The 62,841-nt window shown below is 43.4% G+C and overlaps 1 protein-coding gene and 1 long non-coding RNA gene across 2 annotated transcripts; both read right to left on the bottom strand.

Moving 5' to 3' along the window:
* Nucleotides 1-28,006: 28,006 nt before the first annotated feature.
* Nucleotides 28,007-60,639, bottom strand: RAP2A (RAP2A, member of RAS oncogene family). The gene is made up of 2 exons (XM_015851571.2): nt 60,266-60,639; nt 28,007-31,984 (listed from the first exon to the last, which is right to left on the bottom strand). The coding sequence occupies exons 1-2, from the start codon at nt 60,577-60,579 to the stop codon at nt 31,747-31,749; spliced, it is 552 nt and encodes a 183-aa protein (XP_015707057.1). The 5' UTR covers nt 60,580-60,639; the 3' UTR covers nt 28,007-31,746.
* LOC107308018 lies at nt 51,052-59,773 on the bottom strand. The gene is made up of 2 exons (XR_001552593.1): nt 57,182-59,773; nt 51,052-53,040 (listed from the first exon to the last, which is right to left on the bottom strand). It is a non-coding gene; the product is annotated as an uncharacterized LOC107308018 (long non-coding RNA).
* Nucleotides 60,640-62,841: the final 2,202 nt, after the last annotated feature.

Here is a 62,841-nt window from a genome sequence, read left to right on the forward strand (position 1 = left end):
GGCTACTGCAGCTTCAGCTTCACTGGCTTGCAGTGCTTAACCCTCTTTATTTAAGGTTTTACTCGTGGTTGCTTCACTCTGAGCAAATTTGTAAAATGGCCCTCAGAAGACGTGGAATCATTTTTAGCCTCTGACTGATCTGATCTCTTATCATGTTTGAACGAGGGCATTGCAGATGTAATTATTTTAATGTTTGTTTTGTTTTGTTTTGTTTTAATTTGGAAATTAAACTTGTATTTATTTTATCAATAAAAAGGACTAATGAGTTCCTCAGAGGGAAAGATGTACAATGAAATAATAGAAACGTACAGTAGGAACGCAGCCTTAGAGCTGGTTTTGGAGGAGCTGTCTTTGAGCCAACTCCAAGATTAAGATTGTTGCCATGTTCATTTTTGGAAACCTCCTCCATTGATTTTTCATTTGTGTATTCATTAGACTGAAAGCCCACAAAGTGCACTTGTTAATTACCATCAATGGCCTGTTTCTGAATCTTTTCTTTTTCAGACTAAGTTGATAATTCAGCTTAGAATCTGAAAGGCTCATGCTGGCTGATGCTAGTTCCTTCCATATCATTTGGTGACCCTGCCCATGAAACTAGATGATCATTGTGGTCCTTTTCAACCCAGGCCATTCTATGATTCTATGATTCTATGATTCTATGATTCTATGATTCTATGATCTCTTGCTAGCCTTTGTAAAGTGCAGCTTCTCTTGGTGACCAGGTGCCAGGTTCCCCACTGATGACTATCACATTTTCACAATAGGACATTTGGCACAACTGAGTTGTTTTAACACGAATTTGCAATGCCACATTTTATGCTGAAATAGATTTTGATTTGTTTTGGGCAGCTGTTTAGTATAATCTTTCCTGTCTGTAATGTAGGCATGTTTTCTATAGTTTGGTGTTCAGGAACCTGTCATGAGGGTTCCTGTTTTTCCAAAGGCCTCTCCCTGCTAAAGGAGAGTGAGAGCTGATATGAAGTTATTTTAATGTTACGGCTTGTAGTTTTTAAACACTGTTAAATGGCAGTAATATCATTTGCTGTTATCTTTTTTCTTTTTCTTTTTTTTCTTTTTCTTTTTTGAAGATAGCAGGGAGCTCCAGATGTATAACAAAGCATTCTGTGATGAAATCACAGGATAGACTGGGGTGGAAGGGGCCTTTAAGATCATCTAGTTCCAGCCTGCAGCCATAAGCAGGGACACCTTCCACCAAACCACAATGCTCAGGGCCCCATGCAGCCTGGTCTTGAATGCCTCTGGGGATGGGGCAGCCACAGCTTCTCTGGGCAGCCTGTGCCAGTGCTTCATTACTCTCCAAGTAATGCATTTCCTTCTAATACCTAATCTAAATCTCCTCTCTTTTAGTTTAAAATATTACCCCCAGTTCTATCACTACACTCCCTGATAAATGAGTCTAGTCCTCTCTAGCTTTCCTGTAGGCTTCTTTAGGTACAGAAAGGCTGCAATGAGGTCTCCCCCCCCAGCCTCCTCCAAGCTGAAGAACCCCAACTCTCTCAGCCTCTCTTTGCAGGAGAGATGCTCCAGGCTTGGATCATCCTCATTGCCTCCTTTGGACTCACCTCAACGGCTCCACATCTTTCTTGTTTTGCAGGCATCAGGCCTGGATACAGTATGCCAGCCCACAAGGGCAGAGCACAGGGGGACAATCACTCCCCTTGCCCAGCTGCCCACCTCTCTTTTGATGCAGCCCAGGATATGGTTGGCTTTTTGTGCTGCAGGTGGTGGTTCTATGTCCAGTTTTTCATCTGCTAGTTCTACAAAGTCCTCCACAAGGCTGTATTTGTGCTTGGGATTGCCCTAACCCAGATGCAGGGCCTTGTACTCTCAGAGTTCACATTTTGGCTGGCGGTCACTAGCCATCCTTCTTTCTTTTTTTTCTCCATAAAAGCCCCAGGTGCAACTTTCAGTCTGTAATGGCCCTCCTGCCATGGTGGCTGCTTTGTGTAGGTGGAAGAAATGGTTTCTGAGTACACGGAGCTCTGAAGTGTGCTCCTGGAGGAGATATACAACAAGCTTGTTGTTTGTGCACTCTGCCATGTAATTGCCCATATTGGATATTTTTCAAATGACTACTTGAAAGCTTCACAAAATTAAAATAAAATCGGCTTGCTAATGAAAATCAGAACGATGCGAACACTGTGACCTTGATGAAGTTTTCCATCTTTAAATATATCTGGAGCTGTGTACTTAATGCGTAGTTGCAAAGAGTGCCTGGAGAAGGGTGCAATGAAACTGTCAGGCACCAACAAACAGACAGAACAGTCCAATAATTTGTGCCTGCAGTACTGCAAACCACTGTTGTTCTATAGGATAGAAGTGAAAGGGGATGTCAGCTCTGGTAATAGGCTAGAAGTGAGCGAGAGCATCTCCCTTGCATTGTTCTATCATGCATTAAAGCTGCATGGTGGTCTTTGTTTTCTACACAGTACTGTAATTCAGGCTGATTTCTGTACTGGCAGCCAGAACACAAAAGATATAGAGGAATCCATGGTGCCTCTTTAACATAAGTGACATCAAGTCCAAACACACCAATGGTTATTTTCAGTGTCTCAGAACACTCGTAGTAAGGCAAATCCTGCTATGGACTCTGCACCTGATTGGCAGGGGGATCTTTAGAGCTCTGCAACTACACAAACACAGCCATCCTGGGGTAAGGAAAGGAGCCTGGGACAGCCAGAGCAGGCTGTGCATGCTTCAGCAATACCACACTGGCATTGTCTCTGAGGGGGCGGCAGGGTTGGTACATGCTCCAGATGAGTAAGGGAGTCAGCCTAGAGGAGCAGTCTGTTTGCACTGGGATCAGTGATGGTGAGAAACAGCAGTACACATTGTCCTGGTTTCTAACGCATAATTGCAAGTGTTCCCAACTGCGTGCATGTGTTGGTGGGCAAGCTATAATCACATATTATATATATATATATATATATATATATATATATATATATATTTCTGAATAGAAAGGAAATCTCACAAGGCATTGCCCTTTGCTGCCATGGTTATCCCTCCAACAGAGGTCATCAGCAAACCACTGCATCATTATCAGCATGCCCAAAATATTTTGTTAGTTTCTTGAATCCTGACCGGTTATACATGCCAGAAAACTGAAGATGTGCCTGGATCTTTGCTTTAAGAGCAGAATTAAGTCATATTCTCGAGACCGAGGAGCCTTAGCTTCTGCATAGTCCTGCTCATGCCTTGCAGTCCTTGGAGTCACCTTGCTGCTGTACTCTACAGATTTTTTCAAGTGCTGCAGTGCTGTTTCTTACTGAGTGGAGAACACGGCTGACAACTGCTTTAAGGAGAGGTTGTTTTAGTTCCAGAGTGGCAGCACTGAGACTATTTAGATTTTTCTTCTGGTGTCTTGTCTTTGGCTGCAGCCATGCAGAGAGGAGCTGTTTACTTATTTTGCATGGCTCCCAAATGTCATTTAAGCTTTATTAACAGGAGGGTTACTACCTCCCAAATTTCTAATTAAGGTCTTCCCTTCAGTCTATTAGCAGTGCTTTTGTGGACATATTCTTTAATTAGTTCTGACTTTCTGACTCCAGTGCAAAGTAGTTTTTAACTACTGTCTGCAATGCCCATGAGTGTTGAGTCAACCTATTAAAAATTAAAAATCAATTTTAAATTCAACCTATAGAGCTTCACCAAATGAACCCAGCACTGTTTTGTCTTATTTTCATTATTGTGGCATCTGATAGTCCAGGCAGTGACAGCAGCTATACAAACAGAGTGCAAAGGCAACTGAGGTGGGGGGAGGGAGGAGGGCACATGGGCACCATGTATTTGGTAGGACAGGGATGCTGGAGGTCCTAGATTGAGCTGCCTACCATGATGGGGGCTCACTAGCCAGCATCTCTGTGGGAAGGAGAGCCCTACAGATACCATGCTCTAGATATGCTGCCCCACAGAAGCATCCTACTTGTTCACAGCCCTTGGAAAACACATCTTTTATAGGTATGGGACAGCAAAAGCTTCTAGATAACATTTCACCTTAAACTCAGGTCACTTGTAGCTGGGTCCATATTTACCTTCTGACAGCACAATCATGGCCTCAGAGCACCGAGTTCAGGTCTAGTTCATGCTATGGACCCTGTTCTGGGTGTAGACAGTAATGGGGAGTCACCTTCCATCTAATCCCAGCTAATGGCTACCAGCCACCAAAAGCTGCCCACGCTTTTCTCTCCTCATTCTGCTTGTGCCTTTGTAGAAAAATCTCCTTGTGTTGCCTAGGGACTTTGGCAAGGACACACTTGAGCATGGGCAGGGTAAGGAGAGAAAGCTGGAACTATGCAGGACCATCATCCTCCCTTGCAGCAGCCATAAACATTTCATCAGCTGCAGTGTAGAGCAAAGCCACTCCTTTGCATGGGCATTAGAATGTGAGCCACTTGGAATGAGGAAGAGGATGGCTGCATTAAAGGGCTGATGGAGGTTCATCCTCCGATTAATGAAAATTCCGAGGCACAAAGCTTTGGTTGGGCTCTTTGTTCATGCTGCCACAACTGGCTCTACACTGGTTCAGGAATCTGCTCAAAGCCACTCGCAAGATCAAGGCCTTTCTTTGTAACCTGCTGTGACCAAAGACAGTCTTTTTTTTTATAAAATGCTTCACATCCTTGTAGCCATGGCAGGCAAAACAGATTATTGCAGTCCACTGAAAGCTTCATGTGAAAACTTTGCTGTTCCAATATTCACCTTAGTGATCAGTCTTGGTTTTCTGAGTGCATGATTATTAATGTAGTCATTAAGAGTATTTCCTGCTGTGTCAAAGCATAGGAACATTTTAGAGCAGTGTCAAAAAAACCACACCAACCCAAAAAACAATAAAAGGTGTGAAACTGTCTGTAAAAATAGGTCAAGAGAAGTCTAATTACAGGGAGTTTTTTGAAAGAGATTCATTTATTATTTGGGGTATTTATTTTTAATTAAAAAAATACCTCACAGTCTATTGATTCTACGTTAAATATGAGTAAGTGTAGTTTTCATAGTCTGAAATAAAAGGATTGTGTGTTGTGCATATCATTTTAGACATCCTAAAGCATGTCAGGTGCTCCTTAAAATTGGTAAGATATTCACAAATATTGATACCATTTGTATGTAATACTTAACTGGATAGACAGTCTGCTGTAAGAATGACAAAGAAAATATGATCTATAACACCTTCTGGACCATGGCAATATCCCCCAAGTATTTTTGCTATCAACAAGTAGGGTCTGAGAGGTAAAAATTACGCAGTACCAAATTACGAAATGCTGGGAAAGAAGGCTTAATTCCAGGGCCTTTACTGTAATTTTGGTGGAATGCTTTCAGCTCTAGGATCAGGGCCAGAAAGGATGGAGGACTTTCAGAGCTCTATTAATGGATTTGAAAAGGGCATAAGGAAGAAGCGATCGAGTGCATTTGCGTCCCGATTTAAACTAGGATGAGTTTATTTTCTTCATAACATCTGGTATGATGTTATGTTCTGGTTTTAGGAGAAAAAACAATGTTGATAACATACCAACATATTAGTTATTGCTTTGTTTTTTTCAGCTTCTTGTACTGTCCTGCTAGCTAGGGGGCTGCAGAGGAACAGAACCAGAACAGCTGACCTAAACTGAGCAAAGATTCTCCTTTATCTGATTCTTTCCCTCATCTTATTATGGGGAGGAGAATGAGCGAGAGGCTTCGTGGTGTTAAGCTACTTGCCACAACAGTTTGACAATGGAAAATATTTTGGGTGAAAGAGTATGAGGCTGACTGGGTATAAGGGAAAAGAAATTTATACTGTAAGGATAATAATGCAATGGGATGGGTTGCACTGACCAGACAAGCAGTCTCCAACCATGGAGGATCCCAACACCAAATGGGAAAAAACAACCAGGTCCAACACCAGCGCTAACCTCAGCAGAAGGCAGGATGAGAGGTAAGAAGGCACATCTGAAGGTTGAAGTCACTCAGTGCTTCAGAATGGATTGGACCACAGCCTGCAGTGGACATGGCCATACACAGAGAACCCTCTGTACACTCCAGAGCTGTTAGGGGTTCTCCAGTTCCAGTCATCTCAGAACAAGCTGTAGATCCCAACAAGGGCAGAAGAGCTCCATCCTGTACCAAGACAGGGCTGTGCATGGCTGTCACCACATTTGGTGGCCACTGCTGTGTCACTATTAAAGAAGCCAGGTGAAAGAGGAAAGCCCACCCATTGCTTCACCTTACAGACACCCCAAGCGGTGCTGACAATTACTCCAGCATAGGTTGCCAGGAAGGTTCTTTTGGCAGCTCCGTTTCCTCCCATCCATGACAGAGCATCCCACCCACTCAGTGGCATTCATCACTGGTGGATATCAGCTGCACTTTCTAAGGCCTTCCCTTGCAGAAGAAAAAACATGCCGTAACGGAAACGGTTTGTGTTTCTAAATCACAAACATCAGGGTTGAGTTATGCTAACAGCTATCATCTTTATTTTTAGGATATGTAATCAATTGGGATGGTTTCAGATATATTTTAGTCAGACTGGCTTGCTCCAACTTACCTCCCAGATCTGGTTGCCATGGCATAACAATGATTTCTCTTCTAGCTAAAAATAAACCTTCAGCTACAAATGTATTAGCCACACACACAAACCAAAAGAAACCCCCCACAAAACAACAAAAATAACCAAACAAACCAGAAACAAAACAAAAACAACAACCCCAGGGGACCTTTCCAGGCACTGGTTTGTGTTCTGCCCAACAGGGCATGCTTGGGCACCAGCTGTACTAACCCCTGGGCAGGCACTCCATCTCCCCGTCTCTCTCCTCACATATCTTTATGTGGTTTCACATAAAGGAGTCAAGAGCCTGAAACAGTGCAAACAGACAGAGTTAAAAGGTAGTGAGGCAAAATAAGCCTCCATCTTTCCTCAGCCAAGCAGAGCACCCTCTAAGGCTCTACCTGGAGACCACCTGCATCTGTTGGTGCAAACACAAGCGTGGAAGACAATCTCCATCCCCTACCAAAACCTAGTGATAGAGAAAGCCAGGGCTTAGGTACCCTGTACCAAATACCAGCCTAGTGAGGAGAAGGACAAACCCACAGCAGGCCACTGGGATGTTTAGCTTGCATAAACAGCACTGGTGTATTCAAAGAGGCATTTTCATTGCTTTGGAGCACCAACACCTCCTCCTGCTTCCAGCAATGCTGCTATGGACTCCCTGTGGCATGGAAAGGGCAAGTCTGGCCAGGCCTGCCCTGCCCTGCTGTGTTCCTGCCCAAATGCATGCCACTCGCTGAGGCCTGGCAGGCCCTGCACCTGCACCAGGGCATGGAAGGGAGCAGGCAGCTTGCTCCACTCCTCTCTACCAAAATGAGGCAGAATATAACACAGAAATCTCAAACGTTCAATTAAAAGAGCAAGGCAGAAGCAAGGACTCCTTTTTCTCCCTGTGCCTTTGTGGAAGCCTGCTCTCCCAGCCGACAGCCCATGCTTGCTGAGGTTCTGCATGGCTTGCTCTCAGGCTCCTGTTTTCAACACCTGCCAGGGCAAGCTTTTCAAGGATCTCTACTTGATTTTGTAAACACAGCCTCTCAGTTAATGCTGGTAAGTAATGCAGGGGCAAGAGGGCTTCTACCTGCAAATGTGATTGCGGCTGGCTGGCTCCTGTCTGTGGAGGAGAGCCACACGGCCTTATGCACTGCACTGCTCTCAGTGGCGCTGTGCTGATGTATGTATCCACAGGAAAAAATATGTGTCTATATATAGAGACAAAACTGTATATACAAAGTTTCTGTCCTCTTTTGTGTCTGCTTTCATGACAAAAGTGTTTCTGGTGGTGTGACTACTCACTGGTGACCCAGTGCATGTGTGTAAGGACCAAGGTTTTTAGGCAGCCACCTAATTTCTAAGTGGCAGGTTCTAGGTAAACCTTTGGGCATCTGGTTCCAAGGGGAGCCTTGCTACACTTCTCATACCATCCTGACACCAGTGCCACTACCCCTTGAAGAGCTGGGCCCATCCACGCAGCCTCTGCCTCCTCCAGTCTCTCAACACCAGGAAGGATGTTTACCATGCCCAGGTGTTAGCAGACCTTTGCTGAACATGTGCCAGAAGGGCTGTGGGGGGAACTGCCTCATCCTTTCATGGATCCTGCGGAGCCTGGGCAGAAGCCCAGCAACAGGGGAATTTCTGGCAGGGCTGGCTAGTCTTGAAATTGCTTTAGGGAAAGGCAACAGAAAAATGCAGATCCATTTTCTGCCCATGCTCAGCAAAACCATCTGTGCTGGGCTTTACAGAAATGCTCCTTTGCTCTGAGTTTCTGTTTTCCTTCAGCACTCACATTTTTTCCTTTTGCTTTACCAGGTCAGCCTGCAATTTAACATGAGCTTTAATACCCCTAGTGCTGCTTTTAATGGCTTTCCCGGATCATCTCTCCTATCTTGTGTTCTGTTCCTTCCCTTGCTCATTATATCCATGGTCTTTCCCAGAGTTTCTGTCTCCCATACACTGCACAGTTCCCTTCCCCATTGCGGTTGTTTATCCCTGGCTCCTCATCTGGGAAGCAAACTGTTTTCAGGACCTGCTTTCAGTGGATGAGGTCATCTCTCTTCACAGCGCTCCAAACCTGAGTTTGTGAAGAGAAAAACCTTTCTGTTGATTATCAGATCAGCACTGCCATTGTTCGGGCTTTATTTTTATTGTTTCTTTCTACCTTTCTGCACAAAGAGAGGCTAAACCCGCTCTGATGCACTGCCTGCTGCTGCTGTCAACCACTGGCACAGTCATGAGTTTCAGTGCAGCCAGCGGGATTTCTCTGCATTCAGCTAAATGCAAGTGCATGCATTTGCAGGCTTGAGAACAGAATAAAAATGGCAGTCTCTGAAAACTCCCGATAACTTATGGTATAGACACACACTCCATAACATAGTCCTTCTAGAGGGTGAAAGAAATTCCAGTGGGTCTGAAATGGGGTCATGGAAGCTAAGAGCTGTGCCTTCCCCGCTCTAAGCTGCCCATTGGTTTTTGCTGTCTATCCAACCAGCAGACCCATAACAGCAGGAGCACCTCAAAAAGCAGCATGTGAATGGTTAAAAGATCCATCAAAGTTGTTTTGTGAACTTCCCACTAGGTGAGCATTTATTCAATCCCTGTTGCCTTCTAAGCTTTACTGTTATTCCATAGGAGAAATAAATCCTGAGAGGAAAAAATAGAGTAGAGTAGAGTAGAGTAGAGTAGAGTAGAGTAGAGTAGAGTAGAGTAGAGTAGAGTAGAGTAGAGTCAAGTGGGATGGGATGGGATGGGATGGGATGGGATGGGATGGGATGGGATGGGATGGGATGGGATGGGATGGGATGGGATGGCTTGGGTTGAAAAGAGCCATAATGATCATCTAGTTTTAACCCCTTTCCTATGCGCAATGTTGCCAACCACCAGACTAGGCTGCCCAGAGCCACATCCAGCCTGGCCTTGAATGCCTCCAGGGATGGGGCATCCACAACTTCTCTTGACAACCTGTTGCAGTGCATCACCACCCTCTGAGTGGAAAACTTCCTTCTAATATTTAAATTAACCCCCTCCCCCCTGACCATTTCCCTTATCCTATCCCTATCCATCCTCGTAAACAGCCATTTCCCTTCCTGTTTATATGCTCCCTTCAAGAACTGGGAGGCCACAATGAAGTCTCCCTGGAGCCTTCTCTTTTCCAAGCTAAACAAGCCCAGTTCCCTCAACCTTCCCTCATAGGAGAGCTGCTCCAGCCCTCTGACCATCTTAGTGGCCCTCCTCTGGACCTGCTCCAAGAGCTCCACATTCTTCCTGTACTGGTGGCCCCAGGCCTGAACGCAGTACTGCAGATGGAGCCTCACAAGAGCTGAGTAGAGGGGGACAATCACCTCCCTCTCCCTGCTGGCCACCCCTCTTTTAATGCAGTCCAGAACACAGTTTGCCTTCTGGGCTGCAAGCTCACACTGCTGGCTCATATCCAGCTTCTCACCCAGCAGGACCCCCAAGTCCTTCTCTGCAGGGTTGCTCATGAGCAGATCTTCCCCCAGCTTGTATAAACACCTGGGATTGTCCTGGCCCAAGTGCAGCACCCTGCACTTAGTCTTATTGAACCTCATTAGATTCACATGCAAACGCTTCTCCTGCCCATCCAGATCCCTCTGGATGACTTCCCTTCCTTCCAGTGTATTGACTGCACAGCTCAGCTTGGTGTCATGCTCAAAAACAGAATGAAGCAAAAGTCTTTTGGAAGCACAAATATTCAGTGCTTTGCTGTAGCACTGGGAAACAGAAATAGAAGGACACAGAAATTCTCAGACAAAGAAAATAAAGTGCTAAAAAAACCCAAGGGATATGTTTACTCGAGTTCATTTGTCAAAACCATCACAGTTGTTTTTTTCTGTAGGCACGGCAGTGAATGAAAAGAATCCATACACTGGTGCATGCTTGGAGATTCCACTTTGCCAGCAATCACCGCATTAAAAAAACCCACTGTGTCAGGTCAGAAAGACAGCAAAAGTAGAAGAGTCTCACATTGGCCTCTCCAGGGCAAACCCATGTCATGTGAGTGATTTTTTCCATGAGCCACTTGCTTAGTCATGCAGTTATGCTCCCTCTCCTTGTCCATCACCCAAGGAATGCTCAGCCCTTGGCATGTCCCCAGGACAAGGTTGCCCCTTGGTCAGCATGATGATGTTGCTTGGATGGGCTGGACATCACCCAGGCTGCCAGGCAAGCACTACACCTCTGCAAGAAATACCCCATTTTGGTGTTTTTGCCAATGGCTTAAATAGTCATAGATAAATCTGGTTGCTTGTATTATTCTTTTTCCTTTGGTTTCGCTCAAAAGCCTGTATTTCTGTTCAAGGCTGCAAGGGATGTGCTTTCGATAGCCTAGCAGTGTCCTTTGTAAAATCATTTCCAGAATAGGTATCTAATGAGGTCAGGCAAAATACAAGTGTATTCATGTGCTTTGGTGTCTGTGACTCACTATGATCATTCGTGAGACAGCACTTGCTATGGGTGTGACTACACTTAAACAGCAGGTAACAAGCACTGAATATACATACGTATATATAGGTAAACATAAGTGAGCATGTTTATATATATGCTTATGTGTGTATATATATACATATATAAAATACACAAATACATATTTACATAAAACAAATGTGTACGAGACAGGAGTTTGATAGAATCACAGTCAAAGGGATTAGAGCTCAGCTGCAAAAGCATTTGTTGCTGACTGCTGGTATTGTGAGTAGCATGGCTATCAGTTGGACATTTTTGTGCACTGACATAGCTGCCAAATTAAGAAAATTGCTGCTTTCCCCTGCATAAGTTCGTGCAAAAATTTCATAATGGGATGTTCTGATGACCTTCATCAGATAGAAGTGAACTACACCTGTCTGATGACACTTGCACAGGAGGCCTGGTGCCCAGGGCTCTTGAATCAGCCACGCTCAGTCTGCTGCATCACTAAAGGTTATTTCTGAAGGACTGATGAGCTCCAGGAGAACTCAGTCAATTTGTTTACCTTCATTCCTTGGAGGTGGCAGAAGGGAACAGGGCAGCCCCCTCCAGCAAAGCCCATGGCTGTAGTAGCCATTGGTATGGTGGGATGGCAATGCCACCAGCCCATTTAGAAGTCTCAGACATCATTAACACATCTGGTAGGTTAGGGAGGGCTTTCGGCCAAGGCTGATGTCTCAAGTCCTTTTATCAGGAGGTGATGGTTTTGAGCCTGTCTTTTTCTGTCTGGTGTAGTGCAGAAGCCTGCCGTGGGGCAGAACAACCCTATGTGGCCCATTGGAATAGCCTTTCTACACAGGCATCTTGATGAGCATCATCCTGGCTTCAGCAACTGTTCAGGTGAGCACACACATTTTCCTGATCTCTTTGAGACTGGGTGTAACAAAGACTCTACTGTTAAAGGATTAAACATACAAGAAGCCTTCAAGAGTGATGGTGGTGATTCTAAGATGGCCACTAAGATGGTGAAGGGCCTGGAGCATCTCCCCTATGAGGAGAGACTTAGGGAACTGGGTCTGTTTAGCCTTGAGAAAAGAAGGCTGAGAGGGGACTTGATCCAGGTTTATAAATACCTGAGGTGTGGGAGCCATAGTGGTGAGTCTGGTCTCTTTTCAGTAGTGCGTGGGGATAGGACTAGGGGTAATGGGATGAAAGTACAGCATAGGAAGTTCCGCACGAATGTGCGGAAGAACTTCTTTACAGTGAGGGTGACGGAGCACTGGAACAGGCTGCCCAGGGAGGTGGTGGAGTCTCCTTCTCTGGAGATATTTAAGACCCGCCTGGACACCTTCCTGTGTGACATGGTGTAGGGAACCTGCTTTGGCAGGGGGGTTGGACTTGATGATCTCTGGAGGTCCCTTCCAACCCCTACAATTCTGTGATTCTGTGATTCTGTGATTCTGTGATTCTGAATGATGCTGTGTCTGAGGCATGGAGAAGAAGTGAGGGGACATGGGAAAGCAATCCCATAAAAAGCTTTCTTCCAGCTGTCCAGATATACTTGAGTTTGTCTTGTGTATGTTTATGGGTATTGGGATGGAGACATTTGTACATTTTTTTTCTATTCTGAGATCGTGCATCATTCCAGATTAAAAAAGGGGGGTTTTGAGAAATAGCCTCAACAACACTTTTTTTCCTTTCTTTCTTTTAGGTATCTGTGTGTGTGTGTGTACTGTTCTTCCTTGATCTTGCAGAATCTCATCTTTATTAGTAGATGTAATGCAAGACTGAAACCTTTATTCCCTATATACTTATTGGCTACAGTTATGCTGTCCGAGAAGAAATTATGGCCACGCTAGGAGGGAGCTGCAGAGCTCAGAAATAATTGAGTGATGTAGCAGCAAAAGATCACACATTTTGGCCTGCGCTTTGCTAAAAGAGGGCCAAACTATTTTGGCAGTAATGTTCAATGAGGTGTGGGACAGTCAGGACAATCAGCTCATAGCAGAATTACTGTAGTATACTGACAGTCTCTGTGCTGGAAGTCCTGTTTTCAGTCAAGGTTTTCCTGCAAAGAGTTACAAAATGTGGAAAATCTTCTGTTCAGATTGAGATTATTTGGGGCAATTACCAAAAAGCCCCAGATTTCTGCCTGGCATTCTGTATGCAGGAGAGGGGTGTCTGGGTAGCCAGAGCTGGTAAAAACAGAGCGGTTGGACACCATTTTGCTCCTCTCCTTTCCATCACTTCCAGCATCAATAGCTGTGTGACTCTGCCATACCACTGCACTCAGAGAAGACCTACCATGGGAAGAATTGTTTATAGAGGTGCAATAGACAAATGAAGCAACATTTCCACATTAAATAAAGTCAGATTCATAAAACGTTGTCTGCCAATGGCTTCCAAAAAGCAAGAAAAGAAAAATCACTCTTCATGAGCTACAGTAACAGGGAGGAAATGTTTGCTAATATTTATGCTAATCTTGCATTTGAGATCTGTGATTTTTTATGCTGGCAAACACCAAGACTGTGTTTGTCAACAAAGCCATGCAAAGTTGAGTTACTGAGCACCAAAAACAAAGATAGGCTCTGTCAATAGAGCTGAGCTCAGCCCTTCCTCCATAAACTCAAGGCTGTACAGTTGTTCAGAGCAGTGCATTTGCCACCAACATCTTCCTCCCCTGTCTCCAGGGTGTAATAGTTCAAGGAGAAGCAACAGCCTTGCTCCCAATTTTACAACCAGTAACCTGCAGCTATCCCACGTCAGCTGCTAGAGCCAGTAGGTTGGCCTTTGGCCGTCCCTTGGCATGAGCTACCTTTTAGCCCTCCTTTCTACAAGTCTTTAGCTAGTGGGTGGAACACTGGGCAACTTGTACCAGTGAGAGGCAACCTTACACGTGGCAGGAAGTTGGAATTGGATTGCCTTATAAGGTTCCATTCAATTCAAGCCTCTCTATGATTCTACTGGTTCCTTCAAAATTTGTTTTACATGATTGTAAACCTCTGAGGGTGGATTAATGAATGTGTAAACAACTTGGGTTGCTCCCTCCCTCTCATTTCCTACAATTGCTGGATTCCCGTCTTACAGTGTCTATCTCTGATTTGATAGATCAGAAAGCCTTACTATTAGACTGGCAATTTCATGGACCAGTTCCCTCAGCATTGGGAATTGAGATTATCTGGTGTTTTTAGCTGGAATATATTAAACTCTGAGTTTAGCTTCAATCTGCAGCAGGGTAATTTCCATTTCTCTAAACATTTCCATTAGTCATCCTGGCTCTGACCCTACAGTCTAGATAATTATTCTTATTGAATTGCGCAGGCAAGCTAGTCTCTTATTTTTTGAGACCTAAATAAATTGTTACTCCTTTTAACCTGAGCAGGAAACTGAATGTCAGGATCTCACAGATAATTTCATTTAGGAGGAGAAATCAACGGGAGAAATTGAATGGCTTTGATGCAGTTGCTCTTGTCTGCTTGCAGGGTAAGTCCAAGATGAAAGGCTCAGACAGGTTAGAGGCTGCGGGCTGATGTCACTGCTGCCCCCTCAACTCAACAACTACAAAACCCAACCACTCAAGATCCCACACAACTTTTTTTTTGTCTTTGATTAAATGTGCTCTTCTTAGCATCTTCTTTCCAACCTCTTAGATGAGAGGTTTAGCATAGCTTAAGCAACCCTATAACCTTAGCTTTCCTCTGGTCCTCCCCCTTGCTGCAAGAACAGCCCATTTCTTCTTGTCCCGGCTGTACATGGTGTTTTAGCACTGTTAGAGAGTTCTGGGTGTATGTGACAGCTCCTGAGGGCTCTGCTGTTTCTTTTTGATCCTTGCAGGTTTTCACTAGGCCTGATGCAAGACATTTCTCACATTAACCATGAACAGTTTGACCTCAGATCAAATCGGTGTGTAGACACCGTGGTTGTGTCTCCCTGGTCTTGTCTATGTTCCTACCCACAGCAGGGCCAGTCCTAAAACACATGGCTTCCCCAAGTCTCACCTCCTCCTCTTGTTCTGAAACTCTTCTTCCAGGCCTGCCAGCACTTATCCCACTAGACCTGTGGCTCAAGCATGAACGTAGAGCCCCTTTGCTCCTGGAATGAGCCCTTTACCTGGAAATGCTTGCTCTTTCAGCAAGGCCTTGATGGTGTTCAGTTCATGTCCTACTGCTAGGCGGGATGATACACGTGTTTTCTTTCTCCTGCCTCCCTGAAGAAGTGCAACTGCTTCTTTCCAGTGTTATTATTAATAACTTATAAGAAAATGCTGATTATCTGGGGCAAGCTAATCATGCTGAAAAATAGATCAACTATGTTAATCCACTTTCATTTAGATTTTATTGGAGTTTACTTCTGCTTCAGCAGTTAGCTGCTGAACTTGAATATTGCCTACTTCAGCCTGTGAGCAAACTACAGTGAATTTGCCTCTGGCACCCCTGGGCTTTAAAATTTAAGGCTGTGGGGCGGGTGAAGGTGTAGGTGTAGAGGGATCAGCATCTTGGCTGGGGTCAGCTAAATACACCTGTCTAAAAGTAGATGACTACTGATGAAGCAAATATCCACACCTTTACTGTAGTTATTGGAGCCTGGAGGATGGTTCAGGTGATCAGACCGAAGTGTCCACTGGAAGGTGGGAGTAATGAATTTAGGAGCCCACCACCTGGAACTGAATCTTGCCATTGGTGGTCGATAAAACCTTCATCATCTCCCAGGGTATTCCAATGGGTGGAACTGCAAGCTGAGGAGCATTTGCTGTTTCCTTTCTTTTAATCATGCAGTTCAGTGTTTGAGGAGGAAGCCTGTGTGTTAGGGTGGGGATGGCATCTCTGTAGGTGTGTGGTCCAGTCCCTACCTCCATGAGCCAGGGCGTAGTGGCTTCATGCATCTTCTCCTCCTGTCCAGGTGAGAGCTAAGCCACCAGGGGGGTGCATGTTCCTTGCATTACTACCCCTCCAATCTATCTCTGTCTGAAAACCAGCCTCTGAACCACACGAGCACAGGCAGGAGGGCTGCAGTGTTTGCTTTTCGGCACTGCAGTGCCAGCAAGGTTGTCTCATAGGGACATTTATCCCTGATTCTGACATTCAGACATCCATTTACTTGGAGATATGAACAGAGATTTTGATTTCCACAGTTTAACCTTTTTTAACCTTGACTGTCTACTAACAAATCCCATTTAAGCACTGTTCTTTTTATTTTAGTTGCTACTGCACAGGAAAAGGTTCATCAACAGAGAAGACTCTCTGCTTGTGCCAGGCCTTACTGAAGAAAAGCAGTCTCAGAGCTTGGGTTCCATTTTTTTGTTGTTGTAAAGGGGCTGGATCTGCATGCAGTGAATCTCCATGGGGCAAATCCAGCCCATCAGGAAGCTGTGACTGGCACATTGCCATTTTTGTGTACACATTAAACAGCCCTGACTGCAAATCAGCCATCTCATAGAGGATTCTCATTGAATGCTTGTGTATGATATGGAAATTGCCACTGATGGCAGGGCAATTTTAGGAGGAGAAGAGGTGTCCTTTGGAGTAGGATGTTCACAGCCACGTCTTCTGTTCTGGGGGAGCCCAACATGGGCAGACAATCATGTTCAACACACATCAGTCACAATGCTTTCACTGGCAACACCTACTGTTGTAGGAGGAGACCTGGCTCGATGCTAAGCACCAGAGCAGAGGGCCTTGGGTTTGTTATGTTCCTCATCATGAACACTTATAGATGCAAAGCAAGACAAAGGGTGGTAGAGGAGGCAGGAGGAAAAGGAGCCAGCTGCCTCGCATATGGAAAGATTTGCCAAGCTCCCATGGTTAGATTTAATAGCTGGGTACTCCAAGTAATTTCTGTCATTACTTCTAGCGGGATGGTTTGATGGCCAGGGCTTCGTTTGAGTTGCCTAAAACATTAACAAAGGGGAAAGCGAAAACAAACAGGAACGTTGTAATAAAAATGATGAGGATTTTTGGGGAGGCTGCCAGTCACATTTTTCCAGTGGTGCAATGTTCTCTCAATTAAAAGCAGCTCATTTTGTCTATTCTAAGTATGAGATATGAGGCTGGAATTAGGGGTAGAAGCAGGTAACTGGGTTCTGCTCTAATTACACAAGTTGCTGGAACATGAATCAAGTCATCCTGTTATGTCTGAACAGCAGAAGTGACAGCACTTTTTTCTTTTTTTTTTCATTCAAAGTTAATTTCCTGCTCTTGAAAAATGGCTCCTTAGGTATCTTTCTGAGATATTTTGGAGATGGGAATGGGAGGGTACAGAACAGGACCAAAGAGGCCTGTTCGTCTTACAACTTCAATGAATACAGCTGTGCTATGCAGAGGGCTGCTCTGTTCAGGGATGCCACATCCCCAGGCCAATTCATAGAATCACAGAATCACAAGGTTGGAAAGGACCTACAAGATCATGTAGTCCAGCTGTGACTTCGTTCAGCAACAGGCTGCAGTGAGGGACAGCTGGTTGAGCAAAGAGCAACAATGTAGAGAAATGATCTTTATTTGCCTGAGAGCACAGCAGCCCAATGTCAGGCTCAGATGAGCCATTTATTTGGCAGGCAAGGTCAGTGATATCTTTTGCATGTGGCATATATTAGAATAACTCCCAGCCAAGCACTGTATCTCTTTCCTAAGCTGCTGCTTTTAAAACTTTAGGTGCATTTTCTACTCTTGTCAGAGATCATTTTGTGGGATGGGTCAACAGTGAGCTTTTCAGATTCATGTGTGCAAATGCTTGCATATCTGGCAAGAGGATTTGGTCACTGATAACCACAGCATTAAGCACAAAGCAGCACCATGCTTCCAGAATAAGATGTAACTCTTGGCCTTTCCTTAAAGGATCCAAACCAGTACTTGGTGGTGCTTCTGGAAGGGGTGCAGCTCTCCTTCAGAGAGCCTGACCACGTATCTGTGCTGTTGCCAGGCAAGAAAGGGAGATTTAGACTGAATACAAGAAAAACATTTTTTACAATGAGGCTAGTGAGGCACTGGAACACGTTGCCCAAAGAGGTGATGGAAAGCCCCATCCCTGGAAACATTAAAGGTCAGGCTGGAGGGGGCTCTGTTCAACCTGGTCTAGCTGTAAGTGCTCCTGTTCATTGCAGGGTAGTTGGACTGAGTATCCTTTAAGGGTCCCTTCCAACTCAAACAAATCTATAATTCTACAATTCTAAGGTGGTCAGATAGGGCCCAGCACATGCACCATCTGTTCATCTGCCTGCACAGGACCACTCCACCATGGGCAGAGCACTTGGGTCTTCTGCCCTGTTTCCAGCAGCAGTTGCAGACTTCTCAGTAAACATCAGTCTGTGTATTTCCAGAGTACCTCCATGTTGCTATGCCCTTCCTCCAGCTTTCCCAGCTGTACCATTCTCTGATCCGCTCTGTATTTTACCAAAATACCTGTATTCTCACCATCCATTTAAGTGTTGTCTCCAGCCTGTAGGCTTTCAGGTTTCTGTCTTTTTTTGAGGACAGGTTATCAAACACAGTAGAATACAGTGATAGCTGGATCCAAGTGACTTGAATCAGTCTGGAACATATGGTTCGTGTGCAATGGGCACTTTCAAGTCATCCCTTTCCATGTGCATTTTGAGGAGTTTCACTTGCTGTTGTGCTATTTGTCTGGCTTCCCTGGCTGGCACCTGACTCTCCACCCTCCCATGGTTTTTGTGGAGCTAACAGCATGGAGATGCATCAGGGGAAGGTCAGGTTGGGAGGTAGGGAAAGGTTCTTCAACAGAGGACAGTGGGCATGGAACAGGCAGTGGGCACGGCCCCAAGTGCTGGAGTTCAAGGAGCATTTGGACACTGCTCTCAGACATAGGGTTTGATTTTAGGTGGTCCTGTGTGGAGCCGGGAGTTGGACTCAGTGATCTTTGTGGATCCCTTCTGTCTTGGAATGTTCTGGAATTTTATCCTATGATTCTGTTTATTTTGCTGCCAGCCAGCTCTGCCCCAGTGCTGCTTTGCTCCAGGTCATTAACAACTCTGTTAATCACTGCTGCCAGTCCAGACGCAGAGCCTACCCAATTCCTCACCTCTTGCTGCATTAAAATGAATCATTTTCCCACCTCCATTGTCTCCTGTCTATTTTAGTTGATAATCAGAATCATCTTTTGCCTGCTCTTGCAGTTCCAGCGTCTTGAGTACCTTCACCCAGTGAGTGGGATTGACAGGTCTGGCAGTGCCAGCAGCTCTCTGCCAGCAGGCTTCCGCTGACTCAGTCTCAGTGCTGCCAGTGCACACAGCCTGGCACAGGGCAGGGTGGGCAGTGGCAGGAGGATGAACTCCTCAGCATCTGTCATCTTGAATGTGTCCCCCATTCAGCTCTAGAGGCAATATTTCCTGTTTACAGCCAGGTAAACAACCCAAGGATCATCCTCAAAGGCTCAGTGACCTCTTTATTTGTATTGATGAAGGTGAAAGGCAGCTCTAGTTGGCATCCCACCCCCATGCCCACAATTCCAGATGATGCATTCTCACTGCCTGCAGAGATGAGGGCACCCCAAGAAGACAACACTGCAAGATAACCCACAAGAGAGAGAGAGAGCTCACAGACAGGTGAATTTTAAATGCCTGCACAATACATGCTAGACGTGAATTTCAAATTCATGCCAAGCATTGGCACAATGAAGTTCTATCTAAAAGCCACTCTCAATCAGGGAACAGATATACTCTGCAATCTCACATCCCATCAGCACAACTGGGGTGACATGAATCTCAATGAGCCACAGCAAAGTTGGCATCAAACATTGAGAGAACATGGGCTGGGCTGGGCTGGGCTGCTCACTCAAAACATGTGATGAGAAGTGATGGATAACAGCATTGTCACCAGAACTTCTCACTCGTCTAAATAGGAGATAAACAAATCTCCCTTTTTTTCCTGTGACCAGGCCCATTAAATGACCCATTGGTGCTGCTGAGAGCAAGATAGTATGTTTTTTTGGAACATGCCTGGCTCTGTATTTCTCTAACTTGCCTCCCAGGTCTCAGTTTGCTCCAAATCAGCGCTGCAGACACATTACAGCTGGGATGCAGTCACAGCCAAACCCATAGTGCCCATGGGTTTGCTCAGCAGTAATAGCCAGTTGATGATGATGATTACTTAATTAATTGGTAGCATTCGTCAAATAAACGGACCACAATGGTAAGTATCAGTTAATACCCAGCTGAGATTCTACCCCACAGGACCCCTGGGGCGTGCTGCAGCACTGATCACTTAGTGATGACACTTGGTCTGACCTTTCTCTTCATCAGCTTCAAGGCAGGTGGGTATGGAACAAGATGGATTTTTTTTTTCTATTTCTTTTTCTTGGAGGCCATTTCAGGCAAAGTGCTTTTTACCAGGGGATGGCAGCCAGCATCAGCCTGAACTTTTATTTTTAAACGTTTTTAGAAACTTTACAAAGTGTTTGCCTATAGGTATGTAGAGACCAGTGGAAACTGCCTGCTTGAATCAACTCAGCAGGACCATCAGAAAAGCTCTTAGAACCAGACAGCCCAGATGGTGAGAACAGCCATCTCTGCTATTGCCTCTTTGTTTTCCTTTAGGATGGAGAAAGCATTTAGAGCTTTATTTATTTTTTTCTCCTCCTCTTGGGTTTATAATGTGTTGCTCCCTGCCCCAAAAAATCAAGGATCAAAATACATGCAAGGAATGCACCCCCTCTTTGCTTCCTCTTTTCCCATTCACTGAGCCTGAATGTCAAACCAAAACCAAGTATCTGTATTTCTCAGCCATGACAGTTGTGAGCAGAAGTGTGCTGGTGTACTCAGTGATGCCATTCTTCACTTCTGACAGCTGTTCTTTAATAATGCTGGCCAGTTTATTAAGCCCAGGCCCCTGTTTTCCTGGAGTCATAAGAACTGACTCTAGTCAGGCCATCCCTTTCCAGAAGACTCCTGTCCCCATTTAAGCATTCAAAATGCTTTGTGTCTTTCCCCACAGACAGCACTAGAAGGACTGGAATACAGCTGATGTTCACCCAGACTGTTTTCACAAGTAAAGATCTTAAAGAGCTGATTCTTACATCACTAGGATTTCTAAACAAGAAAGAATGAAGACTGAAGATGGAACAACTTGTTGCAAGCAAGACTACAGCAAACTTAATTCCCACCTTGTTGCCATACACTCATCCTCAGAAGCGGGGTGGCTCTAAAGCTTGTTCTTAACCTGGCATTTTTTCAAGCCCCTTTAGTTTCAGTTTAATTCTTATTGTTGCCACATCTGTGCTGATCACAAGAGGAAAAGTGTCTGAGATATGAGGTAGGGCTCCTATGGGTGAGTAACTCTCTGAGACTTCCCAACAGGCACAAAGAGAGGCTATAACTCTCTCATCTTACTAAAAAGTTTAAAGATCGTTGCCTGACACCATACCAACATAGTCTATCAGCTCAGAAGCCAAAAAGCCATATGATTTCAGATAAATTTCCCTCCTAGAAGCAGCTGGGCCATTAAAACAAAAAGCTAGTGGTGATAAAGGTTACATACATGCCCAGATAAATTGCTGCTGGATCAAAGCATCAGCAGAGAACAAGATTTCTTATTTCCCAGGCCTGAGCACCACAAGTATGCAGAGGTCTCCCTGCCCTAACACGGAAGAGAAGTTTAAAGCATGAGCCTTTTGAGATGCTTTGACCCAGGGCCCTGAATTTAACTCACCTTGGAGACACCGAGATGACTGCTGGTTTTTTTCCAAGGACATTTTACAATGATGGTACAGAAGAAAGATGTTGGAAAAAAAAAAACACCCCAAACAGTCTTCTTGGCTGGAAACTAACCTCACTTTAGCTGCAGATCAGCTACTACCTACCTAAAACTGTTCAGCAGATGTTACCAGGGTGTTTTACCTTTCGTCACACTTCCAAGATGGGCCTTCAAAAGCCTGTTTTTACCATCAGTGGCTCACTATTCCTGGCAGAGTGCGTTAAATGCTGCTGCATTGCAATCACCAGGCAGGGAGCAGAGCCAAGTTCTGCTCCATTTTAATTTGGCTCTTTAGGAGTTTCAGAAAGCCTTCCAGTCCTCGTGATCCTTCAGTTAACTGCAGGAAAAACTCTGGTCTCATGTTGGAACAGCCAACACTGGTCTGCAAGTGATGGTGTTGCATTGTGTATGTTAAGGGAAATACCTCTTCCTCTGAATAATGTGAGGTAGATATGTCGAAAGCAGCCTGCATGCTACCCTAATACAAGGTTTCCTGTCACGAAGAGGCTGAGGGTGGCCTGATGGCAGCTGCAGCTCAAACGTTATTTCTCACATGGATTGAAAAGAGTGATCTGGTGTTCTTTGGATCAGTCAGAAACCAGGTGGTGTGACAGAGACTGTTCTGGTCAAGGCCTCCTACCCAGAAGAGATGTGGTAGCAGTAGCAGTTCAGGCTCATACTGACACATAGGTGCAGGAACAAGAGGTAGCAGATTGGTTATTCAGCATACACTGGTTTTGCAGTTTCTGATGGACACCATGTGCCCAGCCCTCCTCTGTGAGGGACAGCACCTTTAGAAACATACACACCCGTGACCTGCATAAAATCTTAGCTGAAGATGGTGAATCCAGCAGCTGCTGCAATGCTAATCTGGCTTTCTTGGTGCTGGATTCACATGCTTCCATTTCCTGTGAAGGAAATGTATGTCCTTGTATGTGGACAAGAAGGAACTCTTTATTATTACCACTTAGTCCAGAGTGATCACCTGCTTCCAGAATCTTTCTTTGCTGGATCAGAGATCCTTATGGATTACTTTGATATTGCCACCTGAATTCAGTGAGCTGTCAGAACCCATTGTTTTTTTCCCCCTATAAGCCTTCCCTCTCCTTTCCCTTTTATTCACATTCACAGGTGATGAGCAGAAACCTCATTTGTGGCAATTACTCAGATTAGGAAACCAGGACTGGACCTGGATTATTTTGTGTCTAATTTTCTGGTTGTGTTTTGGTGGTGTTGGTTTTTAAAACTTTAGGCCACGATGCCAAAGTGCAGAACAAATGGAATGTTTTAATGAGGATACAGCATTACAAATTTTGCTCAAGTGCTGTCTTCATTTCATGGAAAACTTTGCCATTTATAAACAAGCAAGCAACATGTATAATTTTAGTGAGGCATAAGCTCTTTGTGTATCTCTGAGAGCAGACCGAGTGGCTTCTGCCATCAGTTATTGCTTCCAGAACAGTTTGCCAAAGAAAGGCTGCAAAGTGCAAAGCCGAGAAAGAAAAATTCAAAGGGTGAAATGTGGGAGGAAACTCTTTCCTCTTAACTGAATGAAGTTGCTTTTCACCTAATAAAAACGAAACGTGGGAAGAGGATGCCCATCCAGTGGCAAAGGTAACTTGCCTAGGGTGAAGAACTACATAACCTTGATAATAAGTAAAAGAAGCCTTCCTTATCACTATTCTTTTTTCCGTACTGACAAATCCGAAGGTTTTTTTGCCATTTTTTCTAGATAAATCTCTGACAGTGTAACATCGATATCCGGATGTGAAGAAAACAATATTTGTTACTCTTCAGGCTGTTTGTAAATGGGAGAAGTGACACAGAAAATGAGCAATTTGCTTTAGATTTAAAGCAGTGTTGAGGGCCTCCTCCCCACTCATCTCATAAAACCCAGCTCTTGGTAGATGGTGTCCTACTGCATGAAGGATACACACCTGATGGGTTTACTCTCACTTTAAAGACAGAGACTAGGGATAATCTGACAGTGGAGCAAGTGAACAACATGTTGGGCACCCACTCTTAATGGTCTCTTAAGTATTTGAGTGAGCGGGTTCCCAGAAATCGCTACAGTTATCACCTTCATCAAGAAAAGGTCCCTGAGTTCATTTTGTGGGAAGGTGCCAGCTCTTAAGAAGACTTTTGGAAAGCCTTGAAATCTTCACAGCTGTATCTTTCTCTGATAAATTAAGCTGGCGGAGTCTTCAGTTATTTCCTTCCATCTTAAAACACAAAACTAAACATAAAATCAATACTGCATTGGGCTCACTGTGAGTGTTGTCTTCCCCAGAACAATTTTACGGCAGAGCCAGGAAAAGGAAAAACAAAAACTTTAGCTAAAAATGATTAGAAAAACATGCAGGTCTTTACAGCATCTTACCTGCATCACAGCAACATAGATGTGTTTCTTGGGTGTTCATGGAGAATTTGAGAAGCATGTATTTGTATTGAAAGTCATCATCCATTCACTCGCTACCACTTGGACACTCATCTTCCATCTTGCTTTGCGGAATCCCACCTTCTTTGGGTTGATAAATTACTAGTGTTCCTGTAATTAAAACCTCACACTTCAATACTGTAAAAGTTAATTTATCATCAGACTACTTTCAGAAAGCAAGATTTCCCAAGTAAAATTATCCTAACACTGTTTGAAAGCTTTTCTAGAGCCACTGGGCAGCTTACGATGTTCACGCATTCAGACCAGTCCCCTACTGCTGGTGTTGGTGAAGTCCTGCTCTGAATCCCTTCCTGAGGACTTCAGTGTCAGCAAACCTCATTTCTGCTTCTTGAGCAAGATAACATTAAGATGCATGGTTGGGAATCCTCCCTGCTGAACAATCTCATCCTACTCTTTCCCACTCTATTTCTCAGCTCCCACCCACTACATACAAATATATGTTGCCATCCCCAGCAGCTTCACTGCAAATTCTTCATCCCAACAAGTATAAGGCCGCCTGCACCCTGCCTACAATCTCTTCTCATTCTTCCCTCTTCCTTCAAGGAAGATCAGCGTTATGCTACCAGCAGCAGGAACACTGAGGGCACAGCAAAGACTTTCTACACGACTTGTTCAAAGCACTGAAAGAGAGTGGGAAAAAATTGTTTTGCTCAGCAGTTTCCATTCCAGGATGAACACTGTCATGCACTGCGCAAGGTGTCTTGTTCCCAGAAGTTTCTAAATATGAACTACAAAGGGCCAAAAGCATAGCCTGTAGCAGCTGAAGAATCTGGATGCCAGCTCAATCCTGTTTTATACTTTAACCACTTTTTTTCCAGAGGCTTACAACATAGCTACGTTAAGACATATGTCTTGAGATAGCGTTCTTTAAGGCAATTTCCTTATGGTTGAAACCAGAAAGGTGCCAAATCTTAACAGACCGTTCTCAAGAATTTCACAGCTGGGGCCTCACTAAGGCAAAGCAGAGGGGGACAATCACCTCTCTTTCCCCACTGATGGAACCAAGGATACCACTGGCTGCATGTGCACACTGCTGGCTTGTGCTAAGCTTTCCATCAATCTAGTGTATATTCTTAGCTGCAGGATGGAAGACTTTCGTTTTTCTAAACTGTGTTGTACATCTGGAGCAATAAGGTGACATGTCTCAACTACTTGAGGATGACATTAGCCTTTTGGTTATTAAATTGTATATGGACTACAAAAGAAGTAAAAATCCAAATAGTCAGAATCTTTCCCATCAGCGTCTCAAGAGGTAGTTTTGTATTCCTTTCAACTAGAAAAAATTTTGCACAGAAGGCTCCATTTATGACCCTGTTCTTGAATATACTTATCTTGAAGCTAATACATGTTTTAGAGTAGGAATACTGAGTCTCGGTCTGTGATAAAGGCTGTACTCTTGTTCTACATAATGCTTTAATCTACTTTCAGCATCTTTCCTGGGCAATCTTTCAGTTTTGAGTTTTTACCTCTAGCAAGATGCATCTCCACTCTTGCCAACCGCCCACCTCACTTCTCCATCCTTCAGTGAGGTTTTTCTGTGGCTGCCTGACCTGGCTCCCACTCCTTAGAAGAGCAGGCAGGCACGTTATCCACTTGCCTTCAAACGTGGGCATCGTACCATGAGAACTGACATAAATTCTCACTGATCCCCAAACTGTTTCACATTCAAGTCAAACCAAAACGTGCTTGAAATTATACAGAGAAATTGCTTCTACCAGAGTAGGATGAAGGTTTGCTGTTGGTGATTGCAGTACTATGTGGTGCCTGGTTTGAAGGAATATCTTTTCCCTGATACCCACTTGCAATCTCAGAGCTCAAACACTCGCTCCTGCTTCCATGCTGTGTGTTGGTGTCATGAGGCAAATAGGCACTAAGCCTAGTTAAGTTTGCACAGATACAACTCTGAATTACGTGAGGTAGCCCAGCCCTTCATGTAGGGCTTTTGAGGTCACATTTCAAACAGAAGTGCCACTTCAAAATGTTAAAAGATCACATGATCTTTAAGGTCCTCCCAACTCAGGCCATTCTATGATTCTATTATGAACACAGTGTAGAAGCTGGAGCCAATAAGAAAAAAGGGGAAAAAACCAACAGCTGCACATCTTTCTTGTGCTGAGGGCATCAGGTCTGGATGCAGTACTCCAGATGGGGCCTGATGACAGCAGAATAGAGGGGTATAATCACATCCCTTCTTTTAATGCAGCCCAAGGCATAGTTGGCTTTCCGGGATGCAATTGCACATTGCTAGCTCACATGGAGTCTCTCATCCACCTAGTTCTTCTCCTGAGGGCTGCTCTCAATCCACTCTTCACCCAGCCCATATTTATTGTCCTGACCTAGGTGCAAGACTTGGCCTTGTTGAACTCTGTGTGTATCACATGGGCCCAACTGTCAAGACTGTCACTGTCCCTTCAGCAGATCAACCACATCACATAGCTTAGCATCACTTGTAAACTTGCTGAGGCTGCACTCAATCTCACCACCCTTGTTGCCAACAAAGATGTTAAATACTGGTCCCATTGCCAGCCCTTGAGGGACATCACTCGTTACTGGCTCCTGCTTGGACTGAAATTGAGTGTGACTATCTATCCAATTCTTCATGCAGCACTAAATTAGCACAGAAGTACTGTGCATATAGCACTACATTAAACTAATACCTCCAGTGTGAGAAGATAGACAATATTACATCTACATCCTGTAAGACATATATTAATCAGGTACAGATAGCGAGATATTCCTTTCCATTTAAAATACTTTAAGAAGCTTTCTCAGAGCCAACTAGCTTCCTAACTAAAAAAAAAATAATTGCTATAATTAAAGGGCTCGAGGAATGCATTTGTTAAGTAAAGCACCCAGATTTCTAGTTACTGAGTATTTGAGACGTGCATATTTTGCAGACTCTTCTGGAACTCTTCAGAAGAGCCCAATGAGTTCCTGCTGCCCCTGTATACACATCTTCCTAGGCACAAAGACCCTTACGTTAATGGGACTGCAAGAACCCACCCGCAGAAGCTTCATTAAAACCATTTTACAGAATGAACCAGCAAATCAAAAGCACAAGATTAACACTATTCTATACTATTAAGACCTCTTACGATGTCCCAGCCTCAGGGGTCAGGTTCCTTATGGCAAACACAACATGGAACCAAGAGACCACCAAGCACCCACCATTACTGAAAACAGCGTATTTCAGTGATACTGGCATGACTAAAACCTAACTGCTGATCACTGCCAATTAGCCAGAATAATCCTGTTAGCATTAGCTCAACTGTTCAATTATAAATCTCTTAAACGCTAATTGTATTTGAAGTCGTTTCTAACGCTAACTCCTTTTGTAGCACGATGAAAGCCTGAGAAAACGCTCATCAATTAAACAGCTGATATAACAAACAATCCCCTTTTAACCCTTTACAACCTCACTGCTATAAAAAGAACACCGGATATTAATCATCACATATCGAACATGGTCATACATCATTTTATCGCTTCATGGCAAACGTTCTTTTGCCATGGCAAGATGCATATCTTAAACAACACCAATTCTTACTGACAGTTATCAGCACAAACCCATCTGAGAAGGCAGGAAAACCTTTGCTGTAGTTCTCTGTCAGGCATATAACTTAAATCAATGTGCGCACCCATCTGTTAAAATGAAACTATGCTAACTTCTTTCTTAGCGCTATTTAATTTGTACAAGAGCAGCATGTTGGCAAGAAACGCTCTGCTGAATCCCAACAGAACAGACAGCACGTTTAAAATTACTGGGTTGCTTCAGTAAAGCTTTGGGTGGACCCTGGGTGACCAAATCGAAATGGACAACAAGGGGAATCCAAGGGAGTTTTCATTAAATAAATTTATTTGTTAAAATAATTTAACTCCAAATACAACTGCTGAGTTTGCATTGAGTTCTATGTACAGTTCTTGTTTTATTTGAAACATCAAGGTTTTAACAACTGACATTGTTACAAAACAAACTGTTGCCCCATTTATTTTAAGTCGCCAGTTGTATCAGAGCTCAACAGTTATCTGTGAAACACATTAATTCACCTCTGGGAAACTCCAAATCAACAGCGTTAAGCCTGGTTCCAGCACACACCTCAGTCTTCCTTCAAACCCTGATCAAGAATCAACAGATGCACAACAATGCAGATAAAAGCTTCCTGCAGTCATCAAAATGTTGGCTTTTGTCGCGGAGTTTCACAATTAAAGCCTAACCAGTGCTTTGAGGGCACACTGGCAAAAAGAACAACATAAAGGAAAAAAAAAAAAAAAGTAAAAAACAAACATGCACAAAAACCCCCCAACCAAATGGCTGACATCTTTAGGCAACATTCTATACAAGAAAGCAAATACCAGTATTTTTCCCACAGAGAAGTAATGGCAACTGTAGCACTGGGGTTAGGGAGAGAGGCGAGAACCTGAACAGAAAACCTCACCGAGTCCTTCTGATGCTCTTGAAAGGGGCAGAGGGAGAACAAAAACGACAGGAAAAAGCAACTATGTGTAACACTCCTGATTTGATTCCGTTTGCTTGGACCAGTTTCTTGAGAGCGCTTTCAAGGGAAAGAGGAACCAGTTGCTATCACTATCATGGCTGGAAAGAATAAAAGTTGCAACGTTAAAAAAAAAAGCACAATAAAAGAAAAAGAAAAAGAAAAAAAAAAAAAAAAAAGGAGAAATGCTGCTTTTGTAGAAAAGGACAAAGCTCTACAAGAACAGCCAAAGGAAAAAAGCGGGTCTTTGGAACAAACGATAACATTTTAAGGCATGTTGTAAGAAATTTGATGGGAATCGGTAATCCTTTCAGGGTACAAATCAAACAACCAGCGTGACTCCCCACGGGGCGGCCATAGAAGCGCTGCGCGGCTCACGCACCTACCTTCCTGCTACCCCTGGAGTCGGGAGAAAGTCTCTGTCAAGTGCAACTGTCATTGATTCAAGCTCCACTACCTTCACATTAGTGGAAATACAAATAGTGCATAACTACTCCCTCAGAATTATATGAAATAAACAACACTTAGGCTTAACCACCCCCGCCCCCCACGCACCCCCCTCCGCAGTACTGCGTGATAGCATACGCAGATCCAAGTTTCAGAGAATGTGAAAGTGTAATGCAAAAACAAGACCAGGCTCTATTTTCATTAGTATCTTCTGTTAGGAATTTCACTGTGCAATTTCTCTTCTATTAGAAGCCCATCTGTTTTATATCTTATCAGCTCCATGTTAGGCCGTTCGTATTGTACTTCGTGCCATTTTCTTGGCCGATGAACGATCTACGAGGTAAGATTTTGACATCTCTGTAAATAACGTTGCAAAACACGCTCTTCTAAGTTTTACGGGGCTTTTAATTCCTTTTTGAGTGCTTATGCAGTGCATCTCCCACTGACAAGCTATTTTACAGATAGGTTGTGCTGCTCAATAACCGGATATCTGAAACATTACAGAATCACCAATTCAGTATTTGAAATCTTGCTTAAGCATGTGGCTGAAACGGGCGGATGGGGGAGGGGGGAAGAGAACATTCATACCATCTAGTTTAGGCATAGAAGTTGCGTGACTCAGAGGACCAAAGATAAAAGCCTAAGCTTTGCTATATAGTCAATGGAAAGAGGTAGGTGCCTCTAGGAGGGCAATTCAGAGCACCCAAAGCGGGCATTCAGATGCCAGAAATAAACGGTGTGAATATCTCTAGGAGAACAAAGTACAGTAACAAAAGTTCCAAAAGGTAGATGGGAAGAAGGGCTATATTAACGTTTGAGTAAGGCGTGACGTTTTGTGACATCTAATGCCCTTCGATGCATTGGTTGTAGAAAGGTTTTGAAAGATTAAGGGCAGAGATGGTCCGTTCTCTTTGATTAATATGATTTCCTTTGCTTACCATCCACTGAACTACAATTTAAACGTTAAGAATGTATATGAAAATATGCAAAGTGTGCTGTACAAAGTTTCCTTTGTAGAAGATGAGAGCATTTTTAGGCAGTTCTGCAGATGAAGGCAAAACTCTCGAACCTAACTCCAATTACAGCATTTCTAAGGGCCATATACACACACACATACACACTCAACACACACACACACAGCCCAGCACCCCTGTTTTCACTCATTTAAACACAAGGAACTACACTGTTACTGCACAAGATTGAAAAACTAATGAATGCATGGTGTTATTTAGACCACAGGCTCAGTGACTCTATTTTTATGGCCAATTTTACCTATAAGAGATCCAGCTCAAGACAATCTCTCCAGCATGTAAAATCTAAACACTGTGATTGAAAACTTTTCTATACTTTGATTGTAAGACTTCAGAATAGGTACTTCTGTGCCATTAGTCATGCAAATGATAAATACTTCACTGCTATGAAACTAGCAAGCCAGAGCTCGAGCATCCTTTCAAAATAAAATACTTGCTCCCACCATTTAACACTCAAATAATTGGGGCAACCTCTGAATAGTGTGCCTCGGGCAATTAAAGAGCCATTTCCACACTCACTTAAGGAATCATAACTGTAACTATTTCAGCTCCGAACCAAATGATTTTACATGGTTATCCAATTTAAGCTTCCGTCATTAAAGCTGTGAAATAGCAAACTTGATTTTCAAAGGTTAGCTAGGGATCCCACCAGAGAACGTAGCCCTTAAAGGCAAGAAAAAACTGTTGTCTTTAACAAACTTAAAAATGCAGGATGTTCGTACTGTCCCATGAGGTTTCTGCAGAAGGGAACATATGGATGCAACATGGCTTAATTTTCCTTACAAGATGGTACTAGTTAATCTATTAAAGTGTTCCTTGTTAGTAAGGCTCAGCAATTTTTTCATCACAGTTGCTTCCTCCTGGTTCAGTAATGTGATAAATAAAGATGCTTCCTGCTTTGTAAACAGAGGGTTTGTTTGGCTTTTTGCAGACCAAAACCTGAAGCGATCCTCCATTTTTGAGCAGCAAAACGAAAGATTTAAAACATTCCAATGCCGTACTGTTTCTTCACCTGTCACCTGCTTGCAGATCTTGCCTCTTGCTTCACTCACTGATGCAATGTACTCTATTTCAAGATGTGGGATAAAAGTGTAGAAATAATAGCATCGATTTTGAAAAAAATCCAAACAATGTAGGTCTCTGGTAACCTCTTCCTCTAACACTGTCAGAAGTTCAGGTGAAATCAACACAGTTGAACAAACTTGGCCACAAGTGATAGCGCACGTCCCAAAGCACAGCAATTAGACACTCAAAGACTTAGCTCTCCTTTTTCACTTCTGCTAGTGGCAAATGGTCTTCAAGGACATTCTCTCCACTGCATTAGTTTCCCACCTCCAAGGTCTTCCAAATTCTTTGAGAAAAGTTGCTGTCATTGCTGTTGGACACGATAACACGTATGCTCAAATGGAACGACCCTGTAGATCGACTGGCTATGCCATAACATTGCAGGTGCTCAAAGAGAAAAACGGGTGAGATGTGGTCATTGAACCCAATTATATTCAGAGTCAGTGATTGACTTTCAATGCTCAGCTCTGAGTTAATGTTGCTACTTCACTACAGATGTATTTCAAGTGACCCACAAACCAGGAAGTGAAGTAGACAGTTTTACCACCTTACAAAATTTCTGCAAATTCAAGTCCAGGTTAGGTCGTTTTTAATGCTATTGTATATTACATGCAGAACAGCATGGATCATCTTTGTCTGGCTGTGCTGCATAGTTCATTTGTCTAACAATTTCCGCGAAGAGCTCATCCACCATTGTTTTACTTTTAGCAGAGGTCTCCATAAAAGGGCAGCCCCACTCTTCAGCTAAGGCTCTGCCTTCATTTGATGACACTTCTCTCTCGCTTTCCAGGTCCACTTTATTACCAACCAGAATTACGGGCACCTTCTCATACCTGCAGTTAAAAAACAAAAACAAAAAACCCACAGCGATAGTTACATTTCAGAGAAGAACATATTCAAATGTGTAAGCATCTATTTGCAAACAGTACCCAACATGAAAGATGTTTGGGCAATGAAATTTTCACACTGAAGAATATCCTGCATTCTAGTGATTTATTGCACATATTTTCTATCACAGCTAAGTTTGCCTTCCACTATGAAACCTGCCTGGAGCACTGCCACACCGCAAAAGCAGGTGATATAATCCTATTTTCCATGTTGTTCATCTCACTTAGGGTGCAAGAACAAGACTGAAGTTCAAGTCTCCCTCCAACATCACATCCTCCTTCTCTGTGAACAGGCAGCATACTGCATTTCTTGCTTCCAATAAGGAAAATGCATCATTCTCCCTTTCAAAGGTACATCTACCATTGGCTAATATATACAGAACTCTCAGGAGAGCAATAAATGAGAGAAAACCAAGGTGCCAGTAAAATTCATTTGAAATTTCAGGCAGCCCACTTTCTACACACATAAGCAGTGATACATAAAAACATGCATTAGCTAATACAGAAGATACAACTTTCCCTTGCAGTATTCATAGCATTGTGCCAGTTATAAAAGCTGAAAAGAAAAAGAAATACCAGGCAATGCTATCACAGTTCCTTGGAGTTTATTACTTTGCACCACTGTGAGGGGATCCTTGCCTTTTCCTTCTAATTGAAATGCCTGTCTTTTACTATCTCCATCCTCACGTGCATAAAACCCTTCTTCAGACACGGAGCTAAGCAAATGTTTAGTCAGATTTTAAATTTACATATTTGACATAACAGAGAAGACAACACTGGGCCTATTTCCAAAATGCTCTCAACACTGGTTTTCTCAAAAAAAAAAAAAAAAAAAAAAAAAAAGCAAGAAGGACTGAGAGAAAAACTGATTACAGTTCTTAACATTTAAACCAAATTAAGATCCAAGAGAAACAAGATGGCTCCCTCTTAATATAAACCCAACTTTCTACTTTGTGTTAGCTTAATAGCACTGTTTTCAGTCACATGATTTGAGCAAGACCAAGCTGTGGACAGACAACACTTACTGCAACTACCCGCAGCAGTTTATGATGTTACATATGCCACCTATATATCAACTATTTACCTCTTTCTTCCTGCTTCCCAGGCACGGCAGCAGAGTGGAGCTGGTGCAGGTACCCCTACAGCTTGTGCTAACTCATCAGAGATGAGGGAATTAAGCTAACAAGGCTCTGCATGGAAACAGAAACCCTGTGTTCCTGTTGACTCCATCACAAGGCCTGTGGGCTCCAAGCTGAAGGGTATAAGGACAGTGACTTCTTACACCACTCAGTATCTAAAATTGGTCCAGTACTCCCTAAAGATGCAAGTGTGATTTTAAGCTTTCTTCTGCCTCTCTGCCAACTCTGAGCGCATCACTCAAATCTTGAGTTTAAAGCCATGGTCGTTAACTGCAGAGGAATCTCCTCACTTTTTCACCATTTATCCCATCCTCATTTAACCACCTGAACAGATGCAATCTATTTCTTACTCTCTAGATACACAGTATTTAGCACAATGGTACCTCTGGAACTCTTAGAAGAGCTAAGTTGCCATTAAGTAACAAAACACACAAAAACATCTTGAAAATCTGTCCTCCTGCATTTTAACACGTGATAGCACAGTCTTTAATTACATGGATGGTAAACAGATAAGACAGCAATTATTTCTTAGTCTTTATTATCCAGGTGTGTGAATTTCATTTTATTTGCTGTAAAGTCTTAAAGTCCTTCAGTGGAAGTGGGATCAGCTTCGCAGTATGTCGTGATATCTAAGGGCCCCAAAGTACAAACTTCCTTCTACTTCTTCTAGATATTCTATATCGTCTCAATTGCACAAGTGAGAAAAAGGAAGAAACTCAAAGCAGTCACTTGAGAAGCATTCTGTGAAGTGGATGAGCCAGAGTTAAAACAACATCGCTTCTTCTTGTCCTGCACAATCACTCCGATTTACTTAGAAACAGGAGGGAAAAAAAGCCCACACACTTGTTGCAGATTTACAGACAGCTCCACTAAAATATTAAAGTGCTCAGAAAGGTTTAAGAACCCTAGAAAAGCTGGGAAACTAACTAAGTACCTAAGGCACTATTTGCTATGAGTGCTCAGCATCTGAGAAGTGAATGGACAGAGATACAAATTTTGTACTGGAAGACACAAAGAGGAATTGATGAGCTGACAGGATAGATATAAAAAAAAAAATTGTATTTACTTGCACAGGATCATCTAGGAGCTACTACACAGAATAGACAGAATCACTTCTCTGTATTGCTTTTTCCTGCCCTTACAGCTTGTGTTTGCCTTGTTCACTGCCTACCTTCACCACTTAAAAAGAGACTGAAATCCTACAATCAATAGTCTTAACGTATCTTATAATCCACATTCACCCAACGACTACTTTGTAACATTAAGTTGTGTAAAAGAAAAGAGATTCTGCAAAACCCTCATGTTGCCTTGTCAAATTCCTCCTCAAAGGGCAAAAATAAGTTTGGCGCTTGTAAAATACATCCTGTATTACTTTCATTTTTGAGTAGTCAAATTTTCAAAGCAAATACTATATAAAATACATGTAAATTCAGCGTGCCTTTTAAAATTTATATGAATTCAGAACATATACTATGATATATGTATATATACACACACTTTATATGACTCTTCATACAGAATACAACGAAAAGCCATTATTCATCATCTAGATGAACACAGACTGGAACATCACAGGATTCTAGTCCATGAATGCTGAGCAGAAGACTTGCTGCGCTATGGGTTTATTAGCTCCATTTCAGTACCAGCCCTACTAGACCAGATGTCTGTGTGTTATACTTTCCATATAGCAAGATGATGACAGACAGACTGTGTTGGATGGTACCATCTCAGATGTAGCAGGCTCTAGCAGAAACTACGGGTCTCCATATCAGCCCTGCTGACCTCCACTCAAAGGCTCTATATGCCCCAGCTTTTGGTAACACCACACAAACCCTCAAGCTTCCAGAATTTCCTGCCTCACTCCAGATCCTGGGCAAATCTATGTCTGCTGAGCACAGACAAGCTTCCTGGCTCAAGGCTGTCTTTACTGCTGGTCCTTCTGCACCAGGAGGTCACAGAATCACAAGGGTTGGAAAGGTCTTCTGGAGATCATCTTGTCCAGTCCCACAGTCAAAGCAGGCTCCCTAGAGTAAGCTGGGCAGGTGGGTTTTGGATATTACCAGGAGACTACACAACCTCCCCAGGCAGCCTGTTCCAGTGTTCCGTCACTTACACAGTAAAGAAGTTTTTCCTTGTGTTCAGATAGAACTGAACACATTTCAGTTTGTGCCCATTGCCACTTGTCCTGTCGCTGGGCACCACCATCCTCTTACCAATAGTCCCAGGTTGCTCAGCCTATCCTCTTATGGATGATGTTCCAGGTCCCTCATCACCAAGCAGTCCTGGTTATCTGGAGAGGTCCCAGAGGATTGGAGGCTTGCCAACGTGACTCCCATCTACAAGAAGGGCCATAAGGAGGATCCAGGGAACTACAGGACTGTCAGCCTGACCTCAGTACAAGGGAAAGTTACAGAGTAGTTAATCTTGGGTGAGATCACACAGCATGTTTGGCATCCAGGGGATCAGACCCAGCCAATGAAGGTTCATAAAGGGCAGGTCATGCTTGACCAACCTAATCTCCTTCTATGAGTGGCTGACCAGACTGGCAGACGAGGGAAAGGCTGTTGATGTAGTCTACCTAGACTTCAGCAAAGCCTCCGACAGTCTCTTGCAATATTCTCCTGGGGAAACTGGCTGCCCATGGCCTGGACAGGTATACCCTTCTTTGTGTAAGAAGCTGGCTAGAGGGCTGTGCCCAACAGGTAGTGGTTAATAGAATTAAGTCCAGCTGGCCACCCATTACAAGTGGTGTCCCCCAGGGGTTGGTACTGGGGCTCACCTTGTTTATTGTCTTTATTGATGACATAGATGAGGGGACTGAGTGTACCCTCAGTAAGTCTGCAGATGACACCACGTTAGGAGGTGGTGCTGATGTGCCTGAAGGTAAGGAGGCCCTTCAGAGGAATACAGGTAAGCTGGATCACTGGGCTGATGTTCAACAAGGCCAAGTGCCGGGTCCTGCACCTGGGCCACAATAATCCCATGCAACGCTATAGGCTTGGGGCTGAGTGGCTGGATGACTGTGAAGAGGAAAGGGACCTGGGGGTGTTGGTTAATGCTCAGCTGAACACAAGCTGACAGTGTGCCCAGGTGGCCAAGAAGGCCAATGGCATCCTGGCCTGTATTAGAAATAATGTGGCCAGCAGGAATAGGGAGGTAACCATCCTCCTCCTGTACTCAGCTCTGATGAGGCCACACCTTGAGTACTGTGTTCAGCTTTGGGTCCCTCACTACAAGAAAAACACTGAGGCTCTGGAATGTGTCCAGGTGGTGAGGGGTCTGGAGCACAAGTCTTATGAGCAGCAGCTGAGGGAGCTGGGATTGTTTAGCCTGGAGAAGAGGAGGCTCAGGGGAGATCTCTTTGTCCTCTAATGGCTTCCTGAAGGGAGGCTGTGATGTGGAGGGGTTTGGCCTCTTCTCCCAGGCAACAAACAGAACCTGAGGAAATGGCTGTGAGTTGTACCAGAGGAGGTTTAGATTAGACATAAGGAAAAACTTATCCGCTCAGATAGTGGTCAGGCACTGGAATGGATGCCCAGGGAGGTCGTGGAGTCACCACCCCTGGAAGTATTCAAGAGGTGTCTGGATGAGGAGCTACAAGAGATGGTTTAGTGGTTTGTTGTAGCTACGGTAATGGGAGGACAGTTGGACTGGATGATCTTGTAGGTCCTTTCCAAGCTTGTGATTCTATGATTTTATGATGTTTGTAGCCCTTCACAGGATTATTTCTAGAACAAGTTCCCTGTCTTTTTGAATAGAGGCCATAACTGGGCACAGTACTGCAGATGTGGTCTCTCCAGGGCAGAGTAGAGAGGTAGGATCATCTCCCTTGTTCTGCTGGCCATGCTCTTTTTAATGCATCCCAGGATACCATAGGCCTTCTCAGCCACAAGGGCACACTGGTAGCTCATGGCCAACCTGCTGCCCACCAGAACACCCAGGTCTTCTCTGCAGCAGGTCAGCCCCTAACCTGTACTGATGCATGCAGTTATTCCTCCCCAGGTGCGGGACCCCACCTTAGCCCTTGTGAAACCTCATTAGGCTCCTCTCTGCCCAAACTGAAGGAAGGTACCACTTGCCATTCTCATTACTTTGCAGTGCCTGAGTTTTGGCATGCCACCGGGATGGTGTGTAGCCACATGGCCTACAACAAGAAAGGGCTATTTATCAAATGCAGCAGAACTACATGATTCTAATGAATTCTGAAGGGAAGAACATCTCTTCCCCCACAGGCATTTCTCCCTGTGGACTGTAGTGACCCAACACAAAAACTGTTTCTTTATGAAAGGAAAAAGAATAAGGAAGAGCTGTCCTGCAACATTCAAATAGAAGCACAGGAATTCACAAATCCTTCCAAAAGCTTCAAGGTGGATCTAACCTATTAACAAACACAGTCCCAGAACAGACAGAATGCTCTTTATTCTATTCAATTCTGTATCAACATCCAGTAAATTCCATCTCAGTATATACCTACCAGATTTTGTATGAGCAGAATAAAAGAGGCTACAACCCCATTACCTAAGCTAGAGTCCTCAAAAACACAGAAATGGTTGCAGCTGCCACCCTGGGGTGTGCAACAGGGCAGCTGTCCCCTGCAGGAGTTGTCTACCTCTCACATTCCAGGGCAGCCTCTTCCCCCACCTGTCCCCTTCACATCAGAGAAGTAGGACATTGCTACCTCTCATTCCTGGAACAGAAAAATCCAATTTTCTCTGTGCTGCTGTAAAGCTTTGAGCAGCACTGATCTTTCCTAATGAAAAGGATGAGGGCCATGTGAAAGTGAGAACTGCTGCCTGTTCCTCTACATCAGTGCAGTGAAGTATGTATTCTAGGGCAAACATCACAGTGGAGCTTAAGGGAAACATGCTCAGATGTAGCACAGGAAGAATGGGCTTTCAAGACCTCCTTGGGAAAACATTTTTGCAAGATCAATTACATGTATTTGCAGAATGTGCTTTAAGAACAAGGTACTTCACCCTGCTTAAAAGACTTTGCCAGCTTAGGCTCTGATATGATGGATGCCAAGCTGCATCAACTCCTGAATGTAGAACCCAACTGAGATCACCTGCAGCCCAATGAAAGACACTGGAGCAGTCAAATACCATCAGATCTAGAATGTCACTACTGGCAACATTCAGTCCCTGCTCCACAGAACGCAACCAATATGTATTTATCAGTCCCAGATGACTTAATTCAGTGCTATAAAAAACCCTACCCTGGTGGTATCCATCTTCATGAGCTTCTGGGACTGAGGCCAGAGTAAATACCTCAGTTTTCCCAAGGATGGACACTGCAGTCACATGGAACCAGGAAATACATAGACTTTAAATGTTTAATGCAACTCAGCTATGCACCACTGACCGCACAGCCTCACACGCCACAGTGATAAACAGTTTTTATATTTTATCTTAGCTTACATGGCACGCACACCCACGTTTCTGTTTAGATTAATACGTACACTTTGAGTAACGGCTTAATTAACTTGTTAAACATTTAGAAAGTCTCCAGATGAATGGTATGTAAATGACCCACACAGATTTTTACCTCGCATTTTTTTTCTACCTCCAGCTTTATTCAGAAAGGGGAAAACATAGGCAGTACCCAACAGCACATCTGAATCGCTTTCACATTTACCAAGTACTTCTCACATTTCTGGTTAGAGCTGTCGCAGGATCAAGATAAAAAAGATGGTGTGAAGTGAAAACATAATAAAATGAGGAACAGAAAATAAGAATTGAAAAGCGTACACAGAGCTGACTAATAGATCTAATTCCCTTAAACTGTACTAGAGAGTCCCCATTACCCCCTAGAACTGTAAAGTAAATAAATAAATAGGGTACTGGACTGGTATAGGAGAAGACATAAAGCTCAGAGGGGTTCCCACTTTTTAATTGCATCTTCAGGAAACACTGTTTCTTTTCTAGGATTTTTGCCTGAGCTTCACACCAGAGCCAGGCACATTCAACCAAGATGCAGAAACGTTCTGTATAATAAGAACAAATACAAAGAAAAAATACCTCCTTGAAGACTGTTTTTATTACTACATTAATTCCCACTGAACACTATAGAAAGGTATATGGACTTCTAGCTTTACATGTTAAATGCCAAGACCATCAAAGTATATCTACTATCTATATAACATTTCCTAATCATCAAAAGGTGTCTTCAGTTTGAACCCACATTTGTTACCTTCATAGGCATTAAGGTCTTTTTCCCCCTCTCCTCTCCTTTTTTGAGGGTGTTTGTGGCACTTTCCCCATTATTTCAAAAAGAAAAGCCATTGAAGTGGTAAAGATACCATGGAAAATGATGACACAAAGAAAATCAGAACATCAGAAAAAAATAATTATTCTTCACTTTTGGTTTATAGAAAGAAAACGTGATAAGAATCTTGCCAAAAGACACAGTAAAACAGTTCTGGGCACTATGAAATGAAGTACTATAAATAGCAGTTTAATTTATTATGCTGTTTACAAATTCGTATGTATCTATTACTAAACATTATTTTGTAATGCAGCTTGCAAATTTTGCCTGCCTGCAATAAATCTGTCAGAACTTGAAGTTCCCTTGTCAAGAGAAAGAATTTATTCCAAGACATTTTCTTACCCCTTTCACAAAATTCCCTGGATGTTTCATGTAAAATTCTCAACAGTTAAAATTCCATTTGCTTACCTTAATAAATGTAGCCAGAGAGGACATTTCCCTTTTTCCAGTTCCCCAGTTTCCAGTTTTTTCCCCAATTCCTTGTATTTTGATAGTTGTAAGAATTTTAACATCATAGGTTAAATCAACAGCACACACCCAGTTTACAGAACTCTATCATTTCCCCATGGATTTCTACAGATACATGCCAATGAAGATGTGCTTGCACCTGTATACATAAATCAAATGTGTCAGGAGATTATATATATATATATATATATATATATATAAATCTAAAAATAAGTAGGTTTCTGCAGAGTTTGAGCTCTCTACAGTACAGAAGTTACTGCAGATTCTCAGGTAAATCTGAAACTAACAGCTGTAAAACCCCCACAGGTCTTCCACAAACAAGTAATTCCAGTCTGCCAATTAATTGCATTTAATATTCAGTTTCGTAAGCTATATTGCGTAAGGATTTAATTACTTAAGCAACAACTCGCACTTAAAAAAAAAAAGTCTTAAAATCATTTCTATAAATGAGGAGATGTTAAAGAGGTTATTGGAAGTCCCACTGCAATTAAGTGGCTGAGTCATGAATCATTTTGCTATACAGAACAGTGTATGGCCTAATTGGAGGAACAGGAATCTAACATTTCATTCAAGGCTTTGACACGAACTCTATGTGTAGCCTTCGGGAAATAAACTCTGCAGATGGGTAGGCTGAGGATAACTGTATACAGTCAGGATAATTGTACTTACTCACTGGATGTCAAATTAAATAATAGTTGTAAAATGGCTTTAAGAGTAATATTAACGTCATAAATAACCACCACACCACAGTGCTTTGGAGAAGACTTCAGAAACTGTTCTTGGACATGAAACTTTCTGGAAATCATCAACTCAACTTCAATTAAATACTTTACAAAACCAATTCACTTCACTGGTTGTTATAGTCTCCTTACATTTCCCAACGCTGTTTCTTTTTCTAACAAAAGAGTTCAGCCAAATCTGACTTTGCTGAAACTGTTTGACAGGATCACAACTGTTATAGAGACCAATTAGTATTTAGAGGAAACAGTCATCCTCCAACCAACAGCCAAAGAAACAAAGGCCAATGTAATAAAGCACTCCAAATGCATTTGAACCAAAGTTCACTATTTCCTGGCAGCTCTGAGCTGAGAACTTGCAAGGGACACAAATAGTAAATGATATTACCCTTCACCATGTACTCAGACTGCACCTAATAAACCAACGTTCTTTTGCTGCATCAGAATGATGCATGTCATCTACATATGTATGCTTGGCACTGAAGAATTTTCCAAGCTATTTCCAGTCACTTCAGAGAGAAATTCTTATTCTCAGAGGATTGATACATCTAAGATCTCACATGGGAACAGAGCTACAACAACCTCCTTCCAGATGTTCAGCTTGCTCCCACAGGTCACCACAGATAGCATCTCTGTCTGTAGCTTGTTCACTTGGTTAAACTGTAGAACCTAGAGTTTAAGTAAGAGTGTGAGAGTTCTCACAGCAAGAAAGCCTGGAAATTCAGTGGCCTGCCAACACACCCCAAAAGGAGATGAATTCAATACTGAACCAGTTCTAAAGAAAAATCACTGATCATCAAGACCTTTGGAAGGCTTCCTCCTCAGCAAGTTCATAGAAGCCCCTATACGTTTTCAATTACATCCAATGATATCCAGTTCCCTCCAGGTAAGGCTCTGGCATAGGAAGGGGCAGGCCAGCAGCCCTTTTAGTACTGGGGTTGGCAACAATGAGCCTATGCCACAAGTAACACCAGTTCTCTTCCACTGGCAGTTCAGATGCCTGACAACCTTAGCAAGCAAGAGGTTAGCTTTCACCTTGAAGGAGTATTCCTATTCCTAGTATCTATCACTGCAATTCATATCTAAAGCTGCAATCAACACTGAAAAGACTCTAAGTGATACACAGCACTTATGTTGCTTAAATACAAGGCTCTTGCTTAAAATTTCCAGATACATTAATTCTAAGCATCTAATCTTTCAAAAAACACCATAACTACCTGTAGCAATGGCCCAACACCTTGAAAATTAGGCTGCATATCGAAGCATTTTGCACTTTGGATCCATAACTGAAAATTACTCTTAATGACTGTATTAGTGTTCTGACCTGAAATGTTTTCAAGCTATATACCATGGTTCTGTAATAATGCTTAATGCAATGAGCATGACTCGATATGTCAAGGGTTTTGGTAGCTATCAAGTGTACAACATGAAGATACAATTAAACAGAAAATCCTACAATTAAAGAGACAAGAGACTATCTTTGATTTGTACTTTAAACTCTTACAAAACGCAGTTTTTCAAGATGACCATTTCTTCACTTTCCAGACATAACCACTTAGAATTACATTTTATCCTCTGACCCTTAACAGAAAACACATTAGCATCAAGTGAGAGGAGTGCTGATGTGTCCTAAGAGATGTGGGCTCAGTGCCATACCTTGCTACAGGCTTCCCACTTGACATCTAACAAGTCCCTTGAACTCTGAACCTCCGACCTCCACCTGGAAAACCAGTCTTAGCCTCCAAATGCCTATGGCACATAACTACTGTTGAAGCCTTCCATCCTTGGTGACAGAGGTCATCCAAGCATCCTGATGAACATACTGGTGAGTTTGTTCTCTCCGAGCAAGGAACATCCTGCACCCTAGCTATTCTCAGCAGCTCACTGTATAACAGCATGAATCTTTGGGTTCTTCACAAGTACTGAGAACAGATACTTTAGAGCAGATTCTGTACATACATCCAGCTTGCCAGCAGAAACAGAAAAGCCACTAGATTAGGCACGCATCATGGCAAGAGCAAAGAACTTCAGCATAAAGTTTGGTGATGTGTTGGAACAGGCTGACCAGAGAAGTAGCAAACACATCCAGGAACAGCAGCTCCAAGATACAGGCAGACATGGCAGTGAAGGACACTGTTAGTGGGCATGGTGGTGATGGGTTGATGGGTAGATGTGATGATCTTAGTGGTCCCTTACAACCTTAATGATTCCATGGGGGAGAATGCCAGGGACATTGTCTCACATCAGCTACACAGGCTGGAGAGGAAGCCACAGAGCTTACACAGATATCTTAAAACACAGACACAGATTTCTCCTCTTCCCTGGTTTCCCATGCAAAACTTTCCCAAGGTCAGGAAGTCAGTTTGCTCTGAGGGTAAGGGAACGCATACAACCCTTTGCAAAGGCAAGGAAAAAAAATGCAGATACCTATTAAAAGCAATATATGCCTCCTTCACATCATAAAGCAAATCTGCCAAGTCCAACTGTTTCATACTTTTAGTTTATTAAATTGCTGTGTTCATAAAACTTAAGTGACCCTAGAATGCATTACCATTTATCTAGCAATCCACACTTTGTCACAAGACGTTTCTGTTGGAGCTGTATTCCTTAAGATGCAAACCTTCTTAAGAATAATGGTAGGATTTAAAACGTACTATAAACTCACTGCACAAGGTAGCACTGGCAAAGAGGAGGACGGAAAGTCAGCAAATAGATTTGTACCAATTCAGATATATCAAAGTGCATGCCTATAGATGGGTTAGAGAAAAAGCTTTGAGACAAAAATATTGGTAGTGCTTGAACTGGGAGAGCTGAAGCAGCATCTTGCCCTTATGTAAAGCATGGAAACTAGCAAGAAATATATGGTAACAGAACTAGGTCTACTTTCCTACAGATTTAGTATATATGTAAAGCTAGTTTTTCCTCTTGTTCAGTTCTCTCTCAACTGTTTTCCTCTCCAGTCTCTAATTAGGGTTGAGCACATGCCACAGCTTGAGCACTAACAGGATCTCTCTCCCAGCTACAGATCAGCAAGAACTTCAATTCTTATTTGGATCCCTAATCCTCCCCAGACATCAAACTGTAGCATCACTGAGGATGAAAGGGACCTCAGGTAGTCTCCAGTCCAACTCCCTGCTCAGACTAAGGTCTGCTAGGAGATTCTAACTAGCCTACGTGCAGTACATACAGAGTTGGGTGCTGCAAACCTCTAGCATGGAACCTTCCACAACCTCTTCTGGAACTTGCCTCAGCACTTAATTTAGTTCAACTTCACCACAAAATTCAAAGCTTATTGGCTGGTAACGGAGGAAGATGAAGCTGACAGCTGAGCTGCATAATGCTGGTTTCCATAGACAAAAGGTTGAGAAACAAGCATTAAAACTATACAGCTATTAGTTTACGTTGAGGGATTGACAACCATACCTATAGAACTCAAGGCAGGTGTATATCCTGTCATTCTGAATGCAAAGTGACTTAACTAGACTTTACAAAAATTAACTGGAGCTCCATGCATAAGTGAACAGCAACTTCAATCTCTTTTCCTTATTACATATGTAAAGGTTATTAGCAAATAGACAAAGTGAAAATTTCAGCTAGCATAAATGATCAAATGCCTAAACCCTTCCAAAGGGCCAGTTGATCACAATCCTGAAAAGCATTATTTCACTCTTCAAAGTAAATATATTAATTTAAACCATTTATAATCACAGATAAAAATTTCACTGCAAAACTTATTTAAACCATTTTAATAGGATTTTTTTCTAGCTCATTAGAATTACACCTTTACAGTCTTCAAGAATAGGCCTAACAATTAATTCTTAACCTTCTTAGTAGCATCACCTGCTCCCAAAGGATTCGAATTTAGGAACATCATGCCATTCCATCCAACTAAACCACACAGCTTCTCAGTATCAAGGCAACACACTTCTTACTCCGGTAAATCAGAGCTGCTGATTTTTACCACTGCCATGGTATACAGCCCCAGAAACAGATACAAGCCTAGACCACAGAACTCACAGATTGGAGAATAGCCCATGTTGGAAAGGGCCTCAGAAGATCATCAGATTTGACCTTAAATGTTTACCTCACATATAGTTATATAGTTCATATCTAAAAAGATAGGAACCGCATTTCCATAGTGCCTTCTGCTTTTCCAAGAATTTGACTTACTGCAGTCACCTAGCTTCAAGTCACTTAAAATTGAAGGAAAAGATGAATAAATAACTGAATGAAGAGGCAAGCAACCTGATGAACTTCTGCTCTCTCATCAATCCTCATGTTCATCCTCAGGCAGATGAATACCACAGTGTATGTGATGTGACACAGCCTGAAGAGCATTTGAGTGTCTAGTATGAAGCAGAGGCTTCCTTGTTACCCTAGTAACCACAGAATAATACAGCTTAATGTCCTTCAAGCTAATAAAAATATCCTACAATACTTATACGGAAACTTTGCAAAAAAAAATGCTCTGTTGAGACAGATTTCCCTCACAACAATACAATCACATTACAACTCTGCATATTATTTTAAGATAGACAATTTTAAGGAGACTCTAAGCAAGTGTCAACACCAGAATAGAGAACCAATTTAGGAGATAATATAACTGTTACCAATTTGTCTTTTTACTTCAGAAGCAGTGTATCATATCTTTTTGATTATAATCAAGCTTTCTTTTAAAGATATAAAGTCTGTCACCAAGGAAAGCACACCAGGAACTTACGGGTTACAGACACAGTTATTTCATTGACAGATATTCTGGAAGCCTCTTCACTCCTGCTTGAGTTTCTACCATTTACCTCCTAACTTGAAGAAAAAAACCACACCAACATCTTGCCATGACCTCAGAAGGTTGGTGGGACTTATCTGAAGTAATAATTAATTTAATTACTATACCATGAGCCCGGTTTAGATAATTCGAATGTTCTAAAGACTAAGGATGAGCTGAGCAGCAAGAATGTTTCCTATCCACGGTTTTTGGAAGCGACCTCTATCTTTAACAACTTTTGTTGATTTAGAGAAAACTGATCAGCCCATTAAGTGAAGTTGTTTCTTCACCTTTCCAAGTTTCAGATCATCTTCAAGTGTTGAGTAGATTCTCCCAACATACTATGTCTATTCTGAGAATTTCAAGCATGATTTACTCATAATCTCCCTTATATGTTAGAATCACATCATAGAATCATATAATAGAATGGTCTGGGTTGAAAAGGACCATAATGATCATCTAATTTCAAATCCCCACCCACCATATGCAGGGCTGCCAACCACTAGACCAGGCTGTCCAGAGCCATGTTGATCATAAACTTCTGACATAATTTTCTTAGGAAGTTATTTTGTTCTTTCTACAGTAAGATAAGTTTCCATTACAGAAAAAAAAAAAAAAAAAAAAAAAAAAATTAATAATCTCACAAACTATTTCCTTCTAAATCAACATCCTGAATATACTGGACCATTCTAATGTTCAGAACTCTTCTAATAAGAAATCAGTGTCTATAAAATTACACCAGATGTAGGATATCTGGTACATAATGTGGAAAAAAATATTTCTCCTTATGTGCATTTCATATCTCATATTTGTGCAACTATTAAAATGAAGTCAGCTAGCATGAGGAACTTGGGTATGCTCAAGATCCCAGATGTTGAGCTATTTATATTTTAATTCATGCACAAATGTTAATTTCTTTGTGTTTTGTCTAGGTTAAAGAAAAATTAAGCTTTTCCCAGATGAGTTACACTAACATGACTGACAGCCATTTTATTTGCTACAAAAACACTCTGTGGTACCTATACCACCTTGAAAGTGGCTTTATTCTGCACATGTTCCGCCCTATTGGGTCATGTCTCCAGCAGGAAGGCCAGCTGCCAGGCCTCCATCATCCCTCAGCTACCCATGAGGCCACATCACTAGGGCTCTATCTGCCTTGCTGCTCAGGCTGGTGTCACAGTCACCAGCACTGCCATGGCTTCTATCAGGTAAAAAGGTGGGGGCTCAGCTGGCAGGAAGGGTGGGCTTTGCTTCATTACAGTGAGAACAAGTGCAGGAGAAGGGAAAATAAGATAACATTCACAACAAAAGGCTACACCTTTCAGTGTCAGCTTCTCTACAGAGAGAAGGAAAAAAGAAATAAGCCAGGCCAGCCAAAGTCATTTCTTTAAGATGCTGTAAATTCCCACACAAGCACCAAGTTTGCACTGCTTGAATTAGTGAGGAAAATGGTTAAGTTTATCTGAAGTGAGATCAAACAATGTGGCTTTACTAAACTCGTTCAGAAAGTTACTTAGTGATGAAATTCCCATCCAGAAAGGATGGTAATTTGTAGACCTAACCCTCAAGAGTGGTAGTCATAATGGTAAGAAACTACTTGAGAAAAGGCTGGATTCCTTTTGAGGATGTCTGTATTTAAAGAACCACACACCCAGTGTCCATAACACTTTCCTTGTTGAATTGCTAATCGGTAACCAGAATTTCTGGAAAACAGTCCTCTAATTGTTTTTCTCCACATTAAGCTGCCCTATGCAGAAAGGCCACTTCAATTAACACGAAGGTGTGTGGGGTTTGAAGCCCAGACTTTTCCCAGTCCTTTTAATCTAACCGCGTTTATTGCTGACAGATAAAGTCTTTCAAAGGAAGGCGGTTTTGATCATCTTGGAGAGAAGAAAGCAGACTTCAATTACTGACCCAATTATCCCAGCGAGGAAGGCAACACAACTGCTTAATTTCAGAGTAATAAATGAATTTCCAAGGTGTACCTTTTCAGTTTTCATCCAAGACAGAGCTTCCCATTGTTCCTCTCTGGAGGGCTGCGCTACCAGGACTGGAGTCACTATTTCTGAATATAAACTACCTGCAGGAGTTCAACACACTCTAAGATCAGCGATCTACCACCTCTGGGCAGTATGTTTTACTCTTGAATATGCATATCAAATCTAAAAAAAAAAAGAAAAAATGTTCTTTTTTTTTCTTTTTGGTATACATTATCTAGATAGAGTTGCTAAGGTTGGAATGGGATAAAGAAAAAACACACCAAACAGGATATCCTGCAATAAACAACAAATCATTAGATGAACAAGCTCCTGAGAATCTGCAGACGAAATACTGGGTAACTGATTTAAAACATGTATATCCAATTTAATCTCCCATAGTGAGTATACAAGGTAGCACTCCTTTTCAGAGATGAAAACTTTGTAACCACAGCCTTCCTCCTAATGGGCCCACTTCAAGCATAGGGCTGCAGCATTACAGGCTACAGGCCACCCTCCTTCCCTCTTCATTGTGTGTTCCAGAGTAATTCTGATCTAGAAGATTGAGTATCCTGACCTCAGCTTTCTTTAAAACTCATTTGCCTTTTCAGAACACAGTCACGTTGTACACTTTAGTAGGAAAACTGACCAATGTGGAAATGTTTGATCAAAGAGCCAGGAGGAGCTACTTTTCCATCCTCAGATCAGACACCACAAGGCTAATCATGAGCTTCTTGTGATAGAATCTTACATACACTTCAGGAGAATGCTTGTACGTTTACACTGTCTTCCAGTGTCAAACATCATCTCCCCTTAAAAATGGGCCCTATGGTTAGTTATATATTCACATGATGTGTCCCATCTATAAAGCACTATCACTGACCTGCAGATGAATACAAGGGAACTACATGCACAACGGTGCAAATCAGGAAGGTGGAAAGACTGCTCTGCTCTTGTGAGACCCCATCTGGAGTACTGTGTCCAGGTGTGGAGCCCTCAGTACAAGAAAGACATGGAGATTTTGGAAAGGGTCCAGAGGAGGGCCACGAAGATGGTCAGGGGGCTGGAGCACCTCCCCTATGAGGACAGGCTGAGGGAGTTGGGTTTGTTCAGCCTAGAGAAGAGAAGGTTGCGGGGTGACCTCATTGCAGCCTTTCAGTACCTGAAGGGAACTTACTCCCAGGAGGGGAGTAAACTCTTGGAAAGGGCTGACAATAGCAAGACACGGGGAAATGGTTTTAAGTTAAAAGAGGGAAGATTTAGATTGGATGTTAGGGGAAAGTTCTTCACTAGGAGAGTGGTTAGGCCCTGGAACAGGCTGCCCAGGGAGGTTGTGGATGCTCCTTGGAGGCGTTCAAGACCAGGTTGGACGGGGCCCTGGGCAACCTGATCTAGTAAATGTGTATGTTTGGTGGCCCTGCCAGGCAGGGGGGTTGGAACTACATGATCCTTGAGGTCCCTTCCAACCCGGGTCATTCTGTGATTCTGTGAAAGAGCAGCACCAGTCCATCAGGAGACTGTCCAAGGACTGTGTTTGCTCACTGCCGTTCTTGAACACCACCCTATAGCACAGGTGCAGAGCAAGTCCGGCAATCCCTTTGTTTGCTGAATCAGAGGTCAATGCGGAGCAAAGCATAAGGCCTGGAGGCAGCAGGGCGATTTCCACAATAGCTGCAGTCCTTTAAATAAAAACCGGTACTTGGAGTGGTAATAGGAACAGCGCTCCTCACCAACAGCTGCTGACAGACTCATCTGATGAGCAGATTTAGCATCTGAATGTGGCTGCTGTGAAATGCGGTTACAGAGAACACCAGAAGTGTTAGAAGAGGTTCGACTGAAAACTGCTCAATGGTAAACAGATTATTCAGAGGTTTGCAGCAGCCAAGTAAAAAACAAAAACAAACAGCAATACTTCAGTAAACAAAAGAGGGTACACAGATGCTGATGGGAAAGATTTCAACACACCAGATTAAAGACTGTTAGGTATCCAAAGAGTACAGGAACGATTATGATCTGATCCACGATGTCAACTTGTAAAGAAGCAGATGATACTGAGATAGTCTGCTAAGAGTCCGCAGCTTTAATGCTAAGTAAGGCTGCAGATAACCAAGCTGAGGAAATACAGCAGAGAAGGACGTGAAGACTAAACTAACAACCTTCCTCAAGCTTGATACTTGACATTAAAAGCTGTGGCCTCTCAACAGGCTACCTCAGTATCACCTGCTACCCAGTTTCTTCCTACAGGAGTCTATCATTCCTCAGACAGTATTTGTACAAGGACAGCCACACAAGTAGATTCTACTCCAAATATAACTTTATAATCCGCAATGTAACCCGTGCATAGAACTTGATTTTAAGTAAGGAAGACATTTGAACAGTGGTAAATATAGTCGTGTGGAGGATGTAAAAGCTTTGGTTTATCTGAGGGACTGACAACAAATCTCAGAAGAAACAGTTTCCAAAGAACAGAGAGAACAGTGCGGACTTTGTAATCAAGTCTCTCTTCTACTCACTGTTCTATATTGATAAAATTCATGCAAACAGTGTTTAGGAATTACCTTGCTCAGAACATAATGAAGCTGATCTGAAAAATCATGAGGCAAAGCAAGAGGTTCAGCCTGGAGAAGAGAAAGCTCTGGAGAGATCTGACAGTGGCCTTTCGTATCTGAAGGTGGAGTGTATAAGAAAGAAGGGGACAGACTCTTTAGCAGGGTCTGTTGTGGTAGGACAAGGTGAAACAGTTCAAAAGTAAAGGGATTTAAGACTGGATATAAGGAAAAAGGGTTGTTTTTGTATTTTACTGTAAAGGTAGCAAGGTACTGGAGTAGGTTGCCTAGAGAGGATGAAATGCCCCATCCCTGAAGACATTCAGGTCAGGCTGGATGGGGCTCTGAGAAACCTGACTGGGCTGTTAAGTATTCCAGTTCATTGCAGGGAGTTGGACTAGATGATCTTCAAAGGTTACATCCAACTCAAATGATTCTATGATTAAGAGAGAAAAGTATCCTGGTAGCAAATATTGCAAGGCCTGAACATAAAGTTGATGTATATGAGCGCCCTGAGACTCCAGAAGAATTTAAGTAGGTGCATCTGAGAGGCTGCTCCACAGGATTCCTGCTTACCCATTTCAGTTCCTGCAAGCCTATATCTAAGGTTTTGTTCAAGTGACCCAGCTGCTTGAGGGCCTACAGCTGGAATGCCCCATGGGCCACATACTGGAACCACAATGCTTACCTGAGCTTTCCTGGGATTTATTGATCAGGCCAGCAAGCAGTTCAGTCCCTCAGAAGCCTAATTGACTAAACACCCATCTGTGAATCTAGTAATGCAACAACATGGAAGTGCTCAGTAAAAACAACAGCAGATAACACTTCCACACAAAACCATGCAAGTAACAGGAAGCCATAGCAGTGCAGTTTCTCATCTTGCAGCAGTGCAGCAGCTGCAGCTCTGGTGAAGGACAGGCACCTTCTTTAGTCTCAGGAGCTTCTCATTGGCCTTTTCCAAGAGAAAGCTACAAGCAAGGGTAAGGAAAATGCTCCGATCTTCCCGTTATACAAATACATGAGGACAAATTCACAATTTCCAAGGGAATGACAGAAAAAGATTAAGTGTACAGTACAGACAGTAATCTAAAGAAAAATAGCAGGGACTGAAACAGAGATTTCCCAGTACTGTTTATTCGCTTTATATTAAAACGTCACTGTAAAAATCACAAAACCAATACTCTGAACACCAAACAAGATACCAAAGGACTCCTCTTATCCAAGGACCACAGCATTTCAGATAAAGGTCAACTGTTGCTCCATGATGGTATATGGGTTCCCATCTTCCTCCCATACTGTTTGAACCTCTGTCTTCTAATTAGTGAGAGGGCCTCCCTCGGAAAAGTAAGTAAAGAGATGGGTGTTTGCTCCAACAAGACCACACACTTCTGTGTACAGCAGGTTCCTAAAGAACCAGCACACAACGACACCAAGTTCTTTTGCAATACCCACTTCTCATGTAAGTTCCTCCCCGTCCATAGGGCCAGAAAAGGGAAGACTGAAACTGGAGAAGATATAAAAACACATTGTCTCCAGTGCATAACATATTCAGTAAAATCAACATCAGGAATCACTGTATCCATTCTGGTTTGGACAATCTCCTGCACATTCAGTACAATAATGAAGCCACCCTCATCCTTGCCCCCAAATCCCCTGCTGTATAGCAAGGAAGTTATCTGTTGAAAGAAGCAGATGGAAGAGGTTTAAGTGGTACCAACTGATCCCGTCTCCCCCTCAAAACTTAACAACATGCCAGCAAAAGCAATGGAAGAATTCATTCCAAATCACTGCTGGGATTTCAGTTGTGGAACGCAGCATTACCCCAGCAGAAGGTGACTCATACTTCTCTCTTTCAGGCATTGTAGGGAGTAACCTGCATGTCAGCTGCAAAGAATCTCACTGTTTCTGAGACTAGCAGAGCAGATGCCTTCCTCAAGCAGCGAGATGCAGAGCCTGGATTTGATCAGGCTCAGGAATACTTGGACCAGTTAGGCTGTTTTCTGAGGTTATGAAAGGCATCTGAGAGAATGCTCCAGAAGAAACATTTCAAGGTGATCATCTTCAGCTCTCCAAATTCTTATCAAAAAGAAACTGAAATCCTAAAGCTGAAAACAACAACAATCCCCTCCTGCCTCCCTCCCCACTTCCAACCCTTTTGCAGCAAAAGAGGAGCAAAATTTGGAACCTGGAGTTAGAAGACGACTACCAGGAAAACTCTTCATGACATTAAGTCCTCTTGGCAACAGAATAACACGCAGGCTGAAAACACACCTTCAGAAAGAAGTGAAAAACACACCAAGAAACCCCCCCAGTGTACAAGTAAGGACTGCTGCCTGGTAGCTCACAAGACACACCTGCAGGATTCTGTACTGTGTCCAAATGCAGTAAAACACAGAGGTGGGTGGAGGAAAAAACAAAGATTCTGCCCCCCCATGTGTGAGCTTTTAGGACAATGGCATAAAAGCAAAACGTTTCAGAATCCTTGTTTTACTCTGACAAAACCAGCATGCTTCTAAAATTTAACACTGAAAATATTGAGAGGAAATTTCAGATGAAAAGCAGTTCTTGAGAACAGATTTATGCATTTTCTAAAGGGATCTTATCAAGTTCACGTCTTATTTTTGAAAGAAAAAAAAGAGCCTACTGATTTTCTTGCATATTTATAAAATGTTTCAAGTAAGATTTTGTGAAGCAGTTAAAAAGATGTTATAGCAATGTGAGAAACTGCAAGCAGATCTCATCAGATGAAAGTAGGTTGCTTAGTCTTGGCTTGTGCTCTACCCTGTGAAATACACTAGGAGTAAGAGGGCAAATGGCACCCACAGCCTCCTACCAAAATGCAAACTAGCTTGTCACAGCAAGCTCACACACAGCCCAGAGGTGATCTATGTGGCTATTTCTTGAAAGCACCTTTTTCTTCCAGCTCATCTGGAAACCGGGACCGACTTCTTCACAACATGCAGGGCACTTCAAGTTCAGTGCCCTCATCCAGTTCAGTGGGATCCAAATCATTTCCAGCTCAAATTAAATTGCAGTGGAGTCGATACTCACATGGGAATCTCCAACACTATTAATCTTTGGTTAAGGTGTCTCCCTGCTAAGCAGAACTGCAATGGGAACACAAGAAAGAAACACAACTCTTACTTTACAGGACTATTTCACCACAGACAACTATAGTAATTGATCACTTTAAAATGCTTTGATAGTGTTTGTCTCATTATCCAGATTTTTTGCTATGGTAGCAACTGTATCTTAAAAGATGTTGAAGGTCTATCCACACAACTTCAGCAATCATAGAATCACAGAATGGCCTGGGTTGAAAAGGACCTCAAAGATCACCTAGTTTCAACCCCCCCACTATGTGCAGTCGCCAACCACCAGACCAGGCTGCCCAGAGCCACATCCAGCCTGGCCTTGAATGCCTCCAGGGATGGGGCATCCACAGCCTCCTTGGGCAACCTGTTCCAGTGCGTCACCAACCTCTGTGTGAAAAACTTCCTCCTAGTATCTAAGCAAAACCTTCCCTGTCTCAGTTTAAGACCATTTCCCCCTTGCCCTATCACTGTTCAGCCTCGTAAACAGTTGTTCTCCCTCCTGCTTATACACTCCCTTCAAGCACTAGAAGGCTACGATGAGGTCTCCCCAGTCTTTTCCAAGCCAAACATGCAATGTTTCAAAAGAAGCTAGTCAACAACAAATACACTTTTTCTACTTTTTTGCCCATCACCTGACACTTCATCTAGGGTAGCCTTCACCTAACCAAGGCAATTAAGCGTCACCAGCATCAAATTTAAAGAGCACAGCACCAACTAACTGAGCTAGCTCTATGACATAAATGTTAGGAAAGGATGACACTCCTATCACACCTATAATTCAGTCGTCTAGACTAGGATTTAAGACAACACAGCTGCTGAACAACGAAAAGCATTGGAGTTACAGCCATTGTTGTAACTGTACCTAGACTGTAATGCAGCAGAAACTGGGGACTCAGTCCACATTGGAAACTTTCGAGGAGGAAAAAAGGAAGCAGGAAGCTAATGATTAAAGAAGAAGATAACTACAGTTCTTGTAGCCTTAATCATGCCAATCTCTGTACAAGTCACTACGTGCCAAGATAATTCAGCACTGCAGTCCCGTTTGCTTCCCTATTCCCACTCGAAACGTTATCATCGCATCCCACCTACACAATGTACAAGGGGGTGGGATAAGAAAAAATAAAAGATGTTTGAACAACACCTGCAATATTTGTGAAGTTTAATAACCAGTAACTGCAGGTGTGCTCTTAGCTGCATAAAAAACAACAATCTTAAAGTGAATTACGGGGAAAACAAGAAGAATGGATCTAATAATTCTGGGGTAGACACTTACTTGTAGTCTCATAGTCTCGTGCGGGTTGGAAGGGACCTTAGAGATCATCAAGTCCAACCCCCAGGATTCGAGCCTCCTGTGTAGCAGAGCGGCACTTCTACCACTTGCGCCACAGGGGATTCAAACCCAGGCCCCAGTGTTGCAACGCGGCGTTCCTACCACTGCGCCACCAGGGCACACTCAGGCGTTTCAAATTGTACTCATCTTAAAAACTCTCAATTGTCACAGAAAAGCCATTTTTAAAGTTTCAGCTGAAGAGAACGCCTGCTAACGGAAGAGATTCGGCTGAACGAACTGGTACTCGGAATGTTTTATTTATGACCAAAACAACAAAATGTGTTTCTTCCATATAGTAGCCAAGTGAAGAGCGCACAATCATGGTTATTTTGAAAGAAAAGATGTGAGTTACTGCCAACTGTGTCGGCTATATGAAAAACAGTACTTAGAGAATTATTGTTGTCTACATATCAAAGGCAAAACAGAAACTCTGGTAAGCAATGATTTTTTGATAGAATTTTCCAAGCACTCACTGCAAAATCTGTCAAAACAGCTTAATGAAGAGCAAGACAGAAGATATTCAGCCCCAAGCATCAATGCCGTATTATTGCACTAAACTACGAAAGCCATTAAAGCCACTGTTGCATTCAATCTTTAACACATTACATTGCATTTTTACAGCACGGACACAATCAAGTAACACCGCATGACTGAAGGCAAATCTTGCCCCATACTGTTCCACTACTTGACCATTTTAGCTGTCCATACATATCCACACATGTCCACAGCGCCATAAGCTACAGCAGCAATTAAGACCTATAAAGAGAAAGTAATGCTAAGTGACAGAAGCATCATTAAGAGAAATTTAAAGAAGATAGGTTGTGATCTAAACAAGCACCATCTAAACGCATATAGAAAAGGCATTTATCTACCTGGCATTCTCAACAGAAGTCCAAAGAAACACCCAAAAAGCAGGAGGGGATAAGAAAACTCAAAGTATCATGGAAGCAAGTGGGGAAAAAGTGAACCAAGGGAAGACAAAGCATGAAATTCAGTTAAAAAGCTTTAGCAGGAAAATACTAAAGGCAGTATGTTCCAAGGACGCGTGAATACTTTAAACATCTGACTTTCAGACTAAGTTGAGCAACATCAAAATCATCTTCTATAGCTTAAAACTGTGAGCTGTCAGACGGTTTTTTTGGAGGACAGTCTATGTATGAATTCCCCTCTTGAATCAAGAAACCTATAATTTTGTCTGACAGAATTATTTCATTAATTTCAACTTAAAACAAAGGCAGATTGACTTAAAAGAAAGAAAGAGAGAAAGAAGTCTGGCAGTTATTTAACAAAAACACAAAGAAAACCTCAAAGTTGAAGTTGAAGATGAAACAAATTTTAGAGCCATGTCCTGTAGGAGTTGGGTGCTCCTCCCACTGCAGCCATTTGTGATGTCCCTTCAAGTTAAAGAAGGGAAAAGGGCTGCTTTGGGTCTCCTATTGTACTTAAAATACTTTAAATGTAGTGTCTGAAGCCCAGATCGTGTCAGAATTCTACCCAGTTTCCCATGTTTTCTCAGAAAAAGTTGCACTTATTAAAAATCTCTAAATCTTTTCTTGCAATAACGTGGTAAGTTTCACCTAACAAGCACATAAACGGGTGTCAGCTTGGCCTGGCAGGCTATGGAGAACGTGGACCATGCTTATTACCTGCTCTGCCTTTTCCACTTGAAGATGAGTAATCAATTCACTACACCAAGATCACAACAAAAGCCCTCTTGCTAGAAAGACTTAAGGATTTCAGTCTCTTCTTATTTCTACCATCTTTGCATGGATAGCATCTATGAAAATCTCTACGCATTTGCTTTGTTCTTTTGCAAATAGTGCTTTAGAAGAGCAGTATTTTCCAAGTTTAAGTCCCACTGGGTGTTTAACTATTTCTTCCTGGAAGGCCGGAACCTGTTTGCTGTCAAGTGTGTTACAGCACTGCTTCATGAATACCGGTCTAAATGGGACTTTCTTTAGTCAAAAAGAAATGTGAAATACACAGGGCTTCAGAATAGCTGGGGTTGCACCAGGTGGTTATTTTCAGAACCTGAAGTTGGACCAGAAGGGCATGTTTAGGTTGGATATTAGGAAGAACTTCTTTACAGAAAGGGTAGTTAGGTACTGGAATAGGCTTCCCAGGGAGGTGGTTGAATCGCCATCCTTGGATGTGCTTAATAGCTGTTTGCATGTGGTACTGAGGGATATGATTTAGTGGAGGATGTTTAGAGTTAGGGTTCTGGTTAGGCTGTGGTTGGACTTGATGATTTTCAAGGTCTTTTCCAACTTGGGTAATTCTATGATTCTATGATCTCCAGAAGTCTCCTCCAGCCTTAACCACTCTGGGATTCTGTGGCCGCTGGTAAATTCAACCTAGTCTGAAGAATATTAACTGAAGCAAAGAGCTAAAGAACAAAGTAAACTATTTAATCTCTTCAAAACTCTATACTGATTGACAGCCATTTTTTTTTATCATCATATTATCTAGTTTTAACAAGGATATGGACCCCAATGTACTAAATGATCATTGAGTAGAAAGCATTTAATCTTTAAAGCATTTGGAAAACAACATTTTTCAACTAGACATTTGAGCAATTTGTAATTCCAAGTATAGTTTTCCAGACTTAATCACCATTAAGTCACTTAAGTACATCAATTATCATTGACTCAAGATGCTGATTTCACAATTAATAGATTTCAATAATCACTTCTCTCATATGCTTGAAATTGCCACACAGAATCTCTAGACCAGGAGGCAGATTTTCATCCTGATGGTGAACATTGCCACAAAGAACATTCAGTTTAGACACGTCCTTGTGATGTTTTTTCTTAATATACCTACACCGTTCAGCCCGCGTTTTCAGTCAACCTAAATTAATGTTTTCTGGTCTTTGTTTCCTAGAGAAGAAAGCAGTAGATTAATTAAAATTTAATATTTACTTGTTTTCCCACTACTTGAAACAAAGCATTTCCCAAGAGTATTGCTACAAGTATTATCTAGTAGATTCTGCAAGACACAAACACAACAGTCCTGTCTTCATAACACCGGTCAGATGTCTAGAGAAACTACAGCAATAGAAGAACAGCAAACTGAATGGGTAAGATGGTTATTTCTGTGCTTTAGTTTCTGCTTGAACAGAAATGAGAACACTTTTCTATTTCACGAGGTTCTAGTAAAAATGGACATAGTAAGCTACCACATGAAAAATATGCTGGGGTACATCTCATCTTCCTAACGCTACCACCTCTCAGCATTCGGAAGTACTCATCTTCAAGAATTGGAAGAGCCAAGGTTTAAGATACAGATTTGGCGCAAGCAGGATCCAGAAGCTGGTATTAGGTGCCTGAACACGTGGGGTTTGAACAACGCATTTCAAATTGCATTGCGAGTAGGAGTTCCCAAACTAAGCTTATCTATCATCACCGGTGATAACTGCTTCAAACAAGCACAGAAGTGCCCTCAAGTTCCCAAATCCAGACAGCAACCTTATGCCTTTGACTCACCGCGTACAACCCGACGCCTCACACTGAGCCACCACACATCTTTCACTCTCCTTTTCTGATTACATTCCTCAACAAGCAAAACAAGGCTGCCACTGCTTCACTTTTTCAACAGTTTCTTTCTCCCCATGTACTTGTGCTGAAGCATATCTCCAGATAAGCATGGCTGGCTGGCAGCACTGCAAGGACAGCTCACTGCAAACGTGATTGCTTTGTACATCACAAGCTATGGCCAAGTCACTTGTTGGGTAGGAACTCCTGTAAGAAGCAGCACCTAAAGGAGGAAGACTTGATTCTGTAAAGCTTTGATCCTGTACCACCACAGTCTTCCATCCCACACTGGTGGTATGCTTAGTTATGGAAAACCCCATCCTACAGCACAGGAAGCACTTCTAAATCCTTTCCCTTCTACTCATCTTATGTCTGGTCAGAAAGGGCTGGCAGTGCATCCATCCACTCAGCACTGACAGGACTTCGGCACTGAAGGTAGTGCTTTGATTCATCCCCAGGAAGATCTAGACAAAAATATGTTTATTTGGAAAAGGCAGTTTAGACTTAAACCAAAATTTCGCACTAAAGGACTTTAATTACCTGTTAAAGGCTATGGAGACACCCTCCACTCTTCTTGCTAAAGCTGTGCACCACACCTGAAAGGGATGCAGGGCTCCCACACTAAGCAGTACAAAAAAAGCTAGACTTTTAGTTATACCATTAGGAGACTTCTCTGGAAACTGGGAGACCTGGATTTCAGACCTGTTCAGGCCTATTAATGCATTGTTTTTTAACATTAAATAGCCATTCAGCAGAAACCATAGAGGCAACAGCTACCTTAACTGCTTCTAACCATTCGCTTCAGAGTTGAGTGAAGGTCTACATCTTCCTCTCCCTGCTGGCCCTGTAAACACATTATTCATTCCTCTAACATAAAACAACTTCATCAGGTGGAATGAAGGCCTTCCTTCGCTTACTTTGGTCTGGTATGTGGTTAGACCAGGGAGGCAGAAAATTGAAGCCTGTATCTCAACTTGAAGAGGAAATTTCACCTGGCTTTTCTACTTTACATGAAAAGCAACTCTGCTTATATAAGAATACAAGGGTACCTTCATCAGAAAACAAGAGCAGGGACAACATGTAAAATATAAAGATACGCACAGGTTACGAGACCTCACTGAGCCGTTCTCAGGTACGTTGATAACTCAGCGATGGTTTTGTATCAATATAAGCAAACACTTGGTTTTTCTAGGTACGCATCCTGCAGAATCCCTGGGTAAATCAGACTGTGATTACCTGCCCTTCAGTAAGGATTAAATGCCTTTGTGCAGCTGCATTTCATATATAACAACTACTTGCACAGGTGCATATCTTTGAATACGCATTCTTCCAGTTCAGCTTGCACCCCTGTTACTGGTTAAACTGACAGTACAACACATCTTATACATTGCCTGCTAGCTCCAGCAACCTCTGAAACAGAACAACAACAAACCGTGAGGTACGTTGGCTAGGGAGCATCTGGTACACTTTCAATGTTAAAAAGTGAATTGGAAGATGTGCTTTCAGCAAGTCAACAGCATCTGCCTTTCAACTGCAGCTCACTTACAAGCATCAGGACTGGCTAGAACCACGATTTCAGCTGCTTTTTGGTTACTTTGCATACAGGAAATATAGAATTAAAGCGTTGCTGGTGAATCTTTCATCAGGAACCTCTCTGCAAGCCAGAAGTTGAAGCCTTGTGACACAAGACACAACAGAAGAAGAACAAGAGTGGCATTCAGACCTACCCAAGCAGTGCTGAGTCAATGTAAGCATGGAAGTGGCAGTCACTTTCTATTCTGTTTCAGCATCTAGAGATGTCAGTTCGGGTCTGAGCACAGGCAGAGCCACAGCACTCAGACTGACAAAGCACGGGGGAACCAAAGGCTAACGAGCGCATAACTCCTACCTTCACTACTTGCAGAAAAACCTCTTCTTCTATAACGTTTGCATGCACGGCGAGAATCGCAAAGGTAAAGAAAACCAAGTTATTTTGAACTCAACACAGAAAAACGCGTTACATCAGCCTTGATACCCCCTACGAAAAAAGTTAAGGCACGTATCAGGGAAGCAGAAAGTTGCAGCCCTCCCGAAGGCCTGGGCCCTGCCTGCCCACTTTCACCACGGCTCTACACCGTGTTCCGGACCGTGCAAGCCGTGCTGGTGGCCCATTCTACAAGGGCTGCCGGCTCCCTCCCCCTCGTACAGCGGCAGCGCCGTGCTGGTACGTGCATTCCCTCGTTGTGCTTCCAGCCCGATGCCCACACCCGGCTCGGCGGCCGCGGGGAAGCGAGGAGAGCTCGGGCCCCGCCTGCGGGCGGCTCCCCCCCACACCCCGGCCGCGGGGAGCACGGAGGCCCCCGACCCCCGCCCCGGCCCCGCGGGGACACGGCACCTCTTGACGCGGATGATCTGGTCGCGCATGGGGCGGATGTCCTGGAAGCTCTGCTGGTTGACCAGGCTGTAGACCAGGATGAAGCCCTGCCCGTTCTTGATGTAGAGGTCCCGCATGGAGGCGAACTGCTCGGTGCCCGCCGTGTCCAGGATCTCCAGCACGGACGGGGACGAGTCCACCTCGATCTCCTTGCGGTAGAAGTCCTCGATGGTGGGGTCGTACTTCTCGATGAACGTGCCGGTGACGAACTGCACCGTGAGGGCGGACTTCCCCACCCCTCCCGAGCCCAGCACCACCACCTTGTACTCCCGCATCCTCCCGGCGAGCCTCGTTCCGCCCTCCAGCCGCCGCCCGACCCTCACCTGCCGCCCGACCCTCACCCCCCCGCCATGAGCCGCCCCCTCCCGTCCCGTTCCCCGCCGCTCCCGCCGGGTGCTGCCGGCCGCGGCGCGGCTGAGGTGGGGCGCCCGCCCCGCCCCCTCCTTCCCCGGTCGCCACGGCAACAGCCAACCGGGCGGCGGGAGACAGAGCGGGGAGGACGGAGTCACGTGGCTCTCCCCGCCGCCTACCCCCGCCCTGAGGCGCCGGCCAATGGGAGAGCGCGTTAGAGGCACGTGACTCCCGGGAGCGGCGGTTTCCTGCCGGCCCTGCGCTGTCTCCATGGAGACAGATGCCCCGCCCACTCGCCCCCCCGAGCCGCTCGACCAATCGGCGGCCGCGCCGCTGTCACGCGGAGGGAGGGTTGAGCCAATGGCAGCGCGAGGGGGGCGGGGTTAGAGCTGGGCGGGGCCGCGGCCGGAAGTGCTGGTTGGGAGGCGCCAAGTTGGGGTTGGTTGAGCGCTCGTCTCTTCAGTGTGAGGCGTCGATAGTGATGGGGCATCGCTGGGTGTCGAGGGATATAGAGAGGAGGGGCTTGGTGCCTGTTACGGGCACAAATAATGCTCCGAACGCTGTCTGAAAAGGGCTCTCGTGGGGCTGCGCTTCTCATCTTCCTTTGGTGTTGTGCTTTTTCCTCCTCTTTTGGATCTGCGGAGCTTCCAAACTAAGTTATCTCGGCAGGATGCTCACAGATGCCTTGAAGAAAGAAGTGCTCATAGAACCATAGGATGTCCTGGCTTGAAAAGGGCCACAATACCCATCTTTTAGTCTGCCTTGAAGAAAGAAGTGCTCATAGAACCATAGAATGGCCTGGCTTGAAAAGGACCACAAAGATCATCCAGTTTCAACCCCCTGCTATGTGCAGGGTCACCGACCACCAGCCCAGGCTGTCCAGAGCCACATCCAGCCTGGCCTTGAATGCCTCCAGGGATGGGGCATCCACAGCCTCCTTGGGCAACCTGTTCCAGTGCGTCACCACCCTCTGTGTGAAAAACTTCCTCCTAATATCCAACCTAAACCTCCCCTGTCTCAGTTTAAGACCATTTCCCCCTTGTCCTATCACTGTTCAGCCTCGTAAACAGCTAAAGGTGCTGACTGCTGGTTTATGGTGAGGGGGGTGATCAGAATGAAGATGCAACAGGAGTGCTCACACCAAACAGATTTGCGCCAGCTGGTCTGTCTGGAGATGGTCAAGTTTCATGGGCAGTGAGGCATTTTGTCACTTAATGATAGTGGGATGATGTTTGCAGGGACAAAAGAATCAGAAAAATGGGATGCATGGGAACAGCTTTTGTGGCTTGGAAGATGGTAAAGGAAGGGCAGAACGGGCAGGGGGAGAAGGTGCTGGATGCCCAGAATGGGTGACTGTTCCTGAGGATCTGTCACTTCCCTGATGAAGCTAAAAACCTTACCATTGCCCTAGATTTCTAGCCTTCTCCCTGTTGATTCTGATTCACCTGGGAAAGATGACAACGTAGAAAATTCAGCTGGTAAGTGCAGGAATTTCTGTGCTAAAAACAAATGCAGATATTAGTTATGTGTAGTTATTTTTAGTGAGTTTGAGAACATGGGGCTGCTTCGGTACTGCCAGTTCTTTCTTTTATGCACATTGCTTATCCTTGCACTGTTCTCTACCAAATAGTTGGATGGAAAAAGAAAAAAAAGTATGTTTCAAAGAAAGAGAAAGTTTTATGCCACCAAAGATTGAGCTAGACAGGGTTTGTCCAGGCTGATATCTCCATCCACATCTGATGAGCAGAAGCAGACAGGCAGTCTCCTTTCCCAGCATGACCTCCTTTGCAGCTTCTCTGAACAGTCTCAGGAGTTATCCAGTCCATCTGTGCCGTGTGGCTGGAATTTTGCTGCCTTCACAGAGTTTAGAAACTTTAGGCTTCAGACAGTTTTATTGCTCCCTTCTCGAGTCTTTTATACCAAGCTATCATATTTCAGACTTCAGCAGCCTGTGGCTAACCACACCGTCTTATGATAGGCTGGAGTTTCTCTATAAATATTTCCTATTTTTACACAGCAAACAACATTCTGTTGCATAAGTTTTGCACTAGCTGCTGTGGCCTCTGACTGTGTGCTAGCATACAAGCGATGGACAGGGCCTATAGATCTATTTTTATTCACTGCACGGTAGTAGAATGACAGTGACTTCCCGTTCTTACTTACTGCCATGTTTTTGCACTTGAGCT

Source organism: Coturnix japonica, chromosome 1 (assembly GCF_001577835.2).
Source record: "Coturnix japonica isolate 7356 chromosome 1, Coturnix japonica 2.1, whole genome shotgun sequence".
Classification (NCBI taxonomy): Eukaryota; Metazoa; Chordata; class Aves; order Galliformes; family Phasianidae; genus Coturnix; species Coturnix japonica.

Excerpts from the sequence above, each read along its gene's own strand:
- RAP2A (XM_015851571.2), bottom strand. The coding sequence starts at position 60,579 with ATGCGGGAGTACAAGGTGGTGGTGCTGGGCTCGGGAGGGGTGGGGAAG. Across the intron at positions 31,985-60,265 it reads CAGATCATCCGCGTCAAGAG|GTATGAGAAGGTGCCCGTAA; the intron begins GTGCCGTGTCCC and ends TTTTAACTGCAG.